The following is a 71,235-nucleotide window of genomic DNA, read 5'->3' as shown; positions in this document are numbered from 1 at the left end:
GTTCAAATTTTTCAAATCAACTTCCCCGACTAATCAAAAATGACGCGGGGTAACTATCGAAAGGGGGTAAAATGGTAATTTTACTAAATATCCAAAAATGACCTTCTGGGTCATTACATTATCCACCACTAAAAATCATGTTCGTCCTCGAACATAAGGAAGAAGAAGAAAGAGTAATTGAAATTTCCAAAAGCCTAATTAATGATCTTCTAGTGTCAGTGTTTATCTCTCCAAGTGAGCTCCTCTTTAAGACCAATCCATCAAGATCAACTACTAAGAATGTAACTTTCGAATCAAATATTGGCAAGTCTACAAATCAAGAGTGATTATTAAGCCACAGACTAACCCATTAACCCAATATAAACTGAAACCATTGGACCATAACACAACTATCATGACAAATCTTTTCTCACATAACCACGATAACATTCTGAATCGATATCCAGTACAATCAGAAGTGAATTTGAACAACCGCCACACACTCATAATACACAAACCATCGTAGATCTTATCAAGATTCCTTCTCACAGCACAATCTTTCCATGAACTTAAGTTATAAAAAAAATCCAATCTTTAGACATTGGGTACTCATCAAGGGAGACTCAACCTTATCTAACCCAAAGAAGAATAAGATCAAGTAACCACCCAATAAGCGGTACTCCCCAGAATGTAGAACCTTTAACAATATTTTTCGGATAACTGTAACTATTCACGGAAGCTCTTCTATAAGTTGTCATAAGCAAGGTCGTTCGTGTAAATTCAGTGGTATAATTCTACTATCCCAACAACACCAAATATTTCATAACTGATATGATTAAGTCTGCCCAAGCATATCACCCTACTAAGAGGACAATCACATGATCAGTACACCCGATCCACCACTAGGAATTCACCCAAATATGTGGAAACATGTGTGGGCATAGACAACTAATCACACTTCAAATCATATCCAATGAAGTAGGTGGTCACATCAGAATATACAGAACCAAGGTCGAATAACACTTAATACCTCTTCCATAGTGCCCATATCAAATATTTTCATGCATATGACTCCATATCTCAATTATTTTAGCCACCCACAATCAACTAGTCTGATCCCCATTACAATCTTAAACATACTCGATTTATCAAACCCCACATACCTTTCACAATACTCCATTGGAGCCAACACTCTAAATATCAATAAAAATCATAACCACACCAACCATTTACCTTACTCTCAAACTGTCACTAGTATCAAAGTCTTCTTAGCAAGCACATTATAGCCTTCAAAATTTCAAAACTATGGCTTCCTCTCTTTTCATGTAAACATTCCATGACAGATATGGGTCACACCCAAGGATAATAACACTAATTTTAAATCTGAAAGTACTTTCTTATTGGGGTAAAGTTATTGAATCACACCCAATGTCAACTCCACGCAATCTTTCACATATCAAGTTTCAACTACCATTCAAATCATCATATACCTCATGCCAAAACATAGAGAAATTTTTAGTCACCCCAGTAATTCTATATACTATGAGCATATAACCTCTATTTACTATCAAGTGTCTATGTAACACATCACATCAGTGTGTGGTCCCATCAACAAAGTAGTTTTTGATTCCCTTGAAATCCTCATTAACCATGTAGAACTGTAGGTCCATACCGTTGAACACTAATAAATTACCTATCATAATTTGAACAATCTAACTCGATATAACCACATAGAATCTTCCACACATCATTGTTTGTCACCCAAACCAAAACTCAATCTTTATAAAAGTTGATGATAAAACCCTAGTAAGTCTATATCTAGCCAATTCACATCCATAGTCATATTAGAACTTATATATGAAAATTCATATATCCTTCAACTTCGAACCAAGAGTCTATATGAGAGGTCTTATTCCTTCACATCTCTTAAATTATTCCTATAACGCAAGTTTTAAATATCTTGAACTCTTCAATACACCAGACTCTTTTTTCCTGTCGCTGACTTGCTAACCAATCTTATTCTTTGGCCAACAACGCCTAACATTTTTACCTTATCCTCAAAATAAAAACTTTAGATGAAACTCCTTCTTAGGTCCTTTGAAATCAAAATGACATACTTTATGACTCAAGACATATGCAAGTCCTTCCAAATGCTCATTATTCAATGTGATCGATCATTTCTTACCTTATCAATCTACACCTTGACAAAACATACTACCACGAACATAAACTCACCATGAAAAACTTGAATTTTGCTTTCAACCGTGTAACACAATCTCATTATCTATCACCATTAGCTCATACATTGAGGATCTTTATGAATTCACGTATCTTAGACTATAATTGATCGCCTCTCCATTGATCTTACCGTATCCTTCGTTAAAAAATCAATTGTGTCAGTTACCAAACTCAAAACAATAAAGCACTTATCATCACACTCGGGTCAAACGTCTGTAAACTTCTTTCTTAAATCTTATTCAACAACTTTTAACTGATATGAATGACACGTAACAATATCACCATAACCATAGTAAAACAGATGGAACCATAAGTCTCTATACCTCAATTCTTAATCTCTTTGAAGATACTTCTTTAGCCCTTGCAATAAGAGAAAATATTCTTGCTCTCACCTATTTCCGAAGGCTACACTACATCCCACTATATTTTTCATTATGACTTTAGTTGCTTTAAGTTCTATTCGAGCGACATCCCAACTCCTTAAAAATAATTACCATACAACCACGCTACTCACAAAATAATAGTAAACCATACCTTAGACATTCTAAAGTCATCATTACCATACAAAATTCTTTTAACCAACAAAACTTATCATATAGTTGCATTCCAATTATAATTCATAACGAACTCTTATTACTATCATGCTTAGTTAGCCCTTTTCCATCACTACGAAGTCAACCTTGTCATTGATGACACCTCAAACTCAGCTATATCAATCAAATTCAAAAGACTAACTTAATTTTATATACACTTTCTTACTAAAATTCTCAATTACCTTCATACAAGTATACTCGTTGAAACTTCCTTTACCTATAAACTTGTCATCCTAATATCGATCCACTTCCATAGAGCTTACGATGAAATTACCACTTATTTAAAATCCTCGAGATACACTTCACAACCTAAAAACATCAATATCGTACCAATGATCCACCACTAAAATTTTCCTAACAATATAATACTTAACTCATTCGTTTTTAGTAACAATCTAGTTGGTTTCTCAAATATGAATGCGACATCAAACCTTATTATACGAGCATGTAATATAATTGATAACTCCTTATGTAGCTATTAGTATTCACGCTTAACAATCAACATATCCGTTTCCATATACCACTAGTACCACATCGTGAAAGTCCGTTACATCCACCACTAGAATACATCATACCTATCGAGAAGATTGTACCCAAATAGCTTACACATCTCTGCCCATAAAGTAACTACAATACACTATCAAATTCGTTCGGTCTATCATCCAAAGTGATTCCTTCGCAGATCAGGTTAATAATATGAGTAACACATTCCATAAATCTAATCAAGTAAGCATTGATCCTATTACAGTAGTCGTATCATGACCTTCTTTGATATACACACAATTTATAAAGTCGTAGTAGAAATTCTAACCTCAATTGGTGCATCATTATTTTCATCATTTTCTAAGCATCCCATTCATGTTATGATAACTTTACTAATTGTAGTTTCCAAAGTTACAATATTCATTATCTAGCCATCCTTTTAATCATTCCACTTTCAATTGTTAAACCACTATAAATATCGTATATACCACACAAGTACTATTCACTTTACTAGGGTAACTAACCTTACACAACCCCTTCAAATTGTTAAACATTCTAAATATAACCACACATCCTTTCCATAATTATATTACTTCCACCTTAATACCACATCTAACATTCAAACCACACACGACACCAACTACTCACATGAGGAACTACGCACGAGTCATCATATAAGTGAGAGTGAATGGAATAAAACGATGGGAATCAAAATCGGATCAAGAACGCACGATAGAGATCTAAGAAGTGAAATTTTTTTCCTAAAAGTCACTATAGCCTCTCGAAGATAAGTACAGACGTCTCCATACCAATCCTCGAGACTCTACTTAGACTTGACTTGTATACACGTGAGACCTATGAACCTGGGGCTCTGATACCATTTTGTCACGACCCAAAAATGGACGTGATGGCACTCGTCTTATCCCACCAAGACAAGTCAGCCTAACACTCACCCATTACAATAAAATGCGGAAATTTCATAATTAACTTAAAAATACCCCCAAAATCTGGTTGTCACGTGCACAAGCCTCTAAAGTATTACAATTGAATCAAAAGGAAAATACAAGTCTCATATGACATTGTTTCTAGAGTAGAACAAGATCATAAATAGGAGTAAGAAGGATCGTTGAGAAGACAAACAACTACCTCACAAATCTCCCAGAAGCCTCAGAAAAGAAGAGAATAACAAGTACCACAAAAATCCAGGCTCGTAACCTACAAAAATTTGTAGAAGCAAGGGGTGAGTACCAAACCACACGGTACTCAGCAAGTAAACCTCTAAACACGAGCTAAGGGGATAGAATACAAGTACTCCTTACACCCCAACCGAACCTTTACAACTATAATCTGTATAAAACCAGCCCAACCTAATAGTTCACAATTTACAAAGCACATAGCCCAACACAACACTCTAACAATTGCATATCTTCAACAACAAGCTCAATATTCATCAGTCACAAGTTCCATAGAAAGGCACTCACAAGATCAGCAACACACAAGATCAAGTTCACCAATAATAAAGAAGTGCAATGCAATGAAATGCAATGTCAAGTATAGTGATGCATGCCTGACCTTTTGAATCGTTTAGTATTTTGGAGCAATTGACTAACGATAAAGATATTTTTGTGACAAAAATGTAATAACAAATTAAATTAATCTATTTTGAATAGTTAAAAAATATTTATAATTGTTTTTCCTTCATATTAATAATTTATAATTCAAAAGTGTTTCTTAGAAGAAAAATCAATATTTTTATATTCTATAATATACTAGGAAATAATTTCAATCTAAGACGAATCAAAGGGAAAACTAAGCAAATACTCTATAAAAGCAAAATAATTACAAACATATATCTCTTTATATTGATACCTCACTAAATAATTACACTATATATCCCAACTAATTTTTGCTTTATTGATACTAAATCAGTATCATATAATGTATTGGTTTCATTAAGACTGATACTTTCGCTTAGTTGATACTAAATCAATATATATATATATTGTATTGGTATCATTAAGATTTTTTGCTCATAAATTACTCATTACTCAATAATACTATAAAAGTATCCGACTAACCAAAAACTTAGCACTGTACATAGTATGACTGTTATATTCTTTTAAATTTCACAATTTTTATATCTAAACGATCACCAAAAATTCAAAAGCATATGGATATGCTATCTTTTGTGGATTCCATTCCCCACTCCCACAAAAGCTAAAAGAAATATGACCCACCACTCCTTGATTAATGGCCACCAAATTAGATGAGTACAGCCTACCGTACCCTTTTCGAACAAATTTTATAATCCAAACACGTTTTGGGGTTTATTTACGATTTTAAGTCATGTCGGATCCGCCACAAACAGTGGCGGACCTAGGATTTTTGTTCAAGGGTTCGAAAAATAAAAGTATAAACATGTAAATAAGCCTTTAGAAATGGGAACCTTGAATTTTTTTGAGTTTAAAACCACACTTTTAGGACGTTTTTTAAAGTAAAAAAAAAACACTAAAAAAATGAAAAACAGAACTGAATTTTTTAAAAAAAAAACTGAAAAAGAAAAAAATAAAACGCCTTCACTGAGATTCAAACTAGTGATGCACAACTTAATTTCTAGGAGTCTTGCCACTGCGCCATCATCTCCTCTTTGTTATTTAGGGGGTTCACAATATATATATATATCTACAAAAATACAAAATTTTTACTTTATATATACATCGTAATTTTTTGCCGAGGAGGTTCGGGTGAACCCCTGGAGACCACGTGGTCCGCCACTGGCCACAACGGCCCTCACCCGCTACGGCGGGGGACGAGCGACCAAAACCTCCACCAAAGCGGCTTGCACGAAACAATGAGCTATTTTAATCATTCCAAGACCCTCATTTCACAATACACCTTTAACCAACGACGCTCAGAAAATATAGTTCACGCTAAGAACGATTTCGAGAGTTCTACTCACCCGAATTCAATTCCGTAAAGTCGTACGAATTCCTTAACGACTTATCTAACTACTCATGTAATCAAAATCATAAATAAGTCACCCAATTGCTACCAGTTTTCCCTACACCTCAAAGACTCCGATTTCGTTCAAATCTGGACTAGGTTGGAAAATTCCATTACTACGAAAAAAAACATCGACCCAAAAATTTTCCCCGTTGGCTTTTCTATAACAACGGAACGCGGTCGTTACAAAAACAAACTCAAGCAAACACTTTTTCTAAATTCTCAAAAACTAAAGGCAAGGACAAATCGATGCACAAAGTATTTTATATTATCAGGATTCGAAGAAGGACCACATCCTAAAAGACAATTGTAAACAATCTACTCTAATGTAAACATTAATGGCTACTTTCACACTTCAAACTCGTGATCTAAATCACATGTACAAAGATAACTTTGTCGTTGCTTCAATATTCCCATCTAGAGACTCAAAAACTAAATTTGAACATTCTATATCTTTTAAATCTTCAAAATATATAATAATAAAAAATAAAAAGGAATCAAAACACATGCCAATTCTTTTATAGAATTCTATTCCCACTCTATAAAGCTACAAAAGCAACATTGGTGTTACACTTGTTCAAGTCCTTTAACATTCTTCATCCACACTAAAAAGCATATGCTAATAATATTTCCTCAAAGAAATCTAAGAATGATTGTATAATTCCTTTAATTATTCAATACTCAAGAAACACATTTAGATATTTTTTTAAAAAAAATTGTGGGTTAAGGTCACCAAGGTGAGTGGGGGTGGGGGTGGAGGGTTAAAAGAAATGAAGTTTTAAGGGATCATACAACTCTAAAATAAAACAATATGCAGACATATGTTTATTAGAAAGTGAAATAGAGAGTAAATTTAACTTATTTTTTAGAGTAAGAAATCAAATAACACCTTTTCTTATTCTAAAAAAATATTACAAAAAGGTGATTATAAATAATTTCGAAATTGTTAATCCTGATATAAAAAAAAATGTGTCAAATATAAAATAAAATAATCCACCATTTATTCCAAAAGTATAATTTTTTCCTCCCAACAATCAAATCACCCCTTACCTTACTTTTTACTATATATACTATAATAATTGACATTATTTCTTGGTTTCTAGACATTTTCCCAAAGTATCATTTTTTCCATAGCATATTCCCAAATATATGCCTTTTCCATCTTTTCTTTCAATGTGATGGAAAATGTGTATTTGTTTATGAGTATTATTCCAAGCAACATTGAGAAAATTCAGTCATTGAACCAATTAGGAAGAAAACAAAAACACACATTACAAGCATTTTGACTAAAATAGTATTTGTGTGATTTGTTAACTAGGAATTAAAAAAAAAAGTAGAGATAACAATGAGATGGTGTAGGGTAGGACAGAGCAAGACATGATAGAACAGTATAAGACATGACAAACTATAATATTTGTGGGATAGTGCAGATAAGATATTTGCAAGACAGGACAAATTGAATTATATATCACGAATTAAGTCATATATTAGGAGGATCAAAATAAAAATTCATTACTACTTAAAAGAATGAAAGTGCTATAATCCCTCATTTTAACCCTTTTGAAAAAAAATGGTTTTTGTAAATTGCTTTTTGTACAATCTACACCAAAAATATAATCGTAAACAATGGCAAAAAGTCAAATAAAAGTATTGGAATTGAGAATAATTAATAATTAAAATAAATGTTTAGTGTTAAATTAATATTATTGCCACTGATTGTATCTTAGTGGTCAATAAAGTAATAATACACACAACACTTATTGCACGCAATATAGCTTATCATAACTAATTTGTCCACTACTTATTGCACGCAATAATAAAGTTTGGTCAAGAGAATTAATTTTGTAGGATTATAGTAATATTTTTTTTGAAATTAACTTAAGAAATTATTTTCGTAATTTTCATTTAACATCATTCATATTCAAATATGTTTTAAATTTTTAAATATCATGTTCAACTTCTTTTATTTTTCAAATTTCATAATTTTTATATCTAAAAACGATCGGAAAAACTCAAAAGTACATGGAGATGCTATCTTTTGTGGATTCCACTCCTTGATTGATGGATATCAAAATTAAATGAGTACACTTATCGTACCCTTTCTAATAACTTTTGCTTTATTTCCTTTTTCTATAAAATTCATAGGGACCACCCTTCATTTATATGTATTTATTATATTAGTTTTTTATAATAAAAAATTATATATAATTTTTTTTGATTTTCTTTTGTAGTTCTATAAATTGATTGAACTTTCTTTTTACTTCACATAAGATGATAACAATTAATGGAAAAGGGTCAATTTGAATCGTTTAGTATCTTGAACTAATTGGCTAACGATAAAGATATTTTTATGACAAAAATGTAATAAAGAATGAAATTAATCTATTTTGAATAGTTAAAAATTATTTATAATTGTTTTTCCTTCATATTATTCATTTACTATTTGAAGTTTTAACCACAAGTGTACGTAGAAATTTAGCTTTTGTGGATTTCATTATGTTGTCATCTACACATTTTAATTTTAGATCTACGTAATTAGATATTTGGATTTGTATAAAATAAAACAAGTAGTTGCCACTTACTCAAATTGATTAGTGTCATGCTATGTAGAACACATGCCTCTATTTATTCACATCCAAAATTCGAGAAGATAAATATCAGTTAAAATCAAACTAAATAACATACTTCTATATTATCAGAATAAAAAACAACCTAAAACTTAGCAATGCGCATAGTATAACTGTTATATTTTTTCAAATTTCACAATTTTAATGTCTAAACGACCCACGAAAAATTCAAAAGCATATGGATATGCTATCTTTTGTGGATTCTATTCCCCGCTCCCACAAAAGCTAAAAGAAATATGACCCACCACTCCTTGATTAATGGCCACCAAATTAGATGAGTACAGCCTACCGTACCCTTTTCTAACAAATTTTATAATACAAACACAAAAATACACATATGCTAACATTATTTTCTTCTACTAATATGAGTTATGGTGAAATAGTGAGATCAGTTGCCGAGCTAGAATCGTTTAATAAGGGGGTTCAAAATCTGAGAAGTAAACACATGAACTAGTGAAAGGGGTTTCGACATCTATTATACATACCTAAAAAATAATTTTAACCATGTATAAATAGTAATATTTTCCGTTGAGGGGGTTCGGATGAATCCCCTAAATATATGTTGTGTAACATCTCGCAAATTGAAAGAACTAGAAAGAGTGATTTTTGGAAATAATAAAAATCTGGAAAATTGGTTAAGTTTGAGTTTTTGGTCAACTTCAAACGACCATAACTTCTAACTCAAGATGATTTAGGTGTGTTTCAAGATATCGTAGAAAAGATCTTGGAATAATCTTTCCAATGCCGCCAAGTTTGCGCGATTCTGAGTTCGTACGAGAGAGATATGCCCATTGAAAGTTGGGTTGTTCAAATAAAGAAATGTTCAATTCGGATTTTAGAGGGGCATTATGGTTTTTTCCTTACCCAATTATTTTATTTCGTTTTTGGGCAATTAATTGGGGTCTAAACTGATCTTAGTCAGTTTGCACTTTTGGAAAAAAGAGTTAGGCTTTTGACAAAAGAGAAAAGAAGAGGAGAAAGGAGGAAATGAAGCAAGAATCGTCAAGATTTTCACGAATCGCTTGTGGATTTCGTCAAGGGGTGATCCCTACAAGGTATGTGAGTTCACACATCATTGGGTTCGTTCACCCACGCGCCAAACATGTTTTTATTCAATGTAATTTCGTCCTAAAAAGATTGAGAATTTGATGTTCTTGAGTTATTTTCTTGAATTGCTTCCGTTCTTGAATTTGGGATGAGATTGAGGAGTTCTTGAGAGTTTAGGATTGATTATTAGAGTTGCTTTGAGTTAGATTCTTGTGTATATGTTGTGGGTACCTGAATCTAAAGAGATATGGAGAAAAATAATCAAAATTAGGCGGATTTGGGCTAGAAAACGAAGAAGGAACAAGTCGGGCAAATTTGGGTACCATACCCGCTCAGATTTGAAAATTTTCCCCTCGCGTCATGGAGTGGTCACAGACCGTTCTGCCTCAAAATTTATTTTCGCGACCAAAATTTAAATACACCTCCGCGTCGCGGACCAGCTTTCAGGTAGTGATTTCTTGATCTTTTCTCATGTTTAACTATCTAAAATCATTTTCTAAACATCATGAGATCTTTCCTATCACAAATCGTAATCCTTAAATCCACAATTCAATTCAAGGAAAGTTAAGAGTCAAGTCAAGAGAAGTTAGGAGCCAAGTCAAGAAAAGTTAGGAGCCAAGTCAAAAGAAGTTCATAGAATCTTCCAAAAGTCTTTTACAAATGATTTAACTTTGTTTTAAGACTTGAGTTTTGAGTTCAGTAAAGAGTACAGTTGAAGTTCATATCTTCAAAAGTATATGGGGACTATGTATTCCCAAAGAGTTTAAAATGTTTTCACATTTAAACAGGGAAACTTTGATTTCCAGAGAGCCTTTGAGCTAGTCTTCAGAAAAGAGTAAATGCTTTCACAATTAAGCAAGAAGAAAAACTTTGATTTCCAAAGAGCCTTTGAGCTAGTTTTCAGAAAAAAGTAAATGCTTTCACAATTAAGCAAGAAGGGAAACTGAGATTTCCAAGATTGCCTTTGAGCTAAGTTTTGAGCAATTATCTCAAATCACTGAAAGAAGTTATGTTTTTAAAACATAAAGAGCTAGTATATTTTGGGAGTAGTATTGAGCATTGATATGGGGGAGAGTTCAAAGAACTCTGAGCCCCTATAAACCATGTAGCAATCATGGGTAGAAAAGGGTCATACTTTTTAGATGATCCATTTAGTGCTTTTTAGCATAGACTAGTGAATTCACTTAGTAGTTCATGTTCTATACCCCGACAAGGTATAAGACGACCCTGGCAGCGTGAGGCAAAACGTTGTATCATCACGATAGCTCTTAAGTGATGTTTGTCGGTTAGAGAAATTCCCACAGCAGTACTTTGTATTTTCATATACAAACATAGTTCATATTGTATCTTTGCATACATACATAGTTATTATTGTATTTCTAAATACACAGAGTTGAAAATCATGTTTTAAAGCTTTTCTTTATACTGCATTTATATACACTGCTTTATATTGAAATCAATTGAGTTGAGTTGAGCCAGGTAAGTTCTTCAATTCCTTTCAAGCTTATGTCTTGTTTTAGAATTCCCCTCGCATACTCGTACATTCAATGTACTGATGTCATTTGGCCTGCATCTTATTATGATGCAGACACAGGTAACCAGGATCAACATCCAGCGCATCGTTGATCCAGTTGAGCACTCAGAGTCAGTTGGTGAGCCATTTTGCTTTCCGGAGGATCCCTTTAGTTATGTTTTGTTTTATTACTTGCTTATTTCAGTTGTTAGGATGATCTTTTGTCCCGACATCCCTCAGAGTTTAGAGGCTTCATAGACAGAGTTAGTTGATGTTAGTTCATGAGTCTTTACTTTTCCTTTTCAGTTAAGTTGAGACTTGAGTTTCCACTTTGGCAGTGAATGTTATTTATTACATTCTCAGTTATTTATTGAGCACTTCAGTGTATTATTTTAAAAGTATTTATCTTGAATAAAGTCTTCCGCTGAGTAAGAAAGATAGGCCAAGGGTTCGCTTGGGGCCAGCAATGGTTCTCGAGTGCCGGCCACGTCCAGGGTGTATGCTCAGGGAGTGACATGTTGCCTCCGCCCCTGAGTGAGACTGTTCTATCATTAATCAGAGGTCTTGAATTCGAGTTCTATATATGAAGAAAATCTTGTTGGGAGCGTCATATTCGAATGAGCCAAGTAATGCCTGATCCAGATTTAGTCAAGGCTCTAATACGAACTCTGGACACCGGATGGAAAAAAAATAAAAACAAAAAAACATTATTTTCTTCTAGAAAATCCAAAGGGACCACCCTTCATTTAGATGAATGATGATTTATCATCACAGTTAATTTATTTTGAAAAATTGATGTACAGTATATATTTTTCTTTTCATATTTTTGTAGATTTTTTACTTTTGTAGTTCTACAAAGTAAAAATTGTTAAACTTTCTTTTCACTTTAAATAACATTAAAGTAATAGGGTCAAATTGATAAAATTGTCTTTATCTTAAATAGTTTAGTATTTTGGAGCAATCGGCGGTGAAAAGGATATTTTTGAGCTACTTGAATAGTTGAATAAATGTATTTTTAAGCTAGTTGCCTAACGATAAAAGGTATTTTTATGCAAAAAAAAAACGTAATAAAAAAACAGAATTAACGTATTTCAAATAATTCAAGGATAATTATAATCCTTTTTCCTTAATTATAATTCTCTATGGTTCAAAAGTCTTGTTTAGGAGAAAATTATTCTAGTACATATTAGTAAATTATTTATATGTAAATCAATAAACCAAATCATGTTTATTTATATGTTCTTTTAGGGAGCTTTGATCGAATTTTAACCACAAGCCTATGTAAAAACTTACTTGCAACATCACCAACAATAATATATCCCGAGTAATTCTATAAGTAATGTCTAAGGAGAACAATATTTACGTAAATCCTACCTTTACTTGGAGATGTAGAGAGACAGTTTCCAATAGACCTCGATTCAACATAAAATACTAAACAAGATAGACAAGAATTAACTTGAAACAACAACAACAATAATATATTTTGTGTTATCCTCCAAATGAAGTCTGAGAAGGACAGTATATATACACATAAACCTTTCCTTTACTTTGAGAGATAGAGAAACTATTTCTGATAAACTTTCGGCTCAAGAAAACAACACAAATGAAGAAATCAAAATGAAATACTAAATAAAAGGCATGTAGAATTTACTTAAAAGATTCATAATATAACAAAAGCAGCATACTTTTTTTATTACATAGCAAACTCCTCAACTTAACAACAAAACTTTGATAAAGCACCAAAATACATATATTCCTACTCTCCCTCAACCTTTTATAATTAAAAAAATATATAAAGGTGGGGAAAGCTTGGATCTTTTTACATAGCTTGAAATCTTTTTTTTCTGATTTTTTCTTGTTATAATATAAACTAGGAGATTCATTATCATCTACAAGATTCTTCTCCAATCTCCACAACATAACAACCCATATTTTCTTGTTTTTGGTGTAATATACACAACAAACACATTAGAAGAAGCTTTTTATCAAAATTTGTACTGCTCTACTAGTATTTATCTTGTTTCAGGTTCAATCAGCCATTGATCTTGTCTCTCCTCCATTAATCACCCATGGATGTCCTGTATTTAACAAATAACATCAACATCACATAATATTCACCAAAGAGAAAACACCAGTTTGAAGAATCAAGAAAACAATTTGGACGACAAGTGGGAGTTGCTAGGATGGTAAGCATCCCTCATGAGTCACGTCCAATCCTATGTAAGTTCGAATCACCAAGGGAGCAGACTAAGGAGGGTAAAAAAAAGAAACATTTCATAGTTCAAGAAATTAAAAAAATTGGAACTTTAGCTCCTATACTAATATAGAACAACGTCTCAGTCTTAAATAAGTTGGGATTCAACATATGAATAATCACTTCGTTATTGCACCATAGAACAACAATAACATACCAATGTAATCCTAAACGTGAGGTTTAGGAAGGATAGAATGTCTACGGATCGTATTTGAAGATTGAGATTCTATAAGCCTATCTCCAATACACTCGACTTAAATAAAACATATCGAACATGGAGAACAGTAACAACAATGAAATAACGTAAAACGGAAATATATTCTGTAATTTTCCAAGCAACTAAAACAGGGGAATATGAAAATCAGAGAAATTTAACTTACTCAGTACTTGTTCAGCTGAAAATCTTCTGGAAACATCCTTACATATCATCTTCCTCAACAAATCTTTCGCTTCAGACGAAACTGACCTGAAATTCCTCGTCGGAAACCTCAAATTTCCCCTGAGAACAGCTTGAAAAGTCTCAGTCGGCGTTTCACCGTAAAAAGGAGGAACCCCAGAAAGCATAATATACAAAATAACCCCCACACTCCACACATCAACCTTCTCATTATACTCTTTCCCCATCAAAACCTCCGGCGCAACATAATACGGCGTACCCACAACCCCACTCATCATCCTCCCTTCACAACCCGCAAACCACTCCGCAGATCCAAAATCAGCAAGCTTCAATCTATTCTCAGAATCAAACAACACATTATCTGGTTTAATATCACGATGAGCAACACCCATATGATGACAATAGCTAATCGCAGAAACCAACTGAATCAGAATAGCCGCGGCAGCCGATTCTGACAACGACCCAGATGAAACCCTTTCGTATAAATCGCTATTCGGGCAGAAATCGGTTACCATATGAAGGAAATCGTCATCTTCGTAAACTTTATAGAGATGAAGAATGTTGGGGTTACCGGAAAGGAGTTGAAGAATTTTGGGTTCTTTATCGAGACACTCACGGTCGGTGGAATCAATGAGGAGGTTTTTGTCGATAGATTTACAGGCGTAGGATTCTCCGGTCGCCGGAGAAAAGCACCGGTAGACGGTACCGAATCTACCACGGCCGATTTCTTCGCAAATTTGAAAATCGTTTTTCAAGGTTTGGAACATTTTTTCAAGGCTTTGTTCTGTTTCTTTTTTTCTGGTTTTAATAGAATGAAAGAAGTTATATTTATAAATTCTTAAAAAATCGAATATTCGTAGCCTAAGGTTTTACATGGGGTCATTAATCGAGTGAATAAATTAGTGGGTTTTTAATTTGCAAAAATTTGATGTACTAAACAAGTCATTATTTCATTTGACTAAAAATTTTACCTCTACTCACTCCCTATTTTTCATTAGTCAATCAAAATTATAAGTTGAGTCAGTCATTAACTCGTACAAACTTAACGTGATTGAAAAAATGATGATTCATGGATTAATATTTTTATCGTTAAAGATTGCTTAAATTTTATGTCAAATTAAATTATATTACGGAGTAAAAAAAAATTATGGCAATAGTTGAGTCATGAATGTGACAGGGCACGAGGAATATTGCATGTCATATTATAAAATTGTTTAATTTTAATCAACGTTAAGTTCTACATATATTAATATTTTTTTTATATCATATGATATAAAATAAAATAAATTTAAGGTTTATGTGGAGGAAGTTTGGTTAATTGACTTTTAGAGTGTAAGCAATTAGGTCATATATCAGGTATTATTTGTATATTAACGGCAAGAAAGTGGACTTTTCTTTATTAATTAAAGAATATATTTAGTAGGCATTTGGTTATTTTATTTTTGAATTCATGGAGTTGACGTTGAGGATAAAATAGTAATTTCGTTTGAAATTTTGATCTATGAAAACTCATTCGAGTTGCACATCTACCGAGGCAGAACGAATTTACACAAGTAAGATCATTTCTCGTTGCTTTAACTTTTGATTATGTTTAAAATATTAAAGTTGTATAAAAAAAATAATATTTATATTGAAAGTTGGAGTTCATAATTTATAACGAATAACCAAAAAAATTATCTTTATCATATTCATAACGAAACCCCAATAATATCAAAATCTCATAGTGATAATTGGATTCAATTCAAACCTTGGAAAATTAATAAACTACCTCACTTGTCTACTTCAACAATATTATCATCTCCTTAATAATGCACTTTAATAAAATTAAAATTATTTGAGGAAGACAAGTGTTGGATAACTCCAATATTTGGAGTCAATTATGGGAACCATTCAAAGGGGTAGACGTGTAGTGCAGAAGATGAGTCTGCTTCTCATTTAATCAGAAGTCTCGATTTTAAATTTTGAAAATGAAAAAAATTTCTTTAGTAGAAAGGACTCTCTCCGAATGAGCTCTATGTCGTATCACGTATGTATTCAAATTAATCAGACTTTAATATAAATATCAAATAACAAATAAAATTTTAAAAAATTAAAATAAAATGTCAATTATTGGAGGCCAATAAATAATTTAAACCTTCCTATCAAAGAAAAAGCAAATGAAAATTCAACAACTGCAAAATGATCATGTGTCACTTCAATTATCACTTTTTTTTTTGTTTGGTACTAAGAGACGTGATTATTATTCGTATTGTCTATTATTTGGGGGTGAAAGAGGCTCGTTTGTGTGAAGTCTGAATCACTACCGCAAATGAGTATTCTTTTAAGCAAATTATTTATCAAAAAACATAAACATCGAGATAATTTCATATCTAAAATTTGGAACTATTTAAGGATGATTTTAAGTTGATTGAGATTGACTAGTCGGTGTATACTGTTTTTTAAAATGTCAATATTTTAGTATTTAATAGGACCTCTTAGCCAGACTTTCAATATTTATTAAAAATGCCAATATTTTTCTTTTGTTATAGGGTTGATTATGTATTTTTTTTCATTTGTTTAATTTTAAAGACTTCAATTAGTTAACAGAAATGAGAAAATTGTGGGAAAGAGTAATTTAAAAGCTTTTAGATTGAAATTTAAATAGAGAAATATTGAGATACATTGTGAGGACAGAAATACAAAACTTTTGATGGTATACAATTAGAATAAAAGCAAATAAAAAATAAATACAAACAAAAATTATGTTGTATTTCAGATAATCAGCTAGAAAGATACTATTATGAACGACTAACTTTGTATCCGTTGCCGAGGTTGAATACAATTTGATGATAAAAATACAAAACTAGTAGGCATACGGTTAGAATAAATACAAAATAAGAAGCAATATAACAAAAAATATGTTGTATTCTACATAATCCCCACAAAATAATATTATGTACTATACAAAAGTCGTATCTAAACAAAAATTATGTTGTATTCTACACAATCAGCTGCAAAGGTACTATTATGAACTACTAACTTTGTATCCACTTCTGAGGATGAATACAATTTGATGACATAAATACAAAACTAACAGGCATACAAATATAAGAAAAAACAAAAATATATTGTATTCCACAGAATCCTAAAAATATGAGATTATGAACTACAAAAATTATATCCAATTCATAATATGAAAACAAAATGAAAATAAGATTACAAAACATTATAAAGTTGTTCATTAAGCCACGATTTGTTCAAGATTAAAAAAAATGGAAAAATAGTACTATCAATTAAGTTTTCAAGGATTTGGCATATCTTCCAAAATAAATTTTGCTTTAGTCTATAGCACAATAATTAGGAAAACTTGATGGGATTACATGGTGCTAAATCAGAACAGAAAATGTCCATTTTTTACTTGAAAAAATGATGAACATTTCAGTTGTGGCTAAATCAATGGATTGTTGTGAATATCTTTTGGGAGATTTTTACAGATTTTTGAAAATAATTGAAAAAAAAACGTTACCTATCAAAGAGAGAGAGAAAGAAAGGAGAAATTTGGAGTAAAAACCTAGAAAGAGGTGAAAGTGGATAATAAGGTTTTTTTATTATTTTACTTTTTCACTAGGTAGTGGTAAAAATGAGTCCAATGTGGAATTGATTTGAGAAATAAAAGGAAAGGAAATTAATTATATTAGAATACATTATATTTGCTAAAATATTGACATATTGACATTTTCAATAATTATTTTAAAGTATAGATATTTTTAATAATTATATTAGGGATTTTCACTAGTTTGCTAATTTTCTCTACTTTATACATAGTTAAACTATATTAAGTTTTTAGAGTTTATCATAATGAATAGACAATGTATAACTTAAATATTGGTACGCTAATAAACTATATTGTATAATCAATATATATTTTTTATATTGTTTAATCAAATATACATTTTATAACTTTTAACTATCTTTTTATGTAAATAAAATACTAACATATTTATTATAAACTATTTTATACTCCCTTTGTCCTTAATTACTTGTCCACTTTTGAATTGACATACCTATTAAGAAAAAAATTAATGACATAGTGAGTTTACCATTTTACCCCTATTAATTATGAAGTGGATGAAAAGTTCTACATTTTTAAAAGTAATTAGTCATTTAATTGAGGGTATAATAGGAAAAAAAACGTCCTTTCTTGATTTGTCAAAATGGACAAGTAATTAGGGACAACTATAAAAGAAAAAGTGGACAAGTAATTAGAGACAGAGAGTATATATTTGAAACTAGCCATAAATTTTATATCATTAGATTTAATTTTTTTCAAATAGCAATACCTTATTCCAACAGTGGCGGACCCAGGATTTTCGTTCAGGGGGTTCGAAAAATAAAAGTATAAACGTGTAAATAAGCCTTTAGAAATGAAAACCTTGAATTCTTTTGGGTTTAAAACCAAACTTTTAACACATTTTTTAAAGTAAAAAAATAAACTATAAAAAACTTGAAAAACAGAACTGAAAATTTTAAAAAAAACTAAAAAAAACTAAAAAAGAAAAAAATAAAGTGCTATCACTAGGATTCAATCCAGTGATTACAACTTAATTTCAAGGGTATTTGCCACTGCGTCGTCAGTTTCTCTTTGTTATTGAGGGGGTTCAAAATATATATATCTATAGAAATACAGAAAATTTACCTTATATATATCGTGTAATTTTTGCCGAGAGAGTTCGAGTGAACCCCCTGGATACCACGTGGGTCCGCCCCTATATACCAAGACCACAGATTTTCGAAATAGCCCATAGTTTTTCACATCATGTTCATAAAAAAGTTCAACTATTTGCTATCTTATTAATTAGTGTAATAAAGTGCCACATGAGCCACCAAATGACAATAATGTGGGGTGACTCAACTTTCACACTCCTTACTTTTTTTGTTTGGTAGAAATTAATAATATTATATATAGATAATAGAATTTGTCGTCAAATAGCAACTAGTTGTAAAAAAAATACTATAATTATTTGAAATCTTTCAAAAGTAATTCCTAACATGTCTATCTGGCATATATATATATATATATATATATAACAAATATTTAACTGTGAATCAAAATAATACGTAAATTTTAAATTTTAAATTCGCTAGCACTTTAAAATAATATTATTAAACAGTCTCAATCACACTAAATATTATACTAGTATACACTGTATTTCTTAGGTTTTGTTGCCTTTAAATTCTCTTTTAAAATGAGTATATTATATATTATCAAAATATGTTTTTGATTAATCATCAATAATTAAGATTAATTAATCAAGGGATGCATAATAGTATCTTGTCAAGTATAACCTAAGAATATTCATTTAATATGCTTTTTTGGAATCCTTACAAAGCCGTCCACTTGAAAGAGTGATGACATATGTCCCATGATAAGTGCTTTTGTGAAGTGAGAAGAAAGTTTGGTTTTTCTATATATTCTGTATTCGATATCCATATTAATAATCCTGATAATTTAAATTTATATCGCATAAAATCTATTTATGAGAGAAGTACTTTCTAATCATACAAATATTTCTATCATATTTACTAATTCTCTTCCTAATTTGAGATAATTAAATTTTATCTCACTAATTAGTAATTCTATATCAGATTTCAAATCAAATGCATCGAAATACATGTTTTTTGCTATCAGATACATTGAAATTGGGAGAGAAGGCGAACGACAACTGAAAGGACACGAGCAAGATTTATTTATGCAACTCAAATACTTGTGAATCACACTAGATACATATATTTGGTATGATTTGTATATGAAAAATCAGATACGCGAGCAAGATAGGAGGAGGCGAGCGAGATTTGTATATGTATCCCATATGCATACTAATTCACTTGAATACAATATATCTAGAACAAATTAAACTTAATTTTGGTAATCTGGACATATTTGGACGCACAAAAATCTGGTTAAATTCGTAAGCTTATAAACTAGCGTGAATCTATGGAATTAACTCTTATATTAATGAATTTTTTTTAAGTTATCTCTAATAACTTTACACACTGTTTACACAATTAAAAAAAATTACACGTCTTTCATCAAATTTTGACTTGGCCTTTGTTAATAAGAATTCGAACTTGAAATCTTTAATTAATAATGAAGATAGTGTATCAATACCACCTAAATCCTTATTTATATGTTTTGATTAAAAGAAAAAGAAAGGTAATCACACTCTGAAAGAGATGTATTACTAGTAACTATAAAATATTAATTATTATAAAATTACAAATGCTTATACTATGGTTTCTTATCCATTACTTTGTCATATAGTTTATATTATATTTGATTAGATTCTAATCAAAATTTGTCTTCTCATGCACATGGCACAAATAGCAGTTATATGCTGGTACCAATAAATGAATATTAAAGTGTGCCAGCATAAACAAAATATGTGATTGAAAATAATTCCTTTTGGAGCAAGTGAAAATGACCTCCAAACTTGAGATTGGAATATACTTTATTCAACTGTTAAAGATTCAATGTACTCACAATAACATAATAAATAAATGTATCTTTTAATTTGGACTCAGCTGATATTTAATCTTTCATAATTAAACTAGTAAATCAAAACTAAACTATCACCACCAGCCTCGCTCTTTTATCGTCGGGGAGGAGCATCTCGAAGTATGGTAAAAGGATATTGCATTTTGACTTTGTCTCTCAGAAGTCACCGTAAGTTGAGTTTGAGGCACCGATGAACCCAACGGATTTCGTAGTTTGACTGTACACCAAAATTCAAGAAATATGAGAAGATTTGTAATGTTTCACAACTACCCTTAATGTTTAGTCAAATACATGGAACTTAATACAGGTAAAATGTTGATAATATTATTAAATATTTGTCAAAAAAAATGTCATATAAATTATAAGAGAGAAAATAGTACTCCCTCGGTCTCATTTTCTGTGACATTCTTTGACTTGACACGATGTTTAAAATAAAAAAACTTTTGAAACTTGTGGTTTGAAACAAACTTGGATATTTATGTGATTGATATTCATTTCATTTAAGGGTAAGAAGGAAATTTCAAAGTTAAATTGTTTCTAATTATAGTAAGCTGATATTTTTTTGAGACGAACTAAAAAAAGGAGTGTCACATAAAATGGGACAGAAGAAGTATTTTTTTCACAATGAGTCAATCTTTTGCATCAAATAATCACTCATAGTAAAGAGTTGATTATGACTTAATGGGAAAAGATGCTCCCCAACACACATAGAAAACCTTATCTAATCATCTTAGATCACAAAATAAGAGAGCTAAAGCTCATTCAAACAAAAGCTTGATTAAATGTTAGAAAAAAAAAATAGGGGAATCTTATAATTTAGAATTCTTAAATTCTTGGGACATGACAAGGCCTTTGATTGCTCATTTTGGATAATACTAATTCTTTGTCCAAACCACTTATAAAGAAAGACACACACAAGAAAAAGAAGACAAAATATGACAACAATGGAATATGATGATTCACTTTTGAGGTCCCAATGGATGCAAAGACAAAAGAGGCAGTTTTATCTGTCTACTTTTTTCCAATTCGTAAAAGTGATTGATTGAATATAAACTAGTTGTTGTTGCCTTGTAGGTTCACTTGTTTAAAGAGCTTTTGCTTATCCTGTGGGGTCCAAATTCAAATTAATCGAAATTCAAAGCGAATATCAAGATAGCGATAGCAAAGAAGAGTTTTGATTGAGTCCACTTAGCGTACTAATAAGATTAGACGCGAAGATCATTCCATCAGTAATGTTTTAATATGATAATAGCATACTCAATATAATCCCACAAAGTAGAATTTTGAAAGGATAAAGTGTACACAAACTTTACCACTACCTAAAAGATAGAAAGGTTGTTTTCCGATAGACGCTCGGCTCAAGATAACAATAAGAGTGAAAAAAACAAGCAAAACACTAAACAAGGCATGACAAAGCATTCTAAAAAGAAGCAATAACTACAACAAAATAATATGATAATCGAAGTACAAGGAACAATAATATTTACAGAAATTAAAGGAGCAAAAAAACTACAAAAGTAATACTACGACTACAGGTACGGAAGTGTTCCAACAGTTGAGAATTGATAAATAATCCTCATCCACATCAAATCAAATTTAAGAAGCATATACAGAAAACATACACCTTTTTAACCTTACAAAAGAATTACCCCTCAACCTTTTTTTTCAAAAAAAAAAGACATATTAGAAATCAAAAAATTCCCAGCATATTCTGCATGTTACAAATGAGATCAAGAAGATGATTGCCTGTAGTTAGCTAAAACCAAAATTATTGACATCATCAACATAAGAAACACACACTCCTACTCTTTGGTGTGTTCCTTTCTTCATAGCCCCTCGCGAATGATCTAATCGATAGATGCTCCGAAGCATATGTCATGAAGGACGTCAAAATAAGGCCGCCAACCACCATCAAACCTAACCTGTAGAAAAAGCATAAGAACGAAGCTTTACAATAGTTTTTTGGTAGACGTTCACTTGTATCATATCATCTTCAACTAGAGATGTTATTTGACTACTTACGTAGAAAGATATTCTAGTGCCTTATCACAAGAAAAAGGTATCTGTAAAGACGGACAAGAAAACAAAGGAGAGGGCGGGAAATTGGAAGCACAGAGAAGCCAACAGCATCACCAAGAAATTTTACTTGAGCGATGGAACTATATGCGTGGCTACGTGGTCACAGAAGATGGCTTACGTAACACCCCAGCAATGCTGTTGAAGCTTCACTATGAAAGCATACAACAACGTACCCAGTATGAGTGGGGTTTGGGGAGGGTCAGATGAATGCAGACCTTACCCCTACCTTTGTGGGGTAGAGTGGTTGTTTCCAATAGATCCGCGGCTCAAAAGAGAAGAAGAATTTGAAGCACAACTATAAGAAAATAAGACAGCAAAAAAAAGGATACAAAGCAATTCACTATGATAACATAAAAAGGAATATAGGAGACTGTCGTCTAACAAAATGAATTGCTGAAGCATCTTTTAGGCTTTATCAGCCTTTAAAATATGACCTATTTGAAATTCTGATTTAACTTCAAAAGCCTAAATTTACTTGGTATTTTCTCATCCAATGGACTTCATATAAGAATCATCTTCACGAACTTTTCTTCCTTATTCATGAATGAGTTAAAGATGTGATTAAGACTCCATTTATATAATGGTATTGCAATAAACTTATAACTTCACACGTATGGATGGCTAAAAGATTTCGAGTTCCCTAGGTGAAACAAAGAACCACATGGCAAGTAGACATCAAGTGCCATCACGTAATTCAAATCCAGCCTGAATAGACAACAACCAAATGACACAAAATTGATTGAAATGCAGAAATCTTGTCGAAAGTACCTCAAAAACAAAGAAGTGACTCCAAAAACACCAGGCAATGCTGGGGCTGCAATGGCAAGAAATGCCATCCCTAACCCATAGTACCACGCTGCATTGTCACAACATGATTGCTGCCGCTGATGACCTACAAAGCAACAAAACAGGCAGCAACACTGAAGAAATGCACCAACAAATTTAGTAAAATAGAATTCAGAGATCTGGTTACATAACGAACCTTTTCCAGGTTCATAATCCAAGGATACAGGATGAGCCGGAAATTGTCCAGGTTGATTTGCCGCAACCCTTCCCCACTGATAAACTATGTGCAAATAACTTCCGAACAAGAGGAAGAAAAGCGTAAATGTCCATTCGTACATAAGAAGGAGACCAGTCCATGGCATTACTTGGCGCGGAATGATTAAAAGTGGAAGGCCAAGGGACACCAGAGCAGCAGCAAAACAGACACAGACAGATATCGCACCCAGATAAGTAGGCATCTTCAACTGCATACCATTTGGGGACTGTTTATCATTTTAAGATTATGTGAGAAAATCAACATATGCTTATCAATAAGTAAATAAATATTATGGTAGAAATATGGTCATTAATTTCAGCAGCCAAAATATGTCAACTATCAAGGCAAGAATTTAAGGCCCTCTGCATTGTATGATAGGCAATTTATGAATAGTGAAAGGAAGGTGCAAAACTTAATCAGGATGTTCACAACTCAAAAACTGAGAGGAAGAAGAAGAGGTACCTGCTGGTTGGAGCTGATGGCAGATGGAGGAACAGAGGCATAAGCTAGGACACCTCCTCTGACCTTGTAGTACATTTGTCTGATATGATGCCACAGTGATTGTGTCTGCGGAAGCAATCTTTTAGAATATATATTCAAATGTTTGATTAGTGTCTAAGTAATTAACTCTTTTTTAAATCACCAACCTGTAAGAACGACCGATAGTAACAAAATGCTATCAGAAGCAATGGAAGCAAATAAAGAAATTTGACAAGAAGTTCATCTCTGGAATTTTTGCCGCCTCTAGTTCCAGGTAGAGATTCTTGAAGCTGTACCCTAACATTCTGCAGCATAGGCATACATAATAAAGTCACACAATCTTGTACTGGCAAGTTCAAAAGTCCTCCTTTTCCACATCAAAAGACATCCTCATCTCCAAGATGGGAAAAAAAGAAGGCTTCCATGAAGACGCAAAAAAAGGTTTTATGTTGGGTGGGGGACAGAACCAGGGAGCATACTAGTGCAGGAAAAAGACAACCACATTTGGAGAATGCAAAGAGCACTAGCAATGGCTTGAGGAGAGAACATCAAGAATACCTGCCAGACATCAACAGGTTTTAACAGCCAAGACGTCCACCAATCCCACGGTTTAAGCGGGCCAAGAGTGTAATGAATAACTCGAAGTTCTTTTTCATCCACCATCCACTGCAGATACATCAATTGAGAAAAGATAAAGGTCAAAAGAAGGAAGCAAATTTAATGCACTTCCGAAAATATCTACTGCAAACAATTGCCTATGTTAATCTATATGAAACCTTCTCATTTTGTTTCACCGGGAAAACACTTCCTGCCATCCAAGAAAATCTTTTTTTTTCTGGGATATGGTAAACCCCCTCACCCCCACGGCCTACCCATGGCAAAACCAACGAGTCCAGTCCTCCAAAGAAAACAGGAGTCAGACAATGATCCATTCCCACATTATGGTTTGAGGTGGAAGGTAGTACCTAGTATTAGGCTTTTCCTCCCTTATCTCTGGCCATCCAAGATATATTCATTCACTACCTTCTATTAATATCATGCACATTTAGCAGCACGTTCTCCTAAATGGTTTGTGAGCTTTCTCCAAAATTTCTCTTTCCATGGAAAAACTATTCTATGGATAAAATATATATAGTATGAACCAGTCAAATTTCACTAATTGTTGATAACTAAGTGCTATACTACATCAGCATATTCCAGTCCCATGAAAGTCAAATTTTCCTTCTTTTCCTATATCTAACAAAAATGGCAGCTTGAATCCTTCCTCTAAGAGTAAAGGGGTAGGCTGGTGCATTAAAGCTCCCACTATGTGCAGGGTCCAGGAAAGCACTAAAGCATCCTCCAAGAGTGTAAAAACTAATTGTATTTTGTCCATATTTTCATCAAAGGCTAAAGCTTACACACCACATCCCAACCAACTAAAAACACACTCAAAGAAAGGACAGTCTCTTGAATCCAAACATACCTTGTTAGCAAGCATGTAGAGGCCAACATCTGCATTGTAAAGAGTAGAAAGTCTCTCCATTTCTGGAACCTTTCTGGAATTTAAGACATCTGACGGCAAATTTGGCTCATAAACCTGAGCATTAGCGAACCCAACATAGTAGGAGTTGAGGAAACCTTGATCACCTGTTAGAAGAGAAGTAACAATAATTATCAAAACAAAAATAGTTTCACCATTAGGACAACGAAAAAAAAAAATTGTGTAACGAACTATCAGAGCTAGAAAAATATCTCACAAAAATTATTAAATAATAAAAGATAATCAAAATCTTTCAATAGAAACATAAGTTGGACTATAGAAAGATGTGATGACTGATGACAACATATAACCTTAAAACCGAAGCAGTTCACAGCTAAACCATACCTCCAGTGTAAGAAGGCAAAGTGGTCACCTTGCTCATCATATCATTAAAAACTTTTTCTGATGGCTCAACCACCATGACTCCAGAATTCAGTCTCTCAGAATGTTTTAAATTTGCACAAAACTTCCCACATTTAAACAGATCTTCAATGCTTTTAACAACAATAGTATCAGCGTCAAGATACACCACTGCCAAAACAAGGGAGAAATGGCAAGAATAAGGTCTACAAGTCAGAAAACCATATGCATATTGCTTAGCAGAAAAGAAAACTACAGGAGTAATGAGATATCTGTTTGAAATATTCAGGTAATGAAACAAGCTAGGTCTCTATCTTTCACATACCCATGGCCCTTCTGTTTAACAGCATACACAAGAGATGACTTAATTGTACTAAAGCCTAGAGCCTGGTAGTACACGCATAGCATCGGCAACAAAAATTACCAGAATAATTGCTCGAGCCACCTATGGGATTACACTGGGTATGTTGTTGTTGTTGTTGTTGTTGTTCCAATTGCTTGAGCCACATTTCATCTAAATAAAGTTTTATAGTAGCAGAACATGGTTCTCTTTATCTTCAGATATATTCACCTATTTTTTACTCTTAGTACAACTACATACTCGATGTACTTGCAGCTACATCAGTTTTTTAAAAACAGGCTGACAAAATGACGTTTGAAGTAAAGGAATAAAATTGGAAGAAGAAAACTGAATTAAATTAGACCACTTATACCATCCATTATATAACAGGACATACCATCCATTATAGAATGGTGGAAATCATCAAGAAGACAATAAAATTCATCAAGACAAAGTTTAGAAACACCTAAGAAATATCCAAGGTTCTATTTTACATCCCTTTCTTTCTTTAGCATTTAGGTTGAAGTTTGACACATATCGAATTACCTTTCTTGTAAGTGGTCATGTTAAATATTTTTAGCTTTGTGTAGACGCCCCAAAACCTCTTCGGTCTCACTTGATTTGGGTTTGCCAGTAAACTAATTTTCTCCACAATCCAACCATCTGCCTGCAAGAAAGAAACCAAACACCAAAACAACCATTTTAACAGGAAAGTTAAGCACCGCCTAGAAATAGCTACACAATAAACAAAAAGATTGATAATTAATTTAAGAATAAATGCTACAATAAAGAATAACAGCTAAAACAAAGACTATTATAGGACTTCACCCAGGCAAAGTAAATCACAATTCACAGGTACCACTTTTACGATTTGCTTTTACTGACTGGAAAGAATGTGAAGTGATTTAGTTTCAAAATAGAAAAAAGAATCTATCTTCAAGATAGACCCAGTTTACTACTTCTAACAATTGAGCAACACTCGAATTAGATTTTAATATTCACTTACTTACTAGTCCTAGATCACTAATAAAGCAATCAACTAAACATTCATCAATTTACACTCTTAAAGAATACCCATGAGGAAGTGAACTTTCTTTTTCTAACAATTTATGTTTACGGCTCAGCTTGTGTGTACTTTCACTAATCCACAAGGCAATCAGCTAAAACCCACAATGCAAGTGATGGGAAAAACCTGCTCACAGAAGCTGGATAGATGGGCTTACACACTGAAGCATTGTACAGGGGGATTCAGACCAGAATCACCAGGTTTTTCTCTTATGGCTTAAACACTGAGTCATCCTCTTGGAGACAATACTGAGCTATTCTTAACATGCAAGCACATAAAAAGTTGAATTTATTGGTCCTACAACAATAACAAATCAGCTAACTTTACAGTTCCCAGCTCAGCAACAATAACAAATCAGCTAGCTTTATATTTCCCAGCTCAACAGCAACAACATCATACCTAGTGTAATCCCACAAGTGGGGTCTGGGATGGATAAGATGTATGCAGACCTTACCACTACCTTTAAACGGTAGAGAGATGTTTCTATAATTGAATATCCAAAATGGATCCAAATGAAACAGAACGAAATGGATTCATATAGTTGACCCCAACTAGTTTGGGATCGAGGGGTTTATGTTCTTATAAGCAAACACATAGAAGGCGAAAAAATGAGTTCATTAGTCCTAGAACAATAACAATTCAACAGTCTTCACATCTCCCAGCTCAACCTTGTAAAAAAAACTATAATTGAGTATCCGATACAGGTACAAATGAAACAAATTAAAATAAGATTCGTATAGCCGACCTCAACTAGTTCGAGATCAAGGGGTTTATGTTCTTGTACTAGTATTCAGTAATACTCAAAAATAACTTTGATCAGAGTACAATCAAAACCTACCTGGAGTAGTTGTTTGGCATATTGAGAGACCCCATCAGAGACCAAAACTACCATATCTTTGGCGGATCCAGTATCCCTAATGGACTTGCCAAGTACTCGAACCCCAAGCAAGAACTCATCGCCATACAAAAGGGTCACATATGCTTCATCAGATTTGGAACAATAAACTCCAATTAAACAATTACACAATAAGAATAAAACCCCAAATCGTAAAAAACTGATTCTCATCACACTACACTGAAAAAAAGATCCTTTTTTTTTCTCTTTTTCAAATGGAAATTGAAAAAGGGGATCTATTTTCAACTGGGGTTTTTGAATTCTTCAAAGTTCATATGGATTCTTGATTTTTTATTGCTCCTTTTTCCAGCAAGGCAATGTTCAGAGTCTTGTTTGTCGTCTCCCTTTTTGGTTTGGCTGTCTTTCTGGAAAATAGGAGTTGTCAACCGTCTCTCAACGTGCTCATATGGATAAAAGGAAATTGCATGGAACAAGGAACAAAACAAAAATACCATACCACATAGGTCGTGGTGGAAGGGTAAGTCTCGTATTTGAGTTTCGATATAAAATAATTTGATTGGGAGTGTGGTCTTCCAAAATGGTCTCTTCAATGCGTGAATTTGAATGAGGTTGTCTCTAATTAAGATAGCGAATACTAGATGAAAAACAAAAAGAAAAAGAAGAAGCATAATTTTGATTCGTATTGATTGAGTATAATGTTCGTATTAGATACTTTCTACTCATATTTTTGTTAAGTCGAGTTTCCATTACGTATATTAGTTAATTATATAAAATGTTCTACTTTAGTTATGTACATCAACATTAATTGGAACATACACAAGTGTTTCACCACTTATTGAGATTAATAATGTGTATGATTAAGTAGGTCTGGACATAATATGGTTAAAATCGAAAAAATCGATCGAATCGAATTTTTTGAAATTTTGGTTTCAGTTTTTCAGTCGGTTTCGATTTCAAATTTCAATATTTTGGTTTTTTCGATTTTTTAGCTATAGAAACTCGATTAATCAAAAAACCGATTTTTTTTTTTAAACCCTTAAATCTTAATTAAATTACTTCAGTCTTCAACCCATGCCCCAGCCGGTCCATTAAATCTTATTTTAAGTCATTTTTTACTTATTTTAAATTATTTTTATATTTATCAAACACTTCTAAAAGTTAAAAATTGACTTAAAAGTAGATTTGATCGACTTTTAAGTCAATCCAAACGGGCTCTTATTCTTGAATGGGAACGCCGTTCTTTTCGGTGTCCACTATGAGTTACCGGTAACATTGTTCTGCCAATGTCTAGTATAGCAGAAAAATGATCCTCCAACTGCACTTAAGAAAAGGAAAGAAAGGGCTGTGTATTTGTAATGAATAGAATGAAAGGATGAATGTTTTTGATTCTAAGTTGTGAATGGGCGTAATCGTGAAGCAGTTACCCAAGTTTGGTTGGTAGACTCGATTTTCCACATATTGGAAGTTAGTTTAGCTTGTTTGTTGCTATAATAATGCTCTTTCTTTGTTTTTGGGTTCCTTGTATCTGGAAAAAAAAAGTGAGACCTACTTAAAACACGAAATAGTGATTGAATTTTTAAATTGTACCACTATTTATTAAATTTGGTTAAAACCGAACCGAAATTGTAATAACCGAACTGAATCGAATTTATTTCAATTTGATTTGGTTTCACATTTTTGCCAAACTGAACCAACCGAATGCCCATCCCTACTTTTAGAAGTGAAAATCCATATGCCTGATAGATTTTGAGGGCTCAATTTTTTTCTTCAGATTAAGAGATTTAGTGAATTATGAGTTCACTTAATCTGATTATGAGTTTGTTTTAAGTCTTTAATTTATAGTGGTACCTAATTCATTGGAGAGCTAATTTTGTGTGGTTATATGTACAATGTCTTGCTGTCAATGTACCTAAAATATATTTCCAGGGCTTGAGTTTTCTAGATAGAAGCAACATGTTGACAGATTCAAGCAAGGAAGAATCTTTGCCCCTTAGTGACCTTGATCTCGATCTTCTTGTTGATGCTGCAGGGGAGATCATTCTGAGACACTATTTGGCTCGGGGCAGTGTCTTCAAGGTTTCCGATGCTAATGTTCCATTATGGACAAACATTGCCGCTGAAGCAGAGAAGGCTATGATCTCACTAATCCTGAAAGATTTACCTTACCACGCTGTGTGTGGGAAACAATCTGGATGGAACAACAATTCCTGAGTTTGTTTGGGTTTTGGAATCTATTGATGGTGCAGAGGAGAGACTCTTGCCTACATTTGGCACGTCGCTAGCTGTAGTTCACAACGGTAAACCGGTCATTGGATGCATCTGTAATTACAACAAAGATGCTAAACACACCTACAACCGGTTGGCAATACAAGGTCGGAGAAACCTTCTTCAACGGCAACTGCATTGCTTACTCTGAGTTAGCTGCCGGTATGTTGCAAGTTGTCGTTGACTGTGCTGTCGAGCCCTATGGTCTTCTCGGGCTAGTTCCTATAGTAGAGGGTGCTGGTGGAATCATAACTGACTGGCAACCTTCTCCAGCATCTTCCGTTCCTCAAAATTCTTTCAAGGTTGTTGCTGCTTCTGACTTGATAACTCACCAACAGATCATTTCTGAACTATCATAGTAGTTTAATTAGTTACAATTCTATTCAATTAACTGATTTTTTCAGATTAGTTCACTGTTTTTTGTTTGGTTCATGTAGAAAAAACCTTGAGTTTCACTAACAAAATGAAAACTTCATTAATGTTGTGATTATACAGAAATTACTAGTACTACTACTACACTCGTCCTACATGACAACTGATGTTGTGGATCAGTAATAACGTCATGTGTTGTATATTTTTTGATTTGATAATAAATACGGATATCTTAAAATTTATGTTATTATCCTCAAACATTTGATACCTTATATTAACCTATTCATTCTTTTTATTCTTTTTTAATCTTCTTATGCCAAACTTTGGAATAAACCTATCATTTTTTTGTAAAATAAAAATGAAGTTTGATCCTAGCCAATGTCCTCTAGTCAACACATAACAATAATTTTTTTAAAAAAATTAATCTTTGGAGTAATCACCACAAAGACTATATAATGCACTATACAAGATTTTTTAGATAGTGAAAAACTTCATTTCTATCTCTTCTACTTCTACTTTTTAATCAGATTCAAGTTCACTCCAATATAATTTTACGACAATGGACACTCTATTCTCCTCCTCCTTGGAAGAAATGAGAAAGATAAATTTATTGGGAGTTGGGTATTTTTTGTTAACAATTTTAATTATTTATGTTACTAAATGGATTTATAGATGGAGAAATCCAAAATGCAATGGAATTCTTCCACCAGGTTCAATGGGATTTCCTTTTATTGGGGAAACTCTTCAATTGATACTTCCAAGTCACTCATTGGACCTTCCTCCATTCTTGAAAAATAGAATTAAAAAGTAAGTCCATGTTCTTGCTTCCACTTTAATGTTGTAAATAGTGACAGATTTAGAATTTAGACGTTGTAGTTTTGAATTGAAAATTTGAATTTTTGAAACGTGTTTGTAATTTTATTTATCCGACCAAAAATAGTACTATTGACCCTCCATTTCAGTTTAAGTTTCTTACATTCTGTTTTAGTTTGTTTCCAAAGAATTTTTCTATCAAAATTGGAAATAAATGTATTTTAAAATTTTCACTTTATCTTAATGAAAAGTTTTTATAGTCACACAAATTTTATAACATATTTATTATCATAAGTTTAATAACCACACAAATACTTGACATATTTAACGTGACAAGTTCAAAAGTCTTCATTTCTTTCTTGAATTCCGTATTCAATCAAATAGCAATACAATAACATATTCAGTGGAATCTCACACATGAGGTTTGGAAAGGGTACTACCGTATGGTATATACGCAGACCTTATCCTGAAGACTGCATCTGAAAGACTCCCGACTCAAGTAAAGCATATCCAAATAGTTATGAAAAGGGGATAACTTCACATAAATTGAAACAGATAAAGTATTACTATTTTATTGTACTGAAATTTGTCTATTACATCAATATGATTTTTTTTCTACTTATTTCAGATATGGACAAATGTTTAAAACAAATATAGCAGGAAGGCCAGTGATTATAAGTGCTGATCCAGAATTCAATAGTTTTATTCTTAAACAAGATGGAAAATTAGTGGAAACATGGTCATTAGACACTTTTGCTGAAGTATTTGAACAAAATACACATTCTTCAAGAAAATATACAAGACATTTGACTCTAAATCATTTTGGTGTGGAGGCATTAAAGGAAAAATTACTTCCTCAAATGGAAATTTTTATTAATTTGGTTCTTGAAAAGTGGTCAAGTCATGAGTCTCTTGAAGTAAAAAGTGCAGCCATTAAAGTAAGTAAATTCCAAACTTTATTATATGTTTTATTTTTTGAAATTGTTGTAGAAAATGACAAAAATAATCTTCAACTTCGAGAATGCACATCTAGACACTTCAATTCATTTCTAACTGTATCTCGTGGATATTCAATGTTGATGTGACATATAAAATTTTGAAGGTGTCTAGATGATTATTTTGTAAGTTGGAGTGTTCAATTGGCACAGTAGAGACGAGTTGATATGTCTGGATGTGCATACTCTAGAACAACTGAACACTCCAACTTTGAGAATATACATCTAGACACCTCAACTTGTCCCCGCTATTGTCTCGTGGACATGTGTCAATGACATGATACATAAATTTTTGAGGTGTCTAAATGATTATTTTGTAAGCTGGAGTGTTCAACTAACATAATACAGATTGTGGTATCTAGATGTACATATATATGAATGTTAGAGTGTTTTAGTTGTCAGTTAACATCAAATTAATATGTCCATTTATGTATTATGCCTTCTTTTTTTTAATGGAAACACTATTTGAGGTGCATCTTTTTTTGTCTATTTATGATGTTTGATATATCTTTTTTTCTATTTCTATTGCAGATGACAGTTGATTTTGCTGCAAAGCAAATTTTTAGTGGTGATCTTGAGAATGCACCATTTAATATAAGTGACATGTTTAGAGATTTAGTAGAAGGTTTAATGTCATTCCCAATTAATCTTCCTGGAACTTCTCATCATAAATGTTTAAAGGTATAAAAAAAAATACTTAAACGTTATTTCAATCATTCTAACAAAAAACAGTTTATCAGTACTTTTTCAATCAATCACATCAACTGCTTATTTATAATATCAGTTTCAACACTTGAAGCTTATCAGCTAATCCAAACGGACTCTGATGCAGATACATAAGAAAGTACGTGAAACAATGAGAGACGTACTGAAAAAAAGGATAGAGTCATCTACAAAAAAACGCGAAGGAGAGGAAGACCTAGTTGATCATCTTCTAAGAGACATGGATTCTCAGAAATTTTTAACAGAAGATTACATAGTTCAAATGATGTTTGGTTTGTTATTTGTCACTTCTGATTCTGTTTCAACTACATTGGCTTTGTCTTTCAAATTGCTTGTTGAACATCCTCATGTCCTAGAGGAATTAATAGTAAGTATTTTTAATTTCACTTATTATAAACAGTTACATATAATCATTCTTTTAAGCGATTTGATTTTATATTATAAAAAATATATATGTATTTATCTAATCATATGTTATTTCAATTTAGGTTGAGCATGACTCAATTTTGAAGAATAAAGAGAATTTGGATGCCCCTCTTACTTGGAATGACTATAAATCCATGACATTTACTCTTCAGGTCTATTCCATACTTGTAGCATAACGAATTTATTTTCTATATGTTGATGATGTAAAGTTTTTATACTATCAGACTATTCAAAAGGAAAATTATCAATATGATTTAAGTTATATGTGTTGATTTATAAAGTTATTTGAGACTATGAATGATTTTTTTATATATTTACCAGTAGATTTTCCTATAATTATCTTAGAAATGATTTGATTTGACATAACCTATAATATTCATGTAATTATAATGTGGCTAATATTTTTTTTCTTCTTATTTTATCATATGTATATATATACTATATAGGTTATCAATGAAGTCTTGAGGTTGGGAAATATTGCACCTGGACTATTTCGTCGAGCATTAAAGGATATTTCAGTTAAAGGTATGATATATGTCAGAAAAAAATTAAAAAGTTCAAGGATATGTTTAGTACGATAGAAATATTTTATAAAAAGTAAGTTATTTTCTGATATAGAAAATGAAATTATTATTTTTTTCAAAAAAAAAGTATCATTCATACTATATACATATAAACTTCAAATTCTTAAATCAAAATCGAAATAAAAATTTGAGATTTTTTTTTTAACTTTGTTTATTTATTATTTAGGATATACAATTCCAGCAGGATGGGTAATTATGATTGCAACTGCTGCTCTTCATTTAAATTCAGATCAATTTGAGGATCCCCTTTCATTTAATCCATGGAGATGGAAGGTATATATATTAAAAAATATTTATTTAACAACTAGTAAAATTATAAAATAAAATCCTAAATTAATGAAATTGTATTTTTTAAAATTTCTGAATTTTTTTTGAAGGAAAATCAATCGAGTGGCGGAGCTAAAAATTTCATGCCGTTTGGATATGGAATGAAGCAATGTGCTGGTGCAGAATATAGCAGGGTCTTTTTAGCCACTTTCCTACATGTTTTAGTCACTAGATATAGGTACTTGATTACATTTTTTAATGAATTTTATTTATATATATTGACTGTGTAAATATTTTTATGTTATCTAAGTAACTAAGTTATATAAATAAACAATATAAAGATATTTTTATTGAAATCGTTTTTGGTAGGAACATTTTATACACATAGTAGACATTTTTGGTATATTGTTTGAATTCTCCAAAAGCGTTATTGTATTTATATTCAGAGAATCCGATTTAAAAACATGAATCCAAACAACAAAATATCAAAAAACAACGTAAAAATACTTCAAACTATTAATGTATATAGTTCAACCTATCATGTCATATCATGTAAGTTTTATTATCATTTTTCTTGGTTAATAATTAGGGGAACTTATATAGATCCCACTAGTTTAAGAGTTAATTACTTAGATACACTCTAGTTTGTAATATTACATATCTTATCAGATTTTGGTGCATTCATATACGTCCATATACATGTATCTTAGGATACATGAGATCAAAATTAGGTGTAATTTGTTCTAGATACGTTGTAATCAAGTGAATTCACATGTATCTAGATATATAACAAATCTCGTTTGCCTCCCTCACCACTCTCCTATGTATAATATGATATGTCAGATACATGCGAATCACACCAGATACATACAGTTACATGTATCTGGTGTGTATCTTGTGTAATTCACATGTATCTGGAATACATAACGAATCTCGCTCGCCTCCCTTCCCATCTCGCTCGCCTCTCTCCCTATTTTAGTGTATCTAGTAGCAAAAATACATGCATCTAAGCGTATTTTTCTCAATATATGATAATAAATTCTTAATTAGTGGTAAGATACGTAATATTTTAAAAGTAAAGGTCATAATAATATATATGGTAGTGAAGTATGTCTAATTTCATTTTTTTCTTATAATAATAATTCATTTGAATTTCTTATTTTCCTTTTTTGAACATTAATTTTGCAGATGGACAATGGTTAAAGGAGGCAAAATAATTAGAGCACCAATTATAAGATTTCCAGATGGATTTCACTTCAACGTCTCTCAGAAGAACCAATAAAATAATATTACTATCATTGCTAGTTTATTGCAAAATTCCATTTTGTGATTCCCTTTTTTGTTTGTTTGTTTGTTTTGATCTTATTAAATAATTTATGAAGAAAATAATAATTTCTTGATGTGTATATTTTGTACCCTCAAAAGTTCCATTTATGATTCCCTTTTTTGTTTGTAGTGTACATTTGTTACTTAAAGAAATTATATACTTTCAATTAGTTCTTGGTTCAGTTTGGATCGGTTATTGGTTAAAATAAAAATAAAATCAAATCAAATAAAAAATAACCGTCGGTTTGGTTCAGTTTTTCTGATTTTTTCGATTTGAAAGTAATAATTTTTTGGAGGGCATACGTATCTCGATAGACACAAACACCTAGCTAGTACATGAACAATCCACAGAGAAAGCTATTGTTGGTTCAATTAAACAATACTAAAGTTATCATTACACAAACAAAGTGATTCAATTAAGAGAAAATATGACTATCTTATATACATGTATATAACTATTCGATGCAAAAAGTATATTCGAGCTCGATATCCACGATGGGACTCGAATCCACCGTGATAATTAGTATACATTTATAACTAACTAACACGATACACGACACACACACTCTATTAATTATACAGTATACATGTATATAATTGTTCGATGCAAAAAGTATATTCGAGCTCAATATCCACGATGAAACTTGAATTCGCCGTATTAATTAATATACATTTATAATCAACTAACACGATACACATATACAAAAGCTTAATGTAAAAAAGTATATCCGAGCTCAACGTCCACGATGGGACTCGAAACCATTATGCTTATTAATTTAATCCGATACATATATACAAAAGCTCAACGGAAAAAAGTATATCGAAACCACTATGTTCATTAATTTAACACACAATACACACGTAAAAAAGCTCGATGGAAAAAATATTTATGAGCTCAACGTTCACGGTGGGACTCGAACCCACAATCTCCCGCTCCGGAGGCGAGCGCCTTATCCATTAGGCCACGCGAACTCTATGATGCTTTATTCTCCTACAAATATTATACAAACCATGTATCGAACTTCAAGAATCAACAGGCTGAAGAACCAAAATGCTTAAGCTCTTCTTGCTAAGGTTTTTGAGAAAAACCCAGAAAACCCTAATCCCTTTAGCAGAGAAGAGAGTGTTGAAAGCTCAAAAATGGTGTTTACAATATCATCAAACCCAGTTCAGTTTACACATAGTACTTCTTTAATTTCTCGACCCAATCGTTGTCTGAAAAGTTCTGTTCCAGTTTCAAATTTATCATTTTCTTGCTTCAGGTAATTTTCTGTTGTTGTTTTGTAATGTATGGATTAGTTATATACAGCGAATTACAAAATGAATACTACCCATAAGGCTTAATTCATGTTTTGCGATTCGTTTTTGTTGTTTTGTGTTGGAATTGCTGGAAATTGAATTGAGGTTTTGTAAAAAGTTGGATAAGATGTGAAAGTGAGGTTTAACTGAAAAGGGTTCTTCGTAGAATTTTAATTGAGCTCACGGAAGTGGGATTTTCGCGTTATTGAATTTGGGGAATGTATGGATATGGACGATTCATATAAATGAACCCCAGCTAATTAGAGATTGATGGGTAGTTGATTGGTTGATGTATTGATTATACGTAACTATAAAATGCCAATGGGGAGTGTTTTGGAGATTAAAGTTGCGAGCTTTTTAACTACTCGTTTATGATTGCATTTCCTCCTTTTGAGAGATTGACGTGTAGTTGATTGATTGATCATAACTGTAAAATGGCAATGGGGGTGTGGAGTTTAACAAGTTGCGGACTTTTTTACTACTGGATTATGATTACATTTCCTCCTTCTGAGATTGATGTGTAGTTGATTGATTGATCATAAATGTAAAATGGCAATGGGGGGAGTGTTGGAGATTAAAGTTGCAGCATTTTTACTGCTTTATTATGATTACATTTCCTTCTTCCGAGATTGTTGTGTAGTTGATTGATTGATCATGGCTGTAAATTGGCAATGGGGGTGTTGGAGGTTAAAGTTGCAGCCTTTTAACTACCTGATTATGATTGCATTACCTCCTATATAGAAATAATGTGTAGTTGATTGATTGATCATAACTGTAAAATGGCAATGGGGGGAGTGTTGGAGATTAAAGTTGCAGCATTTTTACTGCTTGATTATGATTGCATTTCCTCCCTCTAGCAATTGACTGTGTGATCAGACATGAATACATCAGGTTTTCCGTAAAATCTCAACTGAATAAAAGGATGGTCTGTGCTGCTGCTTCAGCTGCTGGAAGTTCTAGTTCGAGTGATGACTCAAATCCTTATGAGGTAATTTAGGGTTATCTCATTAGGCAACGAGAAATGTTTATTAAGTTCAGCTCCTCTAGTGAGGGGTGTGCATCTCTGGTCCTTTGTGCTAAACTGTCTTTGTACAGGTTCTGGGTGTAAACCCTATTGAGGGATTTGACATGGTTAAGGCAGCATATGCAAGAAGAAGGAAAGATGCTGAGCGGAGGGGTGATGAAGCAACTCTTGCTCAGGTAGTTTATGCTTGGCAATCTCTCTGTAATTCAAATTCCTTCTTCTTATGATTGATTGTTGTTAGGAGTGAGCACTCAATGTAAGCTTTTTAAATTTTTTGTTTCAGTTGGAGAAGGCTTATGACAAAATCATGATGTCACAGTTAACGAAAAGGAAGCAGGGTGTCACCTTTGGCTCTTTTAAGGTATTTTTTTCTTTGGTTTTAAAGCGCTGAATCTTAGTAGCATGCAGTTTTGGCAATATTTGTTCACTCTTGGGGTTTTGTAAATATTTTGTATTCTCTGTTCATGTTATGTAATTGCGGGGGGGGGGGGGGGGGGGGGGGATTTTGATTCCTTATAGTCATTTTATTATTTTTCTTTTCTATTGTCACAAATTTTCCCCACCTTTTACTCTATGAAAATAGAATTGCTCTTCTATCCCTGGATTAATTGCAAGGGTTATCTAAATAATTTTATTTATGACGTTCTACTTGTGTTAAGATTTGGCTGTTTAGCTTTGTTTAGGGGCAGCTATTGATTTTTCTTATAAGTTTGTTATTTTTAATTCAGGTATCTAAAGAGGTACGATATGCTGATAAGCAGCCTATTGTGCCATGGGGTCCACGGTACATATTCTGCCAATAATGCTTTCATGACAATAGCTCTCTGAAACTAGATAGTTTTCTTGCTTGCAACTCTACGTAATTGACACTTAATTTTCAATGATTTAACAATTAGTATAAATTACATTTGCTGAATTTAGTTGGCTGTTGTGTAATTAACACATACATGCATTAACCCTTTGGGGTGGCCCAGTGGTTTGGGCTTGGGACTTCCATGTTGGAGGTCTCAAGTTCGAAACCCCTTGCCAGCAAAAGCAAGGGGTTTGTCTTCTGGGTCGAGCTCGTCGCACCGGGCTTGCCTAGTGCGGGTTACCTCTCCTATGTGGTTTGCGAGCTATTGCATAGGAGCGGGGGTTTTACCCTGTGCGCACCCAAAGGGTAGCGGCTGCGGGTTTCCCTTGTCATAAAGAAAAACATATACATGCATTAACATCTCTACCAAACATATAGGTAAATGCCTTACTGACTCAACCAAAGCTATTTGTATGCAAACATTTCAGTATGCTATTAGTTTCTCTTCTCCTTCCAGTCCTTGTCCTTCGAAACATCTCTGCTTCACATTTACTGGTAGGAAATTTATGCAGTAGATTATGTAAAAAAATTTCCCTTTTTCAGGTATAAATTTTAATTGTGTTGTTTAACTTTATCATCGGTATGCTTTCAGGTTCACCAAATCTGATGACAAAGATATCAAGATCAACTTGGCAATTTCAGCTGTATTTGTAAGTAGTAAAATATCCATCCCTCCATTCCAATGTGGTTATCTTGTTTGGCTTTTAGGATGCTAGTTTACAAATTGTTGTAGTAAAATCATGGATAAATTCATATACAAGTGTGATTTAGAAAATTCAAAAAATTATATGAAGAATTCTGAAATTGGAAGTATTTTCCTTTCAAAATACAAAAAATAGATATGGTTGACTTGAAAAGTGACAATCTTTTGAGACAGAGAGTAGTTATTCCGTCTTCTACAAGGGCCTTCTTTTGATTTTTTTCTACTTTAATGTATCTATGGATCTGTTTTGTTTCTTTATTGGTTTTCTAGGTACCTGCCTATCCTCTTACAATTTTAGTGTTAACTTTTATTAATTGGATAGTTTATATGTGCTTATTCGCATCATTATGGATCCTTGGATGTTTCATAATAGTCATGTATGGAAAGTACAGCTGCGGCAACTCCAAATATTGGTTTCCATTCAAGCATGGCTTGACCCTACATAAAGTGCATGAAAGCTTACTGATGCTTCTACCCGTCTCTACCTGTGTCCACTTCTATGAGTTCTTTTTCAAGTTCTGCACTTTTATTCTTTTGGTAATTAAGGAGTTCTATGGTCAGCCTTGGGATCTTTTAAGGGTTACCACTATATAAAGTAACCAATCATCAGGAAGAACTGAATCAATGATTTTTTAGTACCTAAGAATTTGTGCTTGAAGGTTCAACCTTGCTTTAGCTGAACCTGCTTTGTTTAAGGCTTCAATCTCTTTGGTGATATGCTCTGTTTCTAAATACTTGATACCAAAAAAGGAAACTATGTATTCCAACGAGAAATGCTTCAAAAGTGCCAGATAAGTAGATAACAGCAGTAATTCACCGGATCTTCCGTCTACAAAAATGGAAGAGATGTATGTTAAGGTCGGCTTCATGAAAGCAAGAAAGGAAGCAAGTTCTGCCTTGCCAGAAAAAAAGAAAGATAACAGAAATAATTTGTTAATCATTGTCACCACTCTCTGTTAAATGCAGTTTTCATTCTTGATTTAATGAAATATTGATCTCGATTCCTGATGGTACTCTGTTGTTTCATGTATTATCTTTTGCAGATAGCTTGGGTTTTTATAAATCGTAATGCTGAGTGGAAGCCTTTACAGTTTTTGGCCTTCGCCTTTGTATATAGGATATTTGAGAAATTAAAAGCATTTGAGCCTCCAACTCCCACGTTTACAGTAAGTATACTTAAAATAGCATTCCTGTCTTCTTCTGCTAGTGAATGCAATTGTATCTCCTCACATGTCCATCATTAATGTGAAATTTTACATGAAAATCAACATTTCTTTCTCATATTTTGCAATATATAACAGAGATTTATGTGGATTTTATGAGACTGTACATATTGCTTTTCAAGTGCATTCATCTTTCAGCTGGGTTTTTTCAGGAGGAAGGCGAAGATGAAGGACGGATGATGAGGATGGGAAAAAGGCTGCTTCGTTCTCTTGCATTAGTTTTTGGTTGCATAGCTATTGCATCCTTGGTATGTTTTCTGTCAGAGTAATATAACCTGACTATTCAATTTGTTGGTCCATCTGTAAAGTCATTTGGAAGAATCTGGTTTTTTCTTTCTGAATCATCTCTCATCTTGGAATGTCCTACATATTTGTTGCCTTTTATTAAATTAAATCTCCGTTATTCATCTGTATAGGGATATACTGGTTTCCTCAATTTTATCGAGTATGCTGGTGGTTTCATACCTGTCTTTCTGTACAACAATCAGGTAAGAGAAGATCTTCCCATTGCAATCTCTACCACCGCTGCACAAACAAAAGGCTTCACAGACCTTCACATATCACAGATAGGATAACAATGTTTTATCATCTTTTTTCAGCATTTATGAGTGTGATTTCTCTGAATAGTTATGACTCCTCTTCATCTTATGAGTAGCTAAAGAAATATTGCATTCAGTTAGTTTTACTTTGCCTAAACGAATTAAGGCTACGTTAAGGGGGGAACTCAGTTCTCAAATATCCATGTGTGGTCGGAGGAGGTTGGATTGAATTTACCCTCAGATACACCCATCAATTATATTTTCTATTTGCCATCTGTTCTTTCTTAGGGCCCGAAACTTCTAATTTAGCCTTCTCCGTGAATGACTCATTTGGTGAGTGGTGACGTAGCACATATACTAGGAAGGCTAAGGCATGTTTTTCCCTCTTGCATATACTTTTTTCGTGTATCCTGCTGCTTGCTTCTGTATACTTGTGCTAGGGTTATAATGTTGAATATATTCAGATTGTGCATAAGGTCCTCTTTTATCTCCACTCAACATGAATATGAAAACGAATAGTCAGGCATTAACCTCAACTTATACAATGCTTTATCCACGGTGTTGAATCTTTTACGCGTGCAGGAATTGCTTGTAACTGGATTCACAGCCATCGTGCTTCACATCATCGCATCTTATTATAGATAGTCTACCTTCTACACTTGTTGAAGAAGAGATGCAGTTGCCTTGTGTTAGCTGTCAAATTTTGTAATTCTATTTGTTCCAGAAATTTGCCTTGTTTTGTCTATAGGATTGACCAGCTGTTGTAAGGATGCACCAAGTTTTGAGGATGGTAGGATTAAACAAGACCACAATCTTTTCAAAATTGATGGATGTTAATGTGGAAATATAAATGATAATGAGGAGGAAATATAACTTTTGACAGTGTGTCGGTACTGAGTTGGAATTCAACCTTCAGGTTCTTAGCATTGAACACATTATATTTTTGAAGTTATGAATTCATATTTACTATTTATAGTAATTTTAGTATATTTTTTACACAAAAATCTTTATGTTGCACGAAAAATACTGGATTCATATGAACTGGGTACCGCAAATGACTAAAATAGAGAAATGTTTAACTTAGATACGTTCATATGTATCTCAATCTGACTTTTGTGTGAGCCTTTTATATTTTGTTAAAACATAAATTGGTTATGTTTGCACAATATCTTAAAAAGGCCAAATTATAAATGACATCTCATAAAATGTGTAAAATTACACTCAATGACCTCGCAAATTGGTGGTCTCAAATTTTTAGTTTTAGTTTTTGCCTATAAGGCAAAACTTATGACTAATTGAAAGATCTATTGTCTTAAAATATCTTGTATTTCTATCTTTATTGGCAAAAAACTAGAACTTATGCCTAAGTTTTGTCTTTGTTTCCCATTAGACAAAAGTTCATACTTTTACCTTTAAAGGCAAAGCTCGTGGTCAATTAAACAAGTTCAAAGTCTTGAAATATCCTTAACTTATGTCTTATAGGTAAAATTAATTTACGTCCACAACTTATATTCGGTAGGCAACAAAAGCTTTTCCTAGTGAATTTTTTGAAACAGAAGATATTTCTTCAATAATTGGTTGAGTGGAGCTGTAAAATCAAGATCACCCTATTGCAAGACCTAGAGTTGTCAAAATGGACCAGCCCAAGTCTGACCGACCAAGGAATTTGAAGGGCTAGGGCGGGTCAACCCTTCATATGAAAGGGCCTTGAAATAGTCCATCCATCCCAACCCTAGAAGGGTTGCGGGCTTGAGCGGGCTAGCCCTTCTTTTCCCCCTTCATGTTTCTAATAATTTTTTTCTTTTGAATCTAAATTCAAACTTAAAAATTGTCAATAGTGGGTTGGGTTGGACTAGCCCCATGGGCTAACCCATTTTGACAGCTCAAGTAAAACCATTTGTGAATTAACCCAGTCAAAACGTTTTAAAGTTAAAGTTTTTCCCATCAGTAAATGAGGTCAAACGTTTAAGACCATCCACTTTCGTGGTCATCTCTCTTATAAATCATGAGAAAACTACCTTATTAGACATACATTCATACCATATATACTAGTTCTGTCTATATTTTCAAGTAATTGTGTATTTACCACTAATTAAGAGTTTCCTACTATATATTAGGAAGATACACCTAGATGCATGTATATTTGCCGCCACATACACTAAAATAGGGAGAGAGGCGAGCAAGATAGTCATGTATATCATATACACACGAATCACACTATATGTATCAGGGATACCATATACATAAGAGAGTGGTGAGCGAAATGGGAGGGCGGCGAGGGAAATTTATATGTACATCTCGAATATACCTGGATATAGTGTATCTAGAACAAATTACACCTAATTTCGACCTCATGTATTCTGAGATATATGTATCTAGACGTATCTTGATGCACAAAAATCTGATAAGATTCGTATTACAAACTAGAGTATATCTAAGTAATTAACTCTTAAATTAGTGGAATTTCGGTAAGTCGAATTGTCATCCCATGCAAACAATCCATATTTAAACCCAACAATTTATTGATGGGCCAAAATAAGCCCAGCCCAGCCTAAACTATCCAAACCCAAATTCCAAAACAAGTCGAATTTGGAGAACTCATCGAAAGGTCTAATGGAATCTCATCAGCTTCGGAGCTAAAAAGCGATTCCGAAATTTCTGTCGCCGCGGCCTGAATCTTCTCTATCGGAGTCTACGGGAGACCCTTATTTCTCGACGGTGTATAGATTTCAGCACATTGACAAACAAAATCTGAGGTACACTTCTCCAAAACCCTAGATTTCTCGGAGTCTCCCTTGGGAGACTGAAATAGTTAGCAAACATGAGGATTATGATAAAGGGAGGAGTATGGAAGAACACGGAGGATGAGATTCTGAAGGCGGCTGTGATGAAGTATGGGAAGAATCAGTGGGCTCGTATTTCTTCTTTGCTTGTTCGTAAATCTGCTAAGCAGTGTAAAGCTCGCTGGTATGAATGGCTCGATCCTTCAATTAAGAAGGTCAGTTGTTTTTTCTATTGAATTAAGATTGTTTCTAAGTCATATGCTGTTGTTGTTTGGTAGCTAGTAGATACATGTATAAGTTATGAGATAATCTTACTTGGGGTAGAAAATGGAATAACTACTACCTGCATTTCTAGGGTAGAAGATGGAATAACTAATACCTGCATTACTAATACCAAATGAGCTCTAAATGTTTGTTCATTGGTTTTGGTAAAAGGTTATGTGAAAACTGTTTTTGATTGGTAATTTTTGCTGTGGAGAGGGTATAGAAGTAGGTGACATATGCTCATAGTACCAGCTGCAGGATAGGTATGGGGATAGGTATGAGGATAGGTTTGAGTGTTAGATTTTGACGAATCAATGTTCAAGTGCCAAGGTAGGGGTAAGGTCAGCATGAACTATACCATCAGAAGACCCCACACGTGGGATTATACCGGGCATGTTGTTGTAGTGTTGTAATGTTCAATTGTTGATTCAAAAGAGTGTCAGGAAGTGTGTGTTAAAGATGTCTGAGAAGGAAACTAGTTAGTGTGAAAGTTATTTTCCCCCAAAATAGAGTAAAATATTTAACATTTTCCACAGACCCTGACAACCAATTATTTAACATTCTAGTTCACTGGGTGTTGGTTTTTTTTTCTTGCTTAGTTTAATGCGACATGCGAGTTATCTTTCTTTGTACTGTGTGATACCGTTATGTATTTGTTGATACATTTCAGATTTCATCCCATTCCATTGTGAACTAGAAAAGTTCTGTTTTGTGAGCATACTGTGGCTTTGCCCCAGTTTGTTTTTGGCTTGATTACTGGCATACAAGATCTGAAACTAGTTTCTGTGTGGAGATTTCTGTCTGAGTTTTTTCAATCTTTTTCTGTTATTTCGTTTATCAGTGACATCTAATGATTTTCTGAATAGAGAAAGTGGAGAAGTCACAGATTTTCAAGTTTACCTCAAGACTGTCAGTAGGAACTTATGTTTTAGCTTAACCACTTCTTGACACAACTTACTGCTATTTTCTTCCAGACTGAATGGACTAGAGAGGAGGATGAAAAACTACTTCACCTTGCAAAACTCATGCCCACTCAATGGAGGACAATTGCGCCAATTGTTGGCCGTACACCATCACAGTGCCTTGAACGTTATGAGAAGCTTCTCGATGCAGCATGTACTAAGGATGAGAACTATGATCCTAATGATGATCCAAGAAAATTGAAGCCTGGAGAGATTGATCCTAACCCGGAATCCAAGCCTGCTCGTCCTGATCCTGTTGATATGGATGAGGACGAGAAAGAAATGCTTTCTGAAGCACGGGCTCGGTTGGCCAACACAAGAGGCAAGAAGGCTAAAAGGAAAGCCAGAGAAAAGCAGCTTGAAGAGGCGCGAAGGCTTGCTTCTTTACAGAAGAGGAGAGAACTCAAGGCTGCTGGAATAGATGTCCGTCAAAGGAAGAGAAAAAGGAGAGGTATTGATTACAATGCTGAAATCCCCTTTGAAAAGAAGCCTCCTCCAGGTTTCTATGATATCACCGAGGAAGACCGTCCAGTTGATCAACCTAAGTTTCCAACTACCATTGAGGAACTGGAAGGTGAAAGGAGAGTTGATAAGGAAGCTCGCCTAAGAAAGCAGGATGTTGCGAGGAATAAAATTGCAGAAAGGCAGGATGCCCCTACATCCATATTGCATGCGAACAAACTTAATGATCCAGAAGCAGTGAGGAAGAGGTCGAAACTGAATCTTCCTGCACCACAGATTCCAGATCATGAATTGGAGGCCATAGCAAAGATAGGTATTGCCAGTGATCTAATAGGGGGTGATGAACTGTCCGAAGGGAATGCTGCAACGCGTGCTCTTCTTGCAAATTATTCCCAGACACCACAGCATGCAATGACTCCTATGCGAACACCTCAAAGAACCCCATCAACTAAGCAAGACGCCATTATGATGGAAGCAGAAAACCAACGAAGATTGACTCAATCTCAAACACCATTACTTGGAGGTGATAATCCTTTGTTGCACCCCTCAGATTTCTCGGGTGTCACTCCCAAGAAAAGGGAGGTTCAAACTCCAAACCCACTTTTAACTCCATCAGCGACTCCTGGAGCCACGAGCCTTACTCCTAGAATTGGCATGACACCTTCGAGAGATTCTTATGGGATGACACCCAAAGGAACTCCCATGAGGGATGAGCTACGCATTAATGAAGAAATGGATATGCATAATAATGCTAAACTGGGGCAATTTAATTCAAAAAAAGAATTGCTTTCTGGTTTGAAAAGCCTTCCTCAGCCCAAGAATGAGTACCAGATAGTCGTCCAACAACCTCCTGAAGAAAATGAAGAACCAGAAGAGAAGATCGAAGAAGACATGTCTGATAGGATTGCCAGGGAGAAGGCTGAAGAAGAAGCAAAGCGACAAGCATTACTCCGTAAAAGGTCAAAAGTATTGCAAAGGGAGCTCCCTAGACCTCCCATTGCTTCTCTAGAACTAATAAAGAGTTCCTTAATGAGAGCTGATGAAGACAAGAGCTCCTTTGTTCCTCCTACACTAATTGAGCAGGCTGATGAAATGATTAGAAAGGAACTTGTGTCCTTGCTAGAACATGATAATACCAAGTACCCTCTAGATGAGAAGCCAGAGAAGGAGAAGAAAAAGGGGGTCAAGCGAAAAATTGTTGCTGAACCTGCTATTGAGGATTTTGAGGAAGATGAATTAAAAGAGGTATGTTCATGTTACAGAGAGAAAAAAATGGTTTCCTTTACATTTTTTGTTGATTTATTTTTAAAATGAGGGCAAAATCCCAAGTTAACTTTGTACTTTTGAGCGGAAGAGTTTCAAATGCATGTAAGACTTGAGAGTTGGTGTCACATAATACTAGAAAAGACAAAAGAGTTGTCTAAATTCCATATAAAGCATTTGGAAAGTATTTTTTTAACATTACCATATAATCTTTTTGTATAAGAATTTCTGAAACTATTCCTATAATTGCTGATAAATCCTGAAATATGGCTGAAAGAATTGAAGATTACAATAGGTTCAATTGGATCATCCAATACTATATTTGTCAAGTTATATTTAACTGTATGTAGTGTAGATGTAGTATATATATATGTTATACTTGACTCCACACTACACAAGCTAGCTTACATACTCAACTTTTTAGACCCTACTGCAGTCATGACACAATATGTGGTGTCCCAGCTTTGTTTTTGGTATTTGTTGTTATGAGGACGAGTTAACTGAAACTGGATATTTGAGTCTTTAGTTAAGACTTCAGACACCAAAAAATGCCAATGGTGAATAGACTCCTTGTTCGTTTTATTGTGTGCTAATAGATGTGCCCTTTTCATTACCAAATTTGTGTGCAAACAATGATGTTTTTTGGAGTTTGTATGATTTTATCTTGAGCGTACTGCATTATTACTAACTCCACTTGTGCAGGCTGATGGATTGATCAAGGATGAGGCTCACTTTCTTCGTGTGGCAATGGGACATGAGAGTGAATCTCTTGATGAATTTGTCGAAGTACACAAAACAACTTTGAATGATATCATGTACTTTCCTACCCGGAATGCTTATGGTCTCTCAAGTGTTGCTGGAAACATGGAAAAGCTGGCTGCTTTGCAGAATGAGTTTGAGAATGTGAAGAAGAAAATGGATGATGATACTAAGAAAGCAACAAAACTTGAGCAAAAGATCAAAGTTCTTACTAATGGATATCAGGTACAATTTAGTGGTTTAATTGTTTAATCTGAATTAGTTGCCGCATCCTGTACATTTTTCTGTTTACTTCATTTGCTTAGAGGTTTTATTGCAAGGCATAGTTTTATATCACTTCTGCAATCAGACAGGTTTCTGGTTCTTACACTGGATCTATTTTTGGCTACTCTAGTTTTTGTTTGTTTTTCTTTTTTGACTATATGTTGAGAGTTGTGATGTAAGCAATAAATTTGAGCTAACTATTCATTGTGGATGAGCAGATGCGAGCTGGAAAACTTTGGTCACAGATAGAGTCAACCTTTAAGAAAATGGACACTGCAGGGACAGAGCTTGAATGCTTCCGAGCATTACAAAAACAAGAGCAGCTAGCAGCATCCCACAGGATCAACAATATGTGGGAAGAAGTTCAGAAGCAAAAGGAGCTTGAGCGTACTTTACAGAAAAGGTACGGTGACCTCATAGCAGATACGCAAAAGATCCAGCATCTCATGGATGAGTATAGAATACAAGATCAAATGCAGGAAGAAATCGCAGCAAAAAATCGTGCTCTTGAGTTGGCCAAGGCAGAAATTGCAGAAAAGGAGAGTATACCATCTGCTGATGATGTGGAACCTTCAGGTACCGTACAGTGCTCCAATACAGAGGAAAATTCTGCTTCTGCCTCTCATGTACCAATAGAAGCTGATGTGCATGTAGAGCCTTCAGGTACCGACCAGTTCTCTAAAGCAGAGGAAAATTCTGCTTCTATTGAAGCTGATAATGTGCATGTGGAGCCCTCAGGTACTAGCCAGTGCCCCATTGCAGAGGAAACTTCTGCTTCTGTCTCTCATGACACAACTCCTCAAGACGTTGAGGGACAGGTGCAAGTGGCTGACGTTTCCACAATGGATGCTGAAGCCCTAAGTGACCATGTACCTATGGAGGGTCAGCAAAACCTAGTAGAAGAGAGTAATACAGATGTCACTAAAACAGAAGACTCTACAGTAGCATCAGATTACGTGGATGTTACTAAAACAGAAGACTCTACAGTAGCAGCAGGTGACGTGGATGTTACTAAAACAGACGACTCTGTAGTAGCAGCAGGTGACGTGGATGTTACTAAAACAGACGACTCTGTAGTAGTAGCAGGTGATGGTGAGGCTGATCCCAAAAACATGTAAGGTTCTACCGAGAAAGTGGTTGGTTGTTCACTTGTTCTGTAATCCTGTTTTCCTACATTTTTGGAACCAAGTTTTGCTTCATTTCAAGAATATGTTGTATGGTTGGATGAAATTCGAAATTGTCAAAATTTGAACTGTAGTTTAGATACCTATGCTGGTATTTGCATAATAATGAAACTGCATTTGCCTACCCTTTCCAATTTTTCTTGGGAATCAACTCTTTAGGTCCTTTATTCACTGTCTTCTATGGCTAGTTGCTTCTAGGTTTGTGTTACTGTAAATGTGAGCTTAGCTTTAACAAGCTTTCTGGTTAAAATTGAATGTTGTGGTCAACATTACTGTAAAAATAGCTTCTAATTGCAATTGATTTGGGTCCTTTCCCAACTTCCAAAAGACATGTATGTTCTTAAAAGGCAGAAATTTGTTTAACTATAAGGTCATCTTTTAATTGTAATGTCAACATTCAAAGAGTTACTTGATATATGTATTGGTGGGAAGATAGTATAAATTTTGGTGGAATGGTTTGAGGTGACAGAGAGGTAGTAGGTTGTTGATAGGTTATTTGATATTTGTACAGATGCGAGATAGTAAGTATCTGATGAAATAATTGAACATAACATGTATCATTAGAATAGGTGATGAGAAGGTAGAGGTAACAGGGTAGTAGATAGAGTTGCTCAATATCTAGAATGGTGGAAAAATAGTTAAGATATCTAGTGATATAGTTCAGATGATGAAAATATAATAGATGTCTAACAAAATAGTTATGGTGAGCGCAAACTAGGTGATGAAGAGGTAGTATGTGTCCCACTAAAATACATGTGGTTGGTGTAAGTTGACGAGGTGGTGAAGTCGTAATAGGTAGAGTTATTCAAATATCTAGAATAATGGAAAAATAATAAATATTTCTAGTGAAATACTCCGAATAATAAAAATATAGTAGGTGTCTAGTAGAATAGTTATAGTGAGGATAAACTAGTGTGGTGATAAAGAGGTGCTATGTGACCACAAAGGAAAAAAATCATTTCGGCCAGAATAATTTGGCCACAATGGCCCAAATACATATTCACACTATAAACTAATTTTTATTTTGATAACTAGATAATGTTGCCCGTGCTATGCATGGGTCCAGTAATATAAATGATATTTTTTTGGGGCTAATAACCGAGTTTTTGAAGCGATTGTTTGCGTGGATAAAGGAATAAGTTTTTTTTATCACAAACCTGTACTTTCTTTGACGCTATTTAAGGCATAATAAGACTACCCACATACAACATTTTTGAAATATTTTATGTTGTCAATTATCATGATTTATAGTATTTTTACGATAGATTCACTTCAAGAACCAGTGGAATTTTGTATATTTTTTTTCAAAACATATTTTATGTTGTCAATTATTATGATTTATTTTACGCAATTTTTAAATATAAAAAATATAAGACAAATAAATTAAAATGGACCCAATATATGTTATTTTTGTTGTCTCAGTTTATGTTACACAAGTGAAATTTGGAGAGTCATCCAAATTTTCATATTTTTTTTAGAACTGTTTGAAGTTATTAATTATTGTGATTTATAATATTTTTATGTAACTTTGAAATAATGTACATTACTGGTCACTTTGTCCTAATTTATGTGATATGGATAAAATTACAAAATTAACCCTTTTAAATTGTCTTTCAGATATTTTAAGTTGTTAATTATTATTATTTATAATACTTTTTTGGTAATATTAAAATGATATGTGTTATTTTTTCTGTCCCAATATATGTGAGCCTGATAGAATTCTGAGAGTCAACATATGTTATTATATAGCTTTTAAATATTTTAAATTGGTAATTATTGTAATTTTTAATGCTTTTTAAGTCATTTGTAAATGATATATGTTGCTTCCTTGATTGAGACTTTTCCATTTGTGAGATATATATATATATATACACACATATCGTGCTATGCATGGGCCCAATAATATAAATGGTAAGTTTTGAGGCTAATAACCGAGTTTTTGAAGCAATTGTTTGCGTGGATAAAAGAATAAGTTTTTTTATCACAAACTTGTACTTTCTTTGACGCTATTTAAGGCATAATAAGACTACCCACATGCAACATTTTTGAAATATTTTATGTTGTCAATTATCATGATTTGTAGTATTTTTACGATAGATTCACTTAAAAAATCAGTGGAATTTTTTGTATTTTTTTTCAAAACATATTTTATGTTGTCAATTATCATGATTTATAGTATTTTTACGCAATTTTTAAATATAAAAAAAAAATAAAAAAAATAAGACAAATAAATTAAAATGGACCCAATATATGTTATTTTTGTTGTCTCAATTTATGTGACACAAATGAAATTTGGAGAGTTATCCAAATTTTCATTTTTTTTAAAAATATGTTTGAAGTTATTAATTATTGTGATTTATAATATTTTTATGTAACTTTGAAATAATGTACATTACTGGTCACTTTGTCCTAATTTATGTGATATGGATAAAATTACAAAATTAACCCTTTTAAAATGTTTTTCAAATATTTTAAGTTGTTAATTATTATTATTTATAATACTTTTTGGGTAATATTAAAATGATATGTGTTATTTTTTCTGTCCCAATATATGTGAGCCTGATAGAATTCTGAGAGTCAACCTATTTTATTATATAACTTTTAAATATTTTAAAGCTTTTTAAGTCATTTGTAAATGATATGTGTTGTTTCCTTGATTGAGACTTTTCCATTTGTGAGATATATATATATATATATATATATAAATATTCTATATTATTTTAAAAGGTAGTTTATGCCCAAGTTCTACTATATAATATTCAAGAAAGTTCAATCTTGAATATTATATATTATACTTGGATATAAAATAGAATTTTAAAAGTCCCACAAGTATAATATATAATATTCAAGATTGGGAAAAGTCCCAATCTTGAATATTATATAGTGAAAATTTCATATATGACATTTATTAGACTAATATTTTCAAGTTATAGCAATAGAATAAAACTTTCAAGTTGTAACAATAAAAAATTTCAGGTTATAACATTTTATTAAAAAAAATGTTTATTTAATTAATTGTAAAAATTTGTTTTGAAAAAAAAAGAGGATAAAAAAGGAAAATAAATCGATTTTGAAGAAAAAAATAAAAAAACGGAAATAGGTGTATTAGTTAAATTTGAATTGATTGATGATAATTATTAATTAGCATAAATTTAGGAGATTCAAACTAATTAGGATTATTTGTTTTCCTTAATTCACTCTAATCTATTAAAATTAATTAAAAAGCCTTATTTTATCCATTTTCTTCAACGTTTCTCTCTCTGAGTTTTTTTTTTCCAGAATTGTTATCACTATTTTACATTGGCATAATCGTTTATACAAGGTATTTATACATGTTGGATACCAACTTCATTCATTTTTTATTTTTTTACTTTTTTGTGTTAGAATATGAATTTGGATGCCAAAGGTGTACAGTTTGGATACCAATTATAAGTCAGAGTTAGTTCATGAACTCTAAATTAGTAGTATGATTTCTTTATAGTTAATAAGACATTGTAAAATCATAAACTCTAAATGTTGAATCCAATTTGTATGCATTTTGTATATAACTGTTATCCCGAGAATTATTATAGTCAATGTGTAATTTATCTTTAGAATGGTGTATCCATTTGGAATGCAGTCTGTATATAACTAGTATCCTGCGATTACAATAGTCAATCTATAATTCATATGTAGTTGGTATCTTTTTGAAATAAAACAATGGATATTATATATATCAAATACTTAAAGCTGTAACAAACACAAAAATATCATCCAAAAATTAAAAAAAACTTGTAATTCTAAAAAGTCTAAGGTGTAATCAACTATCTCAAATTTGATCTTTGTGTGGGATAATTGCTAGTATCCGAAACATGTTCTTTTGCTATGCGAGGTCCACCAAATTCGCTAGCAACAGTGCTAGTTACTTCACTCTCACTGGTCGCGCCATCATCATAGTTTTTCCATAATGCCATATGATTGTGGCATACCTTTGATGATGGTACTTTGCATCTATATCAACAGAACACATATCAAAAATTCCATTACTGATGTATTCAACAAATAGACATGTGTACAAACCACAATCACTGAATTTTTTTGAAAGAAAAATATCATTTTATACCATTTTCATACCAATGTTAAAAATTTAAATACATTAATGAATAAATTGAAAAAGAAACCTTCCTATTAGAAAAATCCCAATTTCATATCAATTTTAGTCATAATTCATACAAAACAGAGTCATTTAACAATTCATACCATTGGGCTACTGATATTAAACCAATTTCATACCAATGTCAAAGCACAATTCATACCATTTGCATACCAATATTATATCACATTTCATATAATATCCCAAAATCATATATTAAAGTCAGATTCATACAAATATTATTCACATTTTGTACAAGTTTCACCCAAACAAAAGTTTCGAAACAACAATAAGCATAATGTGATATTTTTAGCAAAAAAATCACTAATTTGAATAATGTGAAAATACATTAAATATAATACTTACCCTAACAACGTTTTTGCCTGTTTTGGAAATTGGAATTTCTGATTCCTTCTTTTTTGTTGTTCTTCTTGTTGATGGTTTTGAAGATTGAGCAACTTCTACATTTGTTGCTTTTTTTCTTTTTTATTTCACTAACAAAATCAAAATTCGAATCAAAAGGTTTCTACAATCTTCCCCTTCCTCTTCTTTCCCTTTTGATTTGCCAAACTCACCCTTTTCTTTGCTTCGTTTTTTTTCTCCTTTTGATCCTTCGACTAAGAGGAACCACACTTTGCAGGAATTTCAACATTCTTCGTGTGTAGATCTCATCCCACCATTAAATCATATAAATGTGGAAGAGTTCTACTAATTTTCTTTTTGAATGAAGAAGACGAATGTTGAAGATGGTGAGAGAGAAAAAAATAGTTCTCTGTAAAAGAGAAACGTGGGGGTGGAGGTGTGGGGTTTGCATGTGTGTAAAAAAGGAAGGTGGGGGTTGCTGTGTGAAATTTGAAAAAAAAATCCCTAAAATGGTGTAAGAGATAATGACAATTGATTCTCTAATATTAATGTTATCCCTAAAATGGTGTAAGAGATGATGACAATTGGTTCTCTAATATTAATATTATTTCTCTTACTTATTAATTATAATGTAATTATAAAAATAATAACTAATTAATTAAATAAAATAAATTATATTATAAATTAAAACTAATATGTTAATACTTGTAATTAAACTGTTATAAGTAGTAATATAAAAAAAAGTACATCTAAAGGCTGCAATATTAAGCCTTAAATAGATATATGGGATGATTTTTCCTATTATATATTATACTTGGGCCTAAACTCTCTTTTATAATATAGTAAAATTTATAATTATAATTTATAATATAATAATTTATAATATAATAATAAAATATAGTAGAAGTAGAATAGAAATAGAAATGGAAAAGTAGAAAGTAGAATAGTATAATATAATAAATATTTATTCTACTATATTATTCTACTATATTAGAGTTTAGGCCCAAGTATAATATATAATATTCAAGATTGGGACTTTTGTTCCAATCTTGAATATTATATATTATACTTGGGTATAAAATAGAATTTTAAAAGTCCCACAATAAGTATAATATATAATATTCAAGATTGGGAAAAGTCTCAATCTTGAATATTATATATTATAGTTGGGCCTAAACTCTCTTTTATAATATAGTAGAATTATACCATTCTTTGTCAAATGTACATTTTTTTTATCAACTTATGTATTAATTATGTTTTAATAAATGAGAAAGTTTTTCGATATATAGAAAATTGACTAATTTTCATATTTCTCTAACTTCCATACATATATAATTTTTAATTTCTTTTAGAAATGTTATAAAATGACCAAAGACCAATACGTATGTATTTTTTTTTCCTTTCTAATTAAAAATCTATAAAGAATACAAAATTTAAATGGATAATTAGAAAAAAATAAATTAAAACTTAAATTACAAAATAAGCTCACTCATAAAATTAAATTCAAACTAATTTTAACTCACATTCATCTTCTTGTAAAGTCTATCATAGATGCATCGATTTTTTCGCAACTATAAAAAATAAATTACAAATATGATCGCAAAAGAAAATAATTTTTTTTCTTTTCTCTCTTATATTCCATTCTCACTCTTTCTTTTTATTTTTTATTTTTTATTTTTTTTAAATAAAAAAAAATTCAGATAATGATAAGCGAATAAATCCACAAATAAGATATTTAATACTAAAATTAATCTTTGAAATATTTTTTTTAAAAAAACAAATCACTTGTGAGAAGTGTCAAATATATTACTGAACTTTGTGAGATGGATCATATATCCCTATATGAATTTTGTTTTAATAAAAAAAGAAATAAATAATTTTTATAAAAATCAAACAATATGTTAAAAACTGACACATTATAAAAATTATTTAATTTATTTTTTATATTTAAATATTATTTAAAATTATACCAATAACGATATTTAAAACTCAAAACACTTTAGACATGGTGAATATCAATACATTATAAAAATTATCAAAATCATATAGTTTATATGTATTGACCCTAGTTAATAGCAATCCAAGAAAATCTTGTATCAATGTTATAGTTTCGCGTCCATGTGTTGTGCCTATTTAATAACTTGAGATTGATTACTTATATTTATAAATTATTAATATAACCTCTAATTAAGTAATTTTATTAATTATTATATTTAATAAATTTAAATCATATATTTAAAATAATGTAAATAATGATTGTTTACGTTATATCAAATCAAGAATTATACATTGTATATGTATTTTTAATCATTTGCTTGAGTAAGTTATATACTCTTCAATCTTGATAATTACAGTTAATAGAATTTTTTGATTATATAATTAAAAATATGCCTACATAAAGTTAATAGAATTTATTGATTATTTATATATATGATTTTATTGATATTTAATTAAGAATTGGGCCTAAATATTTATAAGCATATACAATACATACATATGCATATGATTTTATTTTTATTTTAAAACATCTTCTTAATTAATATAATTGAAATAAATAATTATATATTCGTGGTTAGAAATGGTTAAATAAATTTAATAATTACTGCAAAAAAAATTCAATTTTCAAAGGCTTGAATGGGATGATTCAATTGTAATACATATTGATTATTTTTAAAATTTAAAGTTTAAAGTTTAAATGGCTAAGTTGATGATTATTTAAATTAATTTTGTTATTTTACTGAAAATTAATACTTTTTTTTTCTAATTTATTTGACTTACTCTCTTTATTTAGTATGTTACGAAAAGAATGGTTTTTTTTTTTATAACTCTTTAGTTCTATTACTTTCTTTTCTTAGTATATGTTATGAAAATAAGTTTTTTCTTTTTTTTGACAACTCTTTAATTCTAATTTTTCAAATGACAGTCTTTAAGAGGTCGTTTGGTTTGAAGACAAGTTATGTTGGAATTAATGATAATTGAATAAGTTATGTTGAAGTTATTTTTTATTGGTTGTTTGGTTTTGTCAAATATATGTGACATAATTTTTAAAATTAAGTTGTTTGTTTACAAAAGTGTCCTCTGAAAATAAATTTTTTATTTATAAAAGAGGATCTAAGGGGGTACTTTTGTTATTTTACATTTTTATCTCGAGATAAGTTATCTCGGGATTAGTATTTTACCCACAAGTAGAGATAACTTATCCCAGTCATAATTATTAATCTTGTGATAAGTTATCTCATACTTTGTAACCAAACAAAGAATTGAAGGGTACTAAAAACTTATCCATGGATTATTTTTCTTTATCCATCACACTAAACGATCCCTAAGATTTAGGATTAGAAGACATTTTGTTATATTTTATATATCTTTAATTTTAGATTATAAAATTCAAAAGTTTTCTTTTTCGTCTTTAACTTCGTACTAAATTAAAAATCAGACAAATAATTTAAAATGCGACTATCATTATGTTTCGAAAATGACCTTTGATTCTTGCCCACTTAATTGAATCAGATGCAAAAAGTCATAAATGACTGGCCATTATACCAAGTGTTCGTGCTTAACCAATCCAAAAGAAAAGACAACAAAAATAAATAAATAAAATAATGAATAAAATAAAATACAATAGAGCAATTTTTTTTTTTCTCTAATGGACAAGAAAGTTCTTACATCCAAAACCAAACACGTCATTACGAGACTCTACTATTTGGGCTAAGTAGGCAAATGCCAACTTCTCCATCTCTTTCGAATTTTTAAAATAGACACACGTATCATACATGTTACTATCTATTCCAATCTCATATAAGAGTTTATTGATGTTTCAGTTAGTTGTTGATAACTTAATATTGCATTGTCAGAGATCACCATGCATAATTTAAAAACACATACATTACGAAATTCATGTTTCGCTTTGAAAATACAATATCACATACTTAATACAACTAGCCACACATACATGCTATAGTTATAAACATACATTGTATCCGAGCGATTTCAATGATATTATATGCGTGTTAATTTAATATATTTAGTTACGTTTTGAAATCAAAATGCATGTACATTTTATAACTAAAGAAAATTTTACTACGAGTATTTTTTATATATCTAGACGCAAATAACGCTATTTACGAAATTTGTCCCTTTCAAATTATGCTTTTATGATTGTGGGCCCAAAAGGTGGAATGAAAAGCCCAATTGAAATTATAATTCCAGATTCATTGGAGGTAGGCTCTTTCTTTATCGTCCAGCTCAGGTTAACATCATAAAGTTTTCAAAACATATCTTCTGACTTTTTTTTACACTCACAAAAATCAAATAATAATAATAAAAATAAATTATGGTAATCTTGAAATTTTTAGGATTAAAAAAAAAAGTTATGGTAATCTAGTTGAGCCATCAATTATCTTATGTAATTATTCATGTATTATTTATTCATTGCTTAACGATTTCAATTTTATTATGTGTAATAATCTAGGTATTATGATTATGTATAATAAAAAGAGTTGTTCATGATTATTAATTTCTATTTAGATTGTAAAAGGCTATGTTTAACTATTTTCTATTTTTTCCACTTTTATTTAATTTATTGGATAAATTTCATATCTAGTCACACACACATGACACAACTCACACTATAGAGCAAATGTGGAAAGATATTGATGGAGTAATAAATATTATCATAGTGCTTAAATGCTTTATCCATATTAATCTAGTAAAAAATAAAAATGAAATAAAATATGGTTGAATAATCTTTTCTTTATTAAGAAAAAAGATGATAAATCTGGTTATCTATATTAATCTAGCAAAAAATAAAGAACCTTTAAAAAAACGGTGAAAGAAGCTTTTTTCTTATCATTGTTGAATGATGAAGTAATAAATATATTATAATGCTCAACGGTTATATATATATATATATATATATATATATATATATATATATATATATATATATATATATACTAGACACAAGCGTCCGTGCTAGCACGAGCTCAATTAAATTTTAATATGATTTAAAAACATTTTAAGTTGTTAGTGATTGTAATTTATAGTATGTCCCAAAGTATTTAACACAGATAGAATTTAGGAGTCACTCAAATGTTGTTAATTATTGATATTTACAATACTTTTTATGTAGTTTCCAAATTAAATAATACATGTTACTTATTTTGTCCCATTTAATGTAACATATATTAATTTTTTGAATCAATCGAATTTTTATAAGCAATCGAATTATTTATATGTTTTTTTAAAAATAATATTTTATGCTTTCAATTGTCATGATTTATAGTATTTTTTACATAATTTTTAAATATATAAAGAAATAAAAAACAAACAAATTAAAATAGAAGAAAAAAATAATTGAATAAAGGGGAAGCTGTGAGGCAGACATGTCGATCATGACCTGCCTGGTTATCCCCACTTATATATTAGTAGGGGATGTATACCTTGTATAATTAAGCGTGTATTATCATAAGGGAAATTACATAGTTAAGCAAACATATATTAGTTAATTAGTCATCATAGCTATAGTTTTAGTCAATTACCACACGCGATCAACATTCAACGATAATTAGATGGGCTGGGTTTTCGAGTTTGTATAATTCGCACGTTTGTATAATTCAGAATTTGTATAATATGTATAACTTTTGTATAATATACTTTGTATAACCGTTTAATGTTCAGATGTTTGTGTTTGTATAAATTAGTTATTTCAAGTTTATATAAAAATATATCTCAATTATACAAACGTACCCGGAATTATACAAACTCACTCGCGAAATTACACAAACGAGGTAGCTTAAACTGTTGCTACAATCGTAAATAGGCAAACTATAGCTATGAAACATAATTAAATTTATTATAGTGCTTATTTGCTAAAATTCCCCTCATGAAAATATAAAACATCTTGTTACAAATACTATTGTTTTAGATAAAAATAACACAATAATTCTAAAAATAAATTATCCCAATTAAATATAAAATATTTTTTAAGAAAAATTAATCCCGAAATTTGTTATCCCCGTCCCTCCTACCAAAGGAGTCCCTAAGAGACGATCAAAATGAGCAACTATAAATACGAAATAAGTGGAGAGAAAAAAATAAATTACTAACAAAGAGGAACAACCAATTCATTAAATTTAAGGTAAGCAAAACTGAAAAAGCTATAAACTTGCCATATGAATCTTTTTTCTTCAGTAACAAAATCTGGAAATTTTGTTTAGTAACAAAATCTGGAAATTTTGTTAGTAACAAAATCTTTGATAAAACCCAAAAAATTAAAATAAATTTGCATGCATGTAATTAAATGTGCTTATCTGCTGTCTCATATTCAGACCTAACAGGTGTTTGATGATTTTTTTTGTTCATGTGATAGTACTTCTGTTTCACTGTTTTTTTTTCCTTTTTTGTTTTGTATCACTGTAATCAGTCCAAAAGATGGCATGTTTAAAGTTTTTATCTTTTTGTGATTGTTGGGGTTGTGGGGTTTGGTTTTTTAGGAAAAAAGATTGAATTTTTATGCAAAATTCCAAATCTTGATTACTGGGCTTTGTTAGTAATTGTTTGTATGTATGTGTACTAGTGCTATTTCTCTTTGATTCTTGAAATTTGTGGCTTAGAAGACAGACACCCATTGAGTTAGGAAGTGAAAAAAAAATGTATAATTTTTTTTTTTGATTTTGGTTTTTTTTATGCTTCTTTGTATGTGATTTTTTTGTTGTTGAAAGGATTTGATGTTTTTGTTGTTGTTGTTATGTTGGTGATTAACTTGTGGAATTTGGTTTGCAGTTGAGTGAATTGTCTCTCTAGCATTGCTTGTATTGAAGAAACAGAGAAGAGAAGCTTAAAAAGTATGAATTTTTCCATATCTCTATCTCCTTTTAGCATTTATGTCTGTGTTAGACCTGTATAATGTTTTGAAATGTAATACTACCACCATCCGTCTCAAATTATCTGTCATTTTTCTCTTCTCGAGATTCAAACTACGTGAACATTGACCAACATTTTAAAATGTTCTTTTTTTGGTCAGAATTGCATCTGATGAAAGTTTTCGTATAGTTTCTGAATATCGAAATTTTAATTTTAAAACACAAAAACAATATACAGAGTGTAATCCCACAAGTGGAGTGTGGGGAGGGTAGGTAGAGTCTGTAGGGAGGTTGTTTCTGATAGATCCTATATTGAGTTGACTTTATCTAATTTAGCTTTGAAGATTAGTCAAATTGATCCTCGAAAAGGGAAAATCGACACTTATTTTGCGATAGAGGTAGTACTAATATATAATGTCACATATTTGTGTAAGATTTTGGGCTCTCTATTCTTTAACTTTAGGATTTGAGTTAAATGCTCATATTGATTGTGTGACCTAACTGTATACATCATCATTTATCTTTTTTTTTTAAAAATATGTAAAAGAATGGAACTTAGTTTTATCTTGCTAATCTCAGAGAAGGTTACTCACACCAACATGGTTTATTTATTTAGTTACCAGAGCAATTTTTTTGTGTGTGGGAATTTAAAGAATATCAGGGGTGTGCTTCCACACTATTAAAGATTGAATGAGCATTTCCAGTTTATCTAGTTTGTAGATGATTTTTGCCAACTCCAATTAGTTTGGGATTGAGGCTTAGTGAGTGACAGTTGAATGTAGATTATTCCTTTCGGTGGCAAAGCCAGGATTTTCCAGCAAAGGGGTGTCTAGTGTCACTCCTCGGACGAGGGTGGCTCTGCTACTAATTCCTTTACCATTTGTAAACAAGTTTCTTCTTGAGACAGGTTTACTTATTGCATGGTGAGTGATAAAATTCTCTTTTTGTTAACTGCTGACCGTAGTTCATCCACCATGTTGTTTGAGAGCCTATAGGTCCATTCCCTGAAATTCCAGCTAAGAATCTTTTTTGTCGGATGTAATGTTTTACTGCTGAAAAAGTTGATTGCAATTTATTATTTTTTCTTACATGGGCATACTAAAGCTAGATGGATGGCCCTTCAAGAATGAAATTATTTACTTATATGGGACATGTTGATTGTTTCTGTTTTCTAGTTCAGTGAAGATGGTGGTTAGAACTGTGGATCTTCGCTCAGACACAGTCACTAAGCCAACTGAAGCCATGCGGAACGCAATGGCGAATGCTGAAGTGGATGATGATGTCTTAGGTTATGATCCAACAGCTCAACGCCTTGAAGCAGAGATGGCAAGGATAACGGGCAAGGAAGCAGGATTATTTGTTCCTTCGGGCACCATGGGTAACCTTATCAGTGTGCTGACTCATTGCCAAATCAGGGGCAGTGAGATTATTCTCGGTGATTATTCCCATATCCATATTTATGAAAATGGAGGCATTTCCACCCTTGGAGGTGTTCATCCAAGGACAGTGAAGAACAATGAAGATGGTACAATGGATCTTGATCTGATTGAAGCTGCGATTCGAGATCCTAGCTTTGAAATATGTTACCCAACCACCAGGCTGATCTGCTTGGAGAATTCGCAAGCTCAGTAAGAATATTCTCTCACCATTAACTCTTTTTATGGCAACCCTCATATTGATGCATTATCTGGTAATGCTATTGGATTTGTGCTAGTTTTTGTTAGAGCTGTAAATATTTAGTATATCGTGGACCATACAACAACAACTATGCTTTAGTTCCAAGCAAGTTGGGATCGGTTATATGAATCTTCACCAATCATGTCACTTTGTTTAAGCCCACATCAGTCCAATATTTATAAAATCACTAGTGCCTCTTGCATTAAAAGTTCTCTACATGTCAATTGGCATAAATCTCTAGCAAGATTAAAAGACTCCTAGCAAACATTAGATACAAAGCATGACTAAAATTTATATAGATCTTTTTCTTCACATTACTTTAGTCAGTTTTGAGTATTCTCTCTTTATAATGCAAGTTCTTAACCAACAACATTCTATGAGTGCAGCTCAGGGGGGAGATGCCTTTCTGCGGAGTACACAGACAAAGTCGGAGAGCTAGCAAAGAAGTATGGTCTGAAGCTTCACATTGATGGAGCTCGTATATTCAATGCATCAGTTGTGAGTACACAATTTTCGTGCTTGTTAGGAAACAACTTTTTGTTTGGAGCCTGTCAATAATGCTACCTTGAGTCGGATGGATCTTCAAATTAGGGTGATTTTCAGTAGTTTCTATGAAGAATATCCTAATATAGTTCAATGCCACATAACTAGGTGCACATTTTTATTCTAGAAGCATACTTATGCACAATATCTTAAGTGCCTGCTTTGACTTTTGACAGATCTAATAATCATCGTTCTTTTCTATGGACTGATGACTTAATGGATTTTTGAGTTTTATAGGAGTCTAAATTGTAGAGTTGTCCATAATTACTTTTTATAAGGGCTTCTACGTTTGTCTTTCTGTATACATTCTTTATTTATGTTCATTCTGATTAACTGGATTAATCTGTCATTTAGGCACTTGGAGTGCCTGTTCATAGGCTTGTACAGGCTGCTGATTCAGTTTCGGTAAGTGATATTATCCCCAAAAATCTGGATTACCTTTTCTCTTTATTGTCTCTAGTTGTTTCTGATCCACTTATTGAGTAACGAACAAATACATTTTATTCATAACATGGTATCCTAAAGGAGAAACAAAGAGATATTTCTATGCTTTAGCTTGTAATGTATGACAAGTTTGTTAGTGTATTTTTCCCGAATTTCTGCTCATTTAAGAGTCTGTGCAGGTATGCTTATCAAAAGGTCTTGGTGCTCCAGTTGGATCTGTGGTTGTTGGTTCGAAGAGTTTCATTGCCAGGGTATGTATGCTTTTGCATAAAAAAAATTTATTTGTTCCTTGCCACATAGCTCATTGTTTCCTTCGGTTTCTAGGCCAAAATCCTGAGGAAGACTCTAGGCGGTGGGATGAGGCAAATTGGTGTCCTTTGCGCTGCTGCTTTTACCGCTTTACAAGAGAATCTTGTTAAGCTGGAAGGAGATCACAGAAAGGCTAAGATTTTGGCTGGTAATATTTTCTCTATTCGATAAGTTTATTAACTAACTCTATTCATTTGTCTAATGATTCCCATTTACTTCTCAGCGGAACTTAACAAAATCAAAGGGCTTAAAGTTGATGTTGCTACTGTAGAGACTAACATTGTAAGTTGACTCATCAGAAATGATGCTTAATTTTCTTTTAATTTAAAAGATGATGCTTACTTTTGAGTTTTTAACAACTGATAAGTGTTTCCGGAAATATGTGCAATTCAGTCAGATGAACCATTAACAAGATTCTGACTGAACCCCGCATTTCTGCAAGAGGTTGATTCAAGCCATGGAAACAGCCTCTTGTAGAAAGCGGGGTAAGGCTGCGTACGATGGACCTTTGTGGTCCGGCCCTTCCTTGAACCCCGTGCATCGCGGAAGCTTTAGTGCACCGGGCTGCCCTTGAACCATTACTGCTCTGACATTGATTAGAAAGCCAGCCCGGCAAACCCCCTCTCCTCATAGACAACTACCTCACCTTGCTCGTAGCCCGACGGAGTTCAGACTAAATCCCCTAAAGAATAGATGAATCCAGCAATACAAAATTCTCATGAGCCAGTTATCATGTTCCATTAACTATTTTACATTCGGAAAAAACAACCTCCATAAAGCTGAGATCAAATTTCAAGAAGGAAAATTTGGCTTCTGGTGAGGGATGTCTTTCCTCTGGAAGGAACCTCTCCTCTCTAGTAGTCCACAGAGAGAAACCCCATTACCAATGTAAAATTTTCTTTCAGCTCATTACGATTCCTTTTGTATCATCAGGTATATTGCGATATACTGAAGGGGTCAAGGATCAGCGAAACAGAATTGGTCAAGACTTTGGAACAATATGGTTTACTTATACTACCAGAAGGCCCACTGAGGTGCGCTTGCCTTTTTGTTCTTCAAATCTCTATCTAAACACATCTACGCAATATCCTTGATTGTTTATGCATATGCTAAGTTCGTTTGGAGTTCAACTAGTGAGAAATTACATAACATGCATGTTTTCGAGGTACAAACACTTGGATTATCACATCCATAGTTGCACGAGATGCTTATACATATGACACCAAATCTTTTCCTTTCTTGATGACAATGTTTTGTACAATGATGTTTCAAAAATGATGTTGAAACAAACACTACTTTTGGAGGATCTGACATGCCTCCGCTGACTTTTTTGAAGAGTCCGTGCAATATGGTGTATAATTGAGAGATCGTTAGCATTTCTAGTAGATGATCCCAATAATGTTAGGCACTTATAGCGCCTTAACTAGTTTTTCAATTCAAAATCTGCTAGTAGTGTTCAAATTTGCATATGTTGGTAAAATAGAAAATTGAAAACACTACAATGGTTTTTTCCCATAGTTTGATATGTTTCGAAAGATCTGGTTGTCTATTCTCCTTTAGTCGACTTATTTATGGAAAAAACGAGACCTCCAAATATTGGTATCCTCCAGGTCGTAATAAACCTTCCGAGACTTAGAAATGTTGCCAATTCCTATTGCAGAGTCAGATTTGTTCTACACCACCAGATTTCAGAAAGTGATGTACACTATGCAGTGTCTTGCCTTCAGGTAAGAAGTTAAATAAGTCGAAGCATCTACGTTCACAAATGATCACCCACTCTTCGCTTACATTTTTTTTCTCGTTAAATATCTGCAGCGAGCTTTAGCAGGAGTGGCTGAAGAAAATGGTGACAAGTAACCGGATAAACGGTTTCAGACATGATCTCTTTCTGTTAGAAACTGTCCAAATGTTACATGGGAGAGACCAGTTTCATTTGCAGATTTTAGTCAAATCTTTAAACTTTTCATTTCATGTCCTTTTAATGATCAAAAGACTTTGTTCTTCCTATGTTTGTGGTTGAACTAGTTTTAAAATTTATCCTAATGATTTAGTAAGAGATGTATGTTGGCTCATATGCAGCAATGCTGATGTGGTATCTCGGAAACTACTCGATACAGCCTAACGATACATCCAATACCAATGATTGTGTGACTTTCTTATGTTATGGTGTCTCGAAGAATGAATTTAGCCGTTGGCTCATATGCAGCAATGCTGATGTGGTATCTTGAAAACTACTCGATAGATACATCCAATACCAATGATTGTGTGGCTTTCTTATGTTATGGATAATATGCAGCAATGCTGATGTGGTATCTTGAAAACTACTCGGTACAACCTAATGATACATCCAATACCAATGATTGTGCAACTTTCTTATGTTATGGTGTCTCGAAGAATGAATTTAGTTGTCAACCCTAATCAACAAGTTGCCCATATGATTTTAATTTACAATTACATTAGTTGAATAAAAACGATTCTCAACTTTCAATCTCACAACATTTGAAGGTAATTTTATGGTGATTAAATTTTATAAATTTCAACCATTGTAGCTAGGTTCAATCCTATGAGGATATTTTGTTTAGACACTTAAACTAAACTCTATTTCAATTAAACAACTTTAAACTGTGTGCGCGCAATCAAATGATTATTATATTCTATTTTTAACCAATAAAAGTATGCAACATGTCTATGTTTAGTAATGGTAAATAAGCCAGTTATGGTTATTATTGAAATGGTAGATTAGCAAAAAAATAATATTATTTTTTAAAATAGATTGATTTTATTATTCTATTGATTTTATTTTACGTAAAACAATTGAGTTATAAGATCAAATCTCTTATTTTTCTTTTGTATGAAAAATAAATTTTAAAAAAATTTGCACTAATTATGAATCATTAATCGCCAAAAAAGGGAACACACCATATTCAAGTCATTAGCAACAATTATATGCTTTATTTTATCCTCCATTAAATAAAATTAGGACTTATACCTTATTTCTTCGTTAATTTTATTTGGAATCGTTGAGGTCATTGTTATTTTCACTAGAGTAATTTGAAGAAAAATAGCGGGAATAGAGAAACAACTTAAAATGGGTTTAATATTTAATTTCACGAAGAATTCCGTTAATATAAATCTAAGCTATTTGTATAAAAAAAATGGATAAAGATCAAACCTGCTAAGTTTTTTGAATACTTAAAAGACTAAAACCGGTAAGTGTATAATTAAGGAACCAAACCTGATAAGTTTTGAATACTTGAAGGACTGAAACTGGTAAGTGTATAGTTAAGAGACCAAAACATATAAGTTTCTGAATAGTCAAAGGACTAAATTCGATAAAAATATAATTAAATAATCATTTTAGACCTACTTCTATAGTTAATGGACTATTTATGACCTTTTCTCAAGAAATTACACACAATAACCTTGAACTCTTGACCCCCACTTACTTCATCGGCAAACCTTGAACATCAAAACCTGAAACTTATTAGACTTGAAGTTTCTACTCATAGCATTCACCTCCAAGTCATTCTTGTAAATCACTATAGCACAAACCACTGAGGGGTCGTTTGATAGGAAGTATTATAATTTGTGTAATATCTAAAATTTTCTTCTTTATTACGATTATTATATAAAAAACATTAAATCAACAAAATGTTGTTAACATACTTTTAATAAAATTTCTTGGGTATACAAATCAACCTAGTTTTTAATTATGTTGAATTAAACAAACCAAAATTATTTAAGTTAATATCAATCCATCCAAATTCAAGAAATTTAGTGAATCATATTTTCATTAGTTAAATTTATCCCTTAAAATTCAAAAAACCAAAAAATGAAAAATAAATAAATAAGTTTTTTTTTTTTTTTAATAATTAGCAAAACCCCTTCTCCACATTTCTGCTGCCGCTGCTGCTGCGCCTTCATCCCTGTTACTTCTTTAATACTCTCATAGTTTGTTTACTTCTCCACAAGAACAAGAATTCTTCTTTTGGGGTCAGTAAAAATACAATCTTTTTTGGTTCTTTAATGTTAAATATCATTGTTTTTTTTTGTTTTTATGTTATGAACTCTGGCTATGTGAGTTGGTTTTGTGAAAAGGGTCTGCCCCAAGATGTTGAATAGATGTTCAGCGTAAAAATTAGTGTAAGTATAATGAACCCTTTTGAATATACTGATTAAAATGGAATGAGTTTGGTGGTTTCATGTAGCTGATTTTAGCTAATTTAGGGGAGGGGGGGGGGGGGGGGGGTTAGAGGTTTAATTGTTGATTTTGTTGTGTTTTTTGGCTGTATGTTGAAATGGATTGTTCCTATTGTTGGTCTCAGCATTTTACGTGTTAACTTCTTGCTCTTGCTGCTCTTGTTTTGTTAAAAAGGTTCAATTTTGGTGCCTGGGTGGAACTCAACTGCTCAAGTGTGTTTCTTTTTGTGGTGTATTTGCTGTATGTAAATATTGTGTTTTTAGAACGTTGGACCTTGGGCCTAGTATTAGAACAGGACCCATCACAATTATTGTTTACCGATGATGGGTCCTTGATTAAATTACCCACGCACTAGATGTCCAGCTCGGGTGTGAGGTGGGTGTTGAAGAGTCTCACATCGGATGAAAAATATTGTTTTTTGTTCAAATAATGTTGTGAACAAAATATTGTTTTTTTGTCCTGAACTCTGCCCATGTTAGCTAGTTTTGCGAAATTGAATCGGTCCCGAGATGCTGCAGTAGATGTTCAGCGTGAAAATTAGTGCAAGTATAATGGATCATTTTAAATACTGAATAAAATGGAATAGGTACAGAGGGTTTTGTGTAGCTGATTTTAACTAATTTTTAGGGGTTTTGAGGTTTGATTGTGGTTCATTGGTTGATTGTTGTGATTTGTTATTTTGTTCTGTTTTCGGCTGTATGCTGAAACAAATTGTCCCTAATGTTGCCCTTAACATTTTCTAGGTCAGTTTCCTTGTTCTTTCTGTATTTTTCTTCTTTTTTGGTGACTTGGTGAAGACGAATTAAGATTTTTTTGTGGGTTTTTTGCTGTATGTAAATACTCTCCTTTGGTTGTAAACTGTAAATATTGTTTTTTAGAACATTGTTTTTTTTTCTGAACTCTGTCTATTTGAGTTAGTTTTGCTAAATAGATTCGGTTCCGAGATGTTGCAGTAGGTGTCAACGTAAAAATAGTGCAAGTATGATGAATCCTTTTAAATACTGAATAAAATGGAATGGGTAGAGAGTCTTCATGTAGTTGATCTTTACTGAATATTTGGGATTGAGGTGTAATTTTGACTTGTTGATTGATATCTTGCTGTTGTGATTTTTAACTCACTCTGTTTTCACTTGTATGCAAAACCAAATGTTGCCATGAACATTTTCTGTCAGTTTTTTGTTCTTTTTGTTCCCTTTTTTTCTCCCCTTTGTTGTATGTAAATACTCTTGTTTTCTTTTCACCTTTTGTTTCCCTGATTTTTCTTTCAGTATTACTTGTCATATAAATTTTTGGGCTAGGTGGCAGCAGATATGTTTTACCTATTTTGACCTAGTCATTTGATAATCGATTCCCCTCTAATTTGTTGAAGGCCTAGTTTTCCCCTAAAAGTTAAATTAATTGGTATTGGAATGAAATGGTTTGGATAGTGCTGAATGGATTAAGAGGATTCATGTAGTGGACCTTGGCTAATTTTGGATTGAGGGCAGTTGATTGATTTAGTTTGGATTGGGGAAGGAAGGAGGGGCTGAGAATCAGAGGTGGAGAAGCACCGAAAGGTCGACACTGTCAGTTTCAGTTTCTTCAACTTAAATGACGGTGACAACCTCTTGCGTTTTAGGAGCCAAAAGATTTTGGCTTTCTAATCGTTTTCTCCTCCTTCCAATGTCAGGGGTTCAGGGCATGCTTTTCTTATCATATCTTATTGTTGGTTATGAGTTTTTTGTCATTTGTCAAGATTTCGAGAGAATTTGAACTGTTGATGCAATGCTAAAACTGCCATCAATCTTCCAGTTTGAGCTACATTTTCGCGGATATATTATAGTTTTTAGTGCCTATGAATTGTCCAAATACATGTCTTTCTATTTGATTTACCTCTGATGCTTGTTATCATCTAGTTCTAACCTTCATCATATACCTTAGCAACTAATTTTGTAAAGTCTATTGATACTTATTGAAAGTGTAATAGGCTATAAAGAAATCAGCTTCATATTAAAGCAAGTTTATGTGGATTTGTCGTTTGATCAAGCTGCTGGAAAATCTTACTTTTGAGCAAAATCAAATCAAGATTTTCCCGTCCCTCTTTTCATTCACCTCTATCTATAAGTCACTTCCCATGTTTTATTATATGTTTTGGGTGGGGGATGCTACGTTGCCTTCTGTCTGTTTATGTTCGTCTGCTTACTGTTATGAATTCTAACCACTTATGTCATATTCACCTTTTAGCAGACCCCAACATAGTCGGGAATTTGAGGTGTAGATAATTGAAATGTTTTCTTCTCCTTCTCTAACCTCTGGAAGTTATTGTGTCTAGTGCTTTCAAATGAAAATACATGCAGATAATGTGGGCCAATGGAGGCAGCTAGGCCCTGCTATCTTTTTTTAATTGATTTCCTTCTAGAAGTTGATTTTCTGTTGCTAGTTTGACTGCCTTAGTAACTTGCCTTACTAATTATTCAGAATATTTTAGAAGATGGAGATAGTTGAGTCCATTCCTGATCTTGCTGTGCAAGATCCACCTGGTGAAGACTTCTCAGCATCTGATTTGAGTTGGACCAAATTCGGAACTGAAGAACGTCATGATGATGTTGCCCTTATTCATTATGATCGAGTTGATGCTTTTATCATTGGAGAGTGTTGTAATGTGGAATTCCCAACAAGGTTTCACATTGAGAGGGGAAGGAAAAGAAGCAAAGGCAGTTTAAAGGAGTATAAGCCTGATGAATATTTGGAGTACAGGCTGTAAGTGCTTCAACCATTTAAGGATATATCATTTGATAACTTCTGCACTTCTTTCTTTTTTGAAATGAATAATGTGGGTCATGATGACCACTTTTTTGTTCTATTTGTCTTAACTAGTAAACTATGTACTCGTTTGAATTTTTGCTTACTTGATCTCTTGGTGGATTTAACTCAGGAATGAATTTTCTGGGCAAATA

General features: G+C 32.4%; 7 protein-coding genes and 1 non-coding gene across 13 annotated transcripts in view; 5 read left to right on the top strand and 3 right to left on the bottom strand.

Annotated features, from left to right (window-relative positions):
• Positions 1–13,144: 13,144 nt before the first annotated feature.
• LOC125819113 (phosphoenolpyruvate carboxylase kinase 2-like) lies at positions 13,145–14,933 on the bottom strand. The gene is made up of 2 exons (XM_049498629.1): positions 14,118–14,933; positions 13,145–13,561 (listed from the first exon to the last, which is right to left on the bottom strand). The coding sequence occupies exons 1-2, from the start codon at positions 14,899–14,901 to the stop codon at positions 13,512–13,514; spliced, it is 834 nt and encodes a 277-aa protein (XP_049354586.1). The 5' UTR covers positions 14,902–14,933; the 3' UTR covers positions 13,145–13,511.
• A 7,440-nt stretch (positions 14,934–22,373) lies between these two features.
• LOC125819091 (inositol phosphorylceramide glucuronosyltransferase 1-like) lies at positions 22,374–28,896 on the bottom strand. 2 transcript variants are annotated; one of them, XM_049498606.1, is made up of 10 exons: positions 28,397–28,896; positions 27,039–27,159; positions 26,138–26,323; positions 25,736–25,899; positions 24,829–24,936; positions 24,438–24,575; positions 24,253–24,357; positions 23,731–24,016; positions 23,517–23,640; positions 22,374–22,591 (listed from the first exon to the last, which is right to left on the bottom strand). In XM_049498606.1, the coding sequence occupies exons 1-10, from the start codon at positions 28,622–28,624 to the stop codon at positions 22,450–22,452; spliced, it is 1,602 nt and encodes a 533-aa protein (XP_049354563.1). In that variant the 5' UTR covers positions 28,625–28,896; the 3' UTR covers positions 22,374–22,449. The 2 variants fall into 2 exon arrangements, with proteins under 2 accessions (XP_049354563.1, XP_049354564.1); XM_049498607.1 differs by having other exon boundaries at positions 23,731–23,998; positions 28,397–28,828.
• A 2,714-nt stretch (positions 28,897–31,610) lies between these two features.
• On the top strand, positions 31,611–36,141 carry LOC125818959 (beta-amyrin 16-alpha-hydroxylase CYP87D16-like). The gene is made up of 10 exons (XM_049498465.1): positions 31,611–31,672; positions 31,724–31,858; positions 32,493–32,625; positions 33,391–33,540; positions 33,692–33,949; positions 34,071–34,160; positions 34,455–34,533; positions 34,759–34,865; positions 34,970–35,097; positions 36,048–36,141. Exons 1-10 carry the CDS (start codon positions 31,611–31,613, stop codon positions 36,139–36,141), a joined length of 1,236 nt encoding a protein of 411 aa, XP_049354422.1.
• Positions 36,142–37,084: 943 nt separating this feature from the next.
• Positions 37,085–37,157, bottom strand: TRNAR-CCG (transfer RNA arginine (anticodon CCG)). Its single transcript has one exon. It is a non-coding gene; the product is annotated as a tRNA-Arg (tRNA).
• Positions 37,158–37,250: 93 nt separating this feature from the next.
• On the top strand, positions 37,251–42,580 carry LOC125819111 (uncharacterized). Of its 2 annotated transcripts, none has more exons than XM_049498626.1 (10): positions 37,251–37,447; positions 38,361–38,472; positions 38,580–38,684; positions 38,792–38,869; positions 39,237–39,292; positions 39,954–40,011; positions 41,108–41,230; positions 41,440–41,535; positions 41,704–41,775; positions 42,409–42,580. In XM_049498626.1, exons 1-10 carry the CDS (start codon positions 37,326–37,328, stop codon positions 42,469–42,471), a joined length of 885 nt encoding a protein of 294 aa, XP_049354583.1. In that variant the 5' UTR covers positions 37,251–37,325; the 3' UTR covers positions 42,472–42,580. The 2 variants fall into 2 exon arrangements, with proteins under 2 accessions (XP_049354583.1, XP_049354584.1); XM_049498627.1 differs by having other exon boundaries at positions 37,291–37,447; positions 38,376–38,472.
• Positions 42,581–44,445: 1,865 nt separating this feature from the next.
• Positions 44,446–49,891, top strand: LOC125819081 (cell division cycle 5-like protein). Of its 2 annotated transcripts, XM_049498594.1 has the most exons (6): positions 44,446–44,824; positions 45,848–47,542; positions 48,263–48,544; positions 48,802–49,246; positions 49,322–49,579; positions 49,625–49,891. In XM_049498594.1, exons 1-6 carry the CDS (start codon positions 44,648–44,650, stop codon positions 49,699–49,701), a joined length of 2,934 nt encoding a protein of 977 aa, XP_049354551.1. In that variant the 5' UTR covers positions 44,446–44,647; the 3' UTR covers positions 49,702–49,891. The 2 variants fall into 2 exon arrangements, with proteins under 2 accessions (XP_049354551.1, XP_049354550.1); XM_049498593.1 differs by having other exon boundaries at positions 48,802–49,579.
• Positions 49,892–60,315: 10,424 nt separating this feature from the next.
• LOC125819103 (low-specificity L-threonine aldolase 1) lies at positions 60,316–66,102 on the top strand. 3 transcript variants are annotated; one of them, XM_049498620.1, is made up of 11 exons: positions 60,316–60,401; positions 61,046–61,107; positions 62,301–62,753; positions 63,189–63,300; positions 63,700–63,750; positions 63,969–64,040; positions 64,114–64,246; positions 64,322–64,380; positions 65,032–65,132; positions 65,759–65,825; positions 65,914–66,102. In XM_049498620.1, exons 3-11 carry the CDS (start codon positions 62,311–62,313, stop codon positions 65,953–65,955), a joined length of 1,080 nt encoding a protein of 359 aa, XP_049354577.1. In that variant the 5' UTR covers positions 60,316–60,401; positions 61,046–61,107; positions 62,301–62,310; the 3' UTR covers positions 65,956–66,102. The 3 variants fall into 3 exon arrangements, with proteins under 3 accessions (XP_049354577.1, XP_049354578.1, XP_049354576.1); XM_049498621.1 differs by lacking the exon at positions 60,316–60,401 and adding an exon at positions 60,472–60,600; XM_049498619.1 differs by lacking the exon at positions 60,316–60,401 and adding an exon at positions 60,745–60,915.
• Positions 66,103–67,999: 1,897 nt separating this feature from the next.
• Positions 68,000–71,235, top strand: part of LOC125819088 (uncharacterized) — an 8,731-nt gene continuing 5,495 nt past the window's right edge. Inside the window, exons 1-2 of the mRNA XM_049498601.1 lie at positions 68,000–68,091; positions 70,757–71,038. Coding sequence (XP_049354558.1) covers positions 70,770–71,038 — 269 coding nt within the window. The 5' untranslated portion in view covers positions 68,000–68,091; positions 70,757–70,769. The remainder of the gene's footprint in view (positions 68,092–70,756; positions 71,039–71,235) is intronic.

The sequence above is a fragment of the Solanum verrucosum genome, unplaced genomic scaffold (genome assembly GCF_900185275.1).
Source record: "Solanum verrucosum unplaced genomic scaffold, falcon-dt-bn FXZP01000252.1, whole genome shotgun sequence".
Taxonomy (NCBI): Eukaryota; Viridiplantae; Streptophyta; class Magnoliopsida; order Solanales; family Solanaceae; genus Solanum; species Solanum verrucosum.
Note: the sequence above shows the minus strand (reverse complement) of the source record. Positions and strands in the feature narration are given on the sequence as shown.

Excerpts from the sequence above, each read along its gene's own strand:
- LOC125819113 (XM_049498629.1), bottom strand. The coding sequence starts at position 14,901 with ATGTTCCAAACCTTGAAAAACGATTTTCAAATTTGCGAAGAAATCGGC. Across the intron at positions 13,562-14,117 it reads TTCAGCTGAACAAGTACTGA|GACATCCATGGGTGATTAAT; the intron begins GTAAGTTAAATT and ends TGTTAAATACAG.
- LOC125819091 (XM_049498606.1), bottom strand. The coding sequence starts at position 28,624 with ATGAGAATCAGTTTTTTACGATTTGGGGTTTTATTCTTATTGTGTAAT. Across the intron at positions 25,900-26,137 it reads TTTGCCTTCTTACACTGGAG|GTGATCAAGGTTTCCTCAAC; the intron begins GTATGGTTTAGC and ends CTCTTCTAACAG. Across the intron at positions 24,358-24,437 it reads ACTATCGGTCGTTCTTACAG|ACACAATCACTGTGGCATCA; the intron begins GTTGGTGATTTA and ends TTGCTTCCGCAG.
- LOC125818959 (XM_049498465.1), top strand. The coding sequence starts at position 31,611 with ATGGACACTCTATTCTCCTCCTCCTTGGAAGAAATGAGAAAGATAAAT. Across the intron at positions 34,534-34,758 it reads AAAGGATATTTCAGTTAAAG|GATATACAATTCCAGCAGGA; the intron begins GTATGATATATG and ends TTTATTATTTAG. Across the intron at positions 35,098-36,047 it reads GTTTTAGTCACTAGATATAG|ATGGACAATGGTTAAAGGAG; the intron begins GTACTTGATTAC and ends TTAATTTTGCAG.
- LOC125819111 (XM_049498626.1), top strand. The coding sequence starts at position 37,326 with ATGGTGTTTACAATATCATCAAACCCAGTTCAGTTTACACATAGTACT. Across the intron at positions 38,870-39,236 it reads TCACCTTTGGCTCTTTTAAG|GTATCTAAAGAGGTACGATA; the intron begins GTATTTTTTTCT and ends TTTTTAATTCAG. Across the intron at positions 39,293-39,953 it reads ATTGTGCCATGGGGTCCACG|GTTCACCAAATCTGATGACA; the intron begins GTACATATTCTG and ends GTATGCTTTCAG.
- LOC125819081 (XM_049498593.1), top strand. The coding sequence starts at position 44,648 with ATGAGGATTATGATAAAGGGAGGAGTATGGAAGAACACGGAGGATGAG. Across the intron at positions 47,543-48,262 it reads AGGAAGATGAATTAAAAGAG|GCTGATGGATTGATCAAGGA; the intron begins GTATGTTCATGT and ends CCACTTGTGCAG. Across the intron at positions 49,580-49,624 it reads AGACTCTACAGTAGCAGCAG|GTGACGTGGATGTTACTAAA; the intron begins GTGACGTGGATG and ends TAGTAGCAGCAG.
- LOC125819103 (XM_049498620.1), top strand. The coding sequence starts at position 62,311 with ATGGTGGTTAGAACTGTGGATCTTCGCTCAGACACAGTCACTAAGCCA. Across the intron at positions 62,754-63,188 it reads TTGGAGAATTCGCAAGCTCA|CTCAGGGGGGAGATGCCTTT; the intron begins GTAAGAATATTC and ends CTATGAGTGCAG. Across the intron at positions 64,041-64,113 it reads CGAAGAGTTTCATTGCCAGG|GCCAAAATCCTGAGGAAGAC; the intron begins GTATGTATGCTT and ends TTCGGTTTCTAG.